This window comes from Abramis brama, assembly GCF_963993115.1.
Source record: "Abramis brama genome assembly, chromosome: 8".
NCBI classification, from domain to species: domain Eukaryota; kingdom Metazoa; phylum Chordata; class Actinopteri; order Cypriniformes; family Leuciscidae; genus Abramis; species Abramis brama.
Window position 1 is genome coordinate 26,249,816 of NC_139970.1, and position 72,089 is coordinate 26,321,904.

At 39.0% G+C, this 72,089-nt stretch overlaps 4 protein-coding genes across 6 annotated transcripts; 1 reads left to right on the plus strand and 3 right to left on the minus strand.

The window, feature by feature from the left end:
• Positions 1-9,602: 9,602 nt before the first annotated feature.
• mlphb (melanophilin b) lies at positions 9,603-27,528 on the plus strand. Of its 2 annotated transcripts, XM_084122285.1 has the most exons (16): positions 9,603-9,705; positions 11,223-11,362; positions 18,404-18,625; positions 19,580-19,719; positions 20,967-21,008; positions 21,864-21,928; positions 22,717-22,809; positions 23,444-23,603; positions 23,925-24,136; positions 24,345-24,443; positions 25,130-25,348; positions 25,501-25,647; positions 25,760-25,831; positions 26,013-26,052; positions 26,376-26,488; positions 27,055-27,528. In XM_084122285.1, the coding sequence occupies exons 1-16, from the start codon at positions 9,685-9,687 to the stop codon at positions 27,118-27,120; spliced, it is 1,851 nt and encodes a 616-aa protein (XP_083978411.1). In that variant the 5' UTR covers positions 9,603-9,684; the 3' UTR covers positions 27,121-27,528. The 2 variants fall into 2 exon arrangements, with proteins under 2 accessions (XP_083978411.1, XP_083978412.1); XM_084122286.1 differs by lacking the exon at positions 26,376-26,488.
• A 678-nt stretch (positions 27,529-28,206) lies between these two features.
• Positions 28,207-34,390, minus strand: rpe (ribulose-5-phosphate-3-epimerase). Its single transcript, XM_084122287.1, has 6 exons — positions 34,227-34,390; positions 33,027-33,106; positions 32,684-32,823; positions 29,953-30,087; positions 29,776-29,862; positions 28,207-29,658 (listed from the first exon to the last, which is right to left on the minus strand). Exons 1-6 carry the CDS (start codon positions 34,346-34,348, stop codon positions 29,536-29,538), a joined length of 687 nt encoding a protein of 228 aa, XP_083978413.1. The 5' UTR covers positions 34,349-34,390; the 3' UTR covers positions 28,207-29,535.
• Positions 34,391-43,315: 8,925 nt separating this feature from the next.
• Positions 43,316-48,809, minus strand: ackr3a (atypical chemokine receptor 3a). Its single transcript, XM_084122681.1, has 2 exons — positions 48,697-48,809; positions 43,316-46,028 (listed from the first exon to the last, which is right to left on the minus strand). The coding sequence occupies exons 1-2, from the start codon at positions 48,703-48,705 to the stop codon at positions 44,880-44,882; spliced, it is 1,158 nt and encodes a 385-aa protein (XP_083978807.1). The 5' UTR covers positions 48,706-48,809; the 3' UTR covers positions 43,316-44,879.
• Positions 48,810-70,006: 21,197 nt separating this feature from the next.
• LOC311088756 (ribosyldihydronicotinamide dehydrogenase [quinone]-like) lies at positions 70,007-71,615 on the minus strand. 2 transcript variants are annotated; one of them, XM_084123037.1, is made up of 6 exons: positions 71,580-71,615; positions 71,172-71,339; positions 70,941-71,071; positions 70,732-70,845; positions 70,504-70,605; positions 70,007-70,391 (listed from the first exon to the last, which is right to left on the minus strand). In XM_084123037.1, the coding sequence occupies exons 1-6, from the start codon at positions 71,581-71,583 to the stop codon at positions 70,092-70,094; spliced, it is 819 nt and encodes a 272-aa protein (XP_083979163.1). In that variant the 5' UTR covers positions 71,584-71,615; the 3' UTR covers positions 70,007-70,091. The 2 variants fall into 2 exon arrangements, with proteins under 2 accessions (XP_083979163.1, XP_083979162.1); XM_084123036.1 differs by lacking the exon at positions 71,580-71,615 and having other exon boundaries at positions 71,172-71,566.
• Positions 71,616-72,089: the final 474 nt, after the last annotated feature.

Consider the following 72,089-nt stretch of genomic DNA (forward strand, 5'->3'; position numbering starts at 1 on the left):
TAGTGTAACTCAAACACTCAATAATTTCATCAGCCATTTCCGGGAAGTATTTTCTCCAGTCTCCAATGCTCTAACCATTCATGATCAGTTATTCCGTTTAAGACAAGGCCAATCCTCTGTTTCCTCGTATGCACTTCAATTTCGCACACTGGCAGCTTCCAGTGGATGGAATGAGCCGGCTCTCATTACCGCTTACCGTCAAGGATTAGAGCCCGAGATTCGTTTACAGCTGACCGTTCATGATGACATCATTGGGTTAGAAAATCTCATTCAACGTTCCATCCGGGTGGATCAACGACGCACCGCATGTCAGCTCGATCTCCCTGCACTGCCTCCTCCTCGACCTGCAACTACTGCCAGCCCTTCAGCACCAGAAGCCATGGATGTCAGCTCTACACATCTATCATCTGTTGAACGTAAGCGTCGCATGGACAATAACCTATGTCTCTACTGTGGATCCGCTGGTCATCTGCTCATTACCTGTCCAGTACGTCCCCCACGACCGGCGGTGAGTACAGTACGTCTGCATTCTCCCATTTCTCAAATGAAATATACTACTGTCCAGATCTCTTACCTCAAACGATCTCTTTCAGCGCAAGCGTTAATTGACTCTGGGTCCGCTGGAAATTTTATCTCTCTCTCCACTCTTCAAAAACTTCAAACCCGCCAGCGATCCATTCCACAGACTCTTCAGGTCCAATCCATCCTCGGGAAACCGCTCGGTCGTGGGAAGATCTGTCACAGCAGTCCAACCATCACTTTAAAAATTGGCTGTCTTCATCAAGTGGAGTTGTCATTTCTGGTGCTGGAGGGATCTACGGCAGAAATCATCCTGGGACGCCCGTGGCTGGAACTGCATTCCCCGAATATCTGCTGGTCTACGGGAGAGGTTTGCCAATGGGGAAGCAGCTGCTTTTCCAACTGTCTGACTCAAGTCAAGAAACTTCGTCACTCATCTTCTTCAGTTCGGGAAATTCCTATGTGTTCGACCTCCATCGAAAGTCCAGCCACTGATCAACACCATTAAATCCCTGCCACCTACCGGGCGTTCCAGGATGTCTTCAATAAGCAACTTGCCACCAAGCTTCCACCACACCGGCCATGGGACTGCGCGATCGACCTGCTGCCTGGGGCGGTTCTGCCGCGTGGTAAGATCTATCCACTGTCCATCCCGGAACAGAAGGCCATCGAGGGGTATATTGAGGAGGCCCTACGTCAAGATTACATCCGGCCATCCACGTCCCCTGCCGCTTCCAGTTTCTTTTTCGTAGGCAAGAAGGACGGAGGCTTGCGCCCCTGTATTGATTACCGGACCCTCAATAACTCCACAGTTAAGTATCAGTATCCCCTTCCTCTGGTTCCAGCTGCCCTGGAACAACTCCGTGGTGCTCAGATCTTCACAAAACTGGATCTTCGCAGTGCCTACAATTTGATAAGGATCAGAAAGGGAGACGAGTGGAAGACTGGATTCATCACCCCTGCAGGCCACTATGAATACAGGGTCATGCCCTTCGGGTTGTCCAACGCTCCCGCAGTATTCCAGGGGTTCATGAACGAGATCTTCAGAGACTTCCTGCATCAATTTGTCATCATCTATATAGACAATATTCTCATCTACTCCGCCAACCTGTCTGAGCACCACCGCCATATCCAGTCTGTCCTTCATCGTCTGCGCAAGCACCACTTGTATCTGAAATTGGAGAAGTGTGAGTTTCATCAAAGAACTATCCATTTCCTGGGGTATGTGATTACTCCTCATGGAATCACCATGGATCAGAGGAAGGTGAATGCCGTCACCAACTGGCCACAACCCTCCAACTTGAAAGAACTTCAGCGTTTCCTGGGGTTTGCCAACTTCTACCGCAGATTCATAAAAGGTTACAGTCAGATCAGCGCACCCATCACCTCTCTTCTGAAAAAAGGGGCCAAGTCTCTGTCCTGGACCACCGAAGCCCAACAAGCCTTTGAGAAGCTGAAACTCTCTTTTGGTTCCGCTCCTACCCTCGTCCATCCGAATCCAGATCTGCCATTTCTCGTCGAGGTGGATGCATCACGCACCGGGGTAGGAGCGGTTCTGTCGCAGCGGCAGGGGGAGCCTCCTCGACTCCATCCATGTGCCTTCTCTAAGAAGATGTCCCCGGCGGAGCAGAATTATGACATCGGCAACCGGGAACTGCTGGCGATCAAGCTAGCACTTGAAGGATGGAGACACTGACTGGAGGGAGCACAACACCCCTTTGAGGTCATCACTGATCACCGCAACCTGGAATACCTCCGTGAGGCCAAAAGACTCAACACTCGACAAGCCCGCTGGTCATTGTTCTTCACACGTTTCAACTTCAAAGTAACTTATCGTCCTGGGGACAAGAATGTCAAAGCCGACTCTTTCTCGTCTGCACCAACCCGATATCGTCAGTTCTACTCTGGAATCCATACTCCCTCCAGCCATGATTGTCAGTCCCATCCAGTGGAGCTTAGACGATCACATTACTGATGCTACCCGTACTGAACCTGCTCCGCCGGGAGGTCCTGAGGGACGGACTTACGTACCCACTCGCCTGCGTCTGTCCCTCATGGACTCCATCCATAAATCTCCGGGCTCTGGGCACCCAGGCAGCCAACAGACCCTCTTGCTTGTACAACAACGGTACTGGTGGCCCAATATGACCCAGGATGTCTCCCGATTCGTGAAGAGCTGCTCAGTCTGTGCCATGGCCAAGGTTCCTCGACGTCTTCCAGAAGGAAAGCTGGTGCCCCTTCCAGTACCCACCAGGCCTTGGTCTCATCTAGGGGTAGATTTCATCACAGACCTTCCTTCCTCTGACTCTCACACCTGTGTACTAGTCGTCGTCGATCGGTTTTCAAAAGCCTGCAAACTTATTCCTCTGCCCGGTCTACCTACAGCCTTTGAAACGGCAGAAGCTCTTTTCACCCAGATATTTCGACATTTCGGAATACCAGAGGACATCGTATCAGACCGGGGTCCACAGTTCATCTCCAGAGTATGGCAAGCATTCTTCAACCTTCTGGGAGTCTCAGTCAGCCTAACGTCTGGATATCACCCCCAGTCCAACGGCCAGACTGAGCGGAAAATACAGGAAATCGGGAGATACCTGTGGTCATATTGCCATGATCATCAAGACTGCTGGAGCAGGTATCTACCCTGGGCCGTGTATGCACAAAATTCCCTTCAACAGTCAACCACGGGTCTCACGCCTTTCCAGTGCATACTCGGCTTCCAACCGCCTCTGTTTCCCTGGTCAGGTGAGCCTTCCGATGTTCCAGCAGTCCATCATTGGTTCCAGGAAAGCGAGAGGGTCTGGGACTCAGCACACGTCCATCTGCAAAGGGCTGTTCGGAGATACAAGAGCCAGGCCGACGCTAGAAGATCAGCTACCCCATTATACCAACCTGGGCAAAAGGTCTGGCTCTCAACCAGGGATATCCGTCTCCGGCAGTCCTGTCGCAAGCTGAGTCCCAAGTACATTGGTCCGTTCGCGATACAGAGGCAGATCAACGATGTCACCTACCGGTTATCACTACCCTCTCACTACTGCATCTCACCTTCATTCCATGTTTCCCTGTTAAAACCGTACACTGATCCTCTTCTTCCTCCTTCCTCAGAGTCTGGCGCTGATGACGTACCTCCTCCTCCAGTGGATCCCGAAGTCGAGAACATCTACCGTGTCCAGGACATTCTCGACTCTCGACGACGGGGCAGCCAACTGGAATATCTCGTGGACTGGGAAGGTTTTGGTCCTGAGGAGAGATGCTGGGTTCACCGTGACGACATCCTCGATCCCACACTCTTACAGGACTTTCACTCAGCTAACCCCAATCGTCCAGCGCCGAGAGGTTGTGGTCGTCCCCGTCATCGGTCATTTCCGCCCTCAGGAGCTGGCCGTGGAGGAGGGGGTACTGTCATGGATACATCAGCGCCAGCGCCAGCTCTCTACACTCCGCCCACCCGATCTGCATCCCCGGAATACTAATCACCTGCACCTGTCTTCACCACCTGTCATCAATCTCCTGCCACTTCCCTAACTCCTTATATTCACCACCAGTTCCCTCAGTCCTTCGTCAGGTCTCGTTGAAACCTACTCAACATTCTGACTCTCTCATGCACTAAGACTCAACTTACCTTCTTCAGCTACTTACCTGCCGTCAGCCTGTTCTCCGACTCCTCCGTCTTCATCGGCTATCCTGCTTCCGATCGTCAAACCTCATCCAGTCATCTACAACCTGAAACAGATAAGAGACTTTGTCAGATCCATCACATCCATAAACTCTGCAAGATTAATTAATTAATAACTCACCTGCCGTGACTGTTCCTTGTGTTAATAAACATCCTTGCAACTTACCTGTTTGTTCTGTGCTGATTTGTGACAGCTACAAGTTCAGCAAGTTTCATTAACAAGACTTTGAGAGTCTAAATCCTTTTCTCTTCAACATGAGCTGCGGTTTTCTACAGTTTTACACAAGGCCAGGTGGGCACAGACCATCAATAAAGATGATTCACAGATTGCAGATTAGTTCCAGCTGGACACAGGCTGCACTGAGCAACACAAACTAAACTGTGTAAGGAAGTTTGGTCTAAAAGGAACTGCAAGACTCTGATGCACCTAAAATGAAATCAGAATCATCATAAAGGACATAGACTTTCAGATATGATATATCCATCCATTCCTTTATATTAAATTTAGCAGCACTTTTGCTGAACCAAGACATCTAAATGAATTTGTAACTGAGACTGAGGTTCAAAAAGGCACCAGCTGTCCTCATGAGGAGACCCTATAGGATTGTAAGCAAAGGGTCAAGACAGAATGTTCATGTAGATCGCAGCTGATCATCTGATTGTGGTGGTGGGTCGAAAACCCTTTCGAACGAGACCATCGTTTCTCTCTCTCTCTCTCTCTCTCTCTCTAATTTCTCTAAGACAAAATCAGACGAAATGGATTTTCAGAGATGGCTGGCAGCTGTCCGCACCATGTGCAAAACACATTTCTAAAATCCTCCTTTCACCATAATCTTTTCCTTTTTCTCTCTCTGGACAGTTCGAGGGGTAAATCTGTTTTGAATTTGACTTCAGCATTTTAAGATTCTTCCTGTGGTCTTGCAGCCTAAAGACAAAAACACTGGCACTAAACAAATAGGCACATCCAAAGCTTTAGGGGAAAAAATATGCATATACTGAGTCAGGATTACACGTTTTGATGAGAGAAAAAGCTGTGGTCGCATACTGTGTCCAGATTTGCTCTGGCTATAGCTAAAGTTGTGACCATTTTCAGCAAAATCAATAACAGCACTTATGCTCTATAAATAAAAACTGGTGTTATGATTTTTTTTTTCTCCATCAAAGATAACATACAACCAGGCCTTTGTTTCTAATCTGTTTTCTAATCTGTTTCCTAATCTGTTTGCTATACACAGCTTAGAATAGGTTTTTGCTACATGAACAAGAATCACTTTTTAACCCACTATTTAACAGACTAAAAATCAGGAATAAGAACCCCTGTGTTAAAGTCCTTGGCCCTCAGAATGGTCTAAGTGCTTACTATGTATCAAATCCCCCGTTCCAGCTGCCAGCAGCAGCCACAGTTTAACCCTCCCTTGTTGCTTCATTGACTCACCAATCTATCTGAACAATAAACTCGATTGAAATCTCACTGGGTGTCCTGTACAGACAGCTGCTGTTTTAAAATTCTGAACTTAGTAACCACGACTACGATGCCGCAATGACTAATGCCTCATAATGCATACAGTATTCAGGGCTGGAAATGTAGTGAAACTGGGTGTGATGGAACTTTTAGAATATACTGCAGAACATAAGTCCTGAAAATGTGCCTTTGAAAAAGACAGTGTGCTTGAAAATCTTACTCATTTTTTCCATGAAGTGTACTGAGACTGGAAATTAGAATTTCCATGATTAAAATGAATCATGCCTAATGTTTGTTTGGGAAGGATCACAATCGTTAGGCATAACATTTCCCTCAACTCATGTCCAGCTCAAACGGAAAGGTTTTTGTGTAAACTGAGAGAGTAATGAGGAAAGTGTGTAGTACAGGAAAGAAACTACATTGGAGTAGTGTACTCTTAAAGGGACACTTCACCCATTTGCATTAAGCTTTGCATTGTTAGAAACCCAGTCATACTATTGAATGGTCGTGCAACACTCTCTCATTTTCCCCTGATACGGGAGAAATCCGTTATTTACCTCTTACACTTCCTCCTACAATGACGCAAAAATCGTCATTTTGCGTCATTGTAGGAGGAAGTGTAAGAGGGGGGGATTTCTGTTGAGACTACAGACACGTTCCTCATCTTTCCCAGGGGGCGGGACCCGCTCACGCTACAGACCTATTACAGATCAGTGGGTGGGACTTTACTCTCTGAAACTGAAAGCAATATCCTCCATCTTGTTTGAAGCTAAGCTAACAGGCGCTGTGGAGACAGATGTAAAGTTATGACAATAGCGGAGGAGAGTGCTCAATATGATATAGAGGAAGAGGATTTCGGAAGTCTGATGCTTGAATCAGGTGTTTGTGGCTACCTTTACAAGCCGCATTATAGCGAAGAGCAGCCGAGGCAGAATACCTGCCTGCCGCGGACGAGGAGCCCGGACTGGCTTGAGTTAGGGCGGACTGGTGGCGCCGGTGATCTCACTATGCAACTACGAACCGCTACGAACACAGAGATAGAGTTCGTCTGCGGCAAAGAATTTCAACGATGACAATTTCTCCTGGACGAAATCTCTGAATCAGACGAGGACACGGACGTTTGTGTTGAGAACTATCCTAGTTTCGCACCGCATATGTTCTGACTGAACATCCAGGTACCATGCAATAATTCACCTTTTCGAAAGAAATACAAACGAGGAGTAATGCACTAATGAGTTCGCCAACTAACTAGACATTTTGTGTGTGTCATGATAGAAACACGGAAGCAAATGCAAGTTAACTCTTTTCTCTTTATTGTAAACAAGTTGATGATAGATAATGTCCAGGGCGAAACAGGATAGTGGCGCAGGGACTTCGATGGTCAGATGTGCCGTGATGAAGGGTGATGACGTGACGTGACAATCCAGGGTGAACATCCACGGGGACACGAACAGGAACGAGGAGACACCGAGACTGGAACAAGACGAGATCACACACCGGGAACCACATTCAACGATCTGACAAAGGAGATGAGAATTGAGTGAGCATATATAGGTGCTGAGATGAGCTGCAGCTGGTGACGGAGTGATGAACTTGATTGTTGATGAGTGCTGATCAGCCGACACGCCCACACAATCAGCACGCAACATACAACAACAGAAACACGAGACAAGAAAGAGGCATAGGATTTATGAACCGTGACAGTGTGAATGTGAAATGAATTTCAAGCTCTGGTGGTAGCTAGCCTTGTAGACGGAAGAGTGATTTCTCTTATAGGCAGATATGCGCTGTTCTGGATTAGTGAGAGTGGCTTGCGGAGCTGTGCAATGTGGTGCATTGTGGGAGTTGTTGTCTTTCATACAAATGCGTCCTGAAGTTATTTTTTGTCTTTTCTCGGTCACAAAGGCACCAAATTCAAAATTTATTTTACATTTCGACTACATATATGACCCACTTTAAATAAAAAACAATGTTCAAATGGGTGAAATGCCCCTTTAATACACATACATTGCAGGCAGAGTCCTACGGCGAGGCAGGAGAGCAATAGAGATCCATTCTCTATTGAGTATCTGATCATGATTCTGTTCTACTCTATGCTCTTGAACCAGATGGGCAAGCTAAGATTTATCAATTAAGACTGTTTGTCTTGATGTAGGCCTAATGAAGGTTCAAAAACATGGGGGGATTCTACAGCCTAAGAGCCATCATGATAGAGCTCCATTCATATAACTTTTTTTAATGCTACATGCTGTACAGTATTTTTTTTAAGTGTTCATTATAATGAGAACAAGATGCATGTTTGTAAGTTAAATGTTACTGTATGTTTATCTTGCATTTCATAACCTAATCCGCAAAACTCCATCAGCAAACATGCTCTCAAATAAAGTTACATGAGCTCATTTGGTTCAGTAAGGAATTTTGCTACTTCCCCATGTTTTGTCTAAAACTCATAGGCGTCCCTTTCTTGTCTGTGCCAAGTCTGTGTCAAGTAAACAAAAAACATACAATTTCCTAAAGCAGAATTAATTTCATGTGAGACAAGATTGTGTCTTAAAGTATGGATGTGATGTAATGTAAATACAATACATGAAGGTAGAGGCTTTGTGACTGAGGCCAGAGTAGGCTACTTTATTAAAATATTACCAAAAATGTGATGGATAGACATACAGTCATTTTAATTTAATTTTTCAACAAAAAAAAATCCAGAGGAAATTATGGGTTGTGAAAATCGGATGGAACCTTAAAACAATAAAACCCACTGAATAGACTATATGTTTATCCCACAAAGCATCACTGTCATTCATGTAGAATAAAAAATGCCATCTACCACTGCAACGTTTCAGAAGCCGTTAGAGATGTTATTTCTTTTCTTTACGGCAGAGGGGGCTGTTCTTGCTAACAACCTCTTCCAGAACCACATTCTGCAGACAGTTCATTATATATTTTATTTAAATTCTTAGGCTCAGCACAACATGTATCTTGGTTTTTCTATATGTACGTGTTTATATGCATTTATATAATACAAAGAATTACCATGATTTAACACTTCTGCCTTTTACCATGTCAGTCTACATTTTGCATAAATCTTATAGATCATCAATTCAGTTCAATTTTGGAAATATAAAAGTCTCCACTTTTATATCGCTCACTAAATTCAAGATTTATTCTCAACACAAGGAACAAACCAAGCTTCAGGATGTGTAGTATTTTAGAAACCCGCAGGTAGATCTTTCTGAACGTAGTTGTGGCTTGGGATTTGTCATTTTCCCAGTCATGAATAGAAGCCCCTGTATAAAGAAAATGCAAATGGTTGAACCATTTTACATGCATTGCAAAAGAATCTAACTTGGGCAAACTTAATCAGAGTCACCAGTCTAGAATGAATATTTTTTTCCGGTTGAAATAACGTCATGCGAAAGGCACTTTTCCTTCCATGGTCAGGCAAAGGCAATAACTTTTCAAACTTGCTTTGAATGGAAACAGTGTAAACACTTATTTGGTAGAAAATCAATTATGAATCATAGAATTGTAACCACTACTGAGGGGTCTATAAGATGAATACTTATATGGAATTTTACAAATCTTCTCTGTTCACATGCTGTCACATCTTAAATATGGATCTGCTACCATAATTTTAATAAATACAAAATAATTGATAAATAATTTCAATAACAAATGTATGACTCAAATAGCAATAACAACACTATGTTATGTTATGCAGTTAAAACAAATAAACACACACACACACACACACACACACACACAAACCAACTGTACCTGGCCTACCTGGCCTAGACAAGTATGCTACTAAAACAAACTTGGAACACAAGTTTGAAACCTGTGACCATTATGCTGATTTAAGCTTTAACAATGTTAAAAGATTATGCTGTTTCAAAGAGAACTCTGAGGTGGGGTTGAAATATTTCACTGGCCCTTCCCATCCCCATAGTTAATTGGACATGTGATAAACACAGCAGTTTGATTTTCTGCCTGAAACTGTTCAGCTCCAATCCAACTGGACTACTACATGCTGCTGAATCAAGTTCAGGTAATTTATTTATATATATATATATTATATATATAGTTGTTATCAGGCTATATAAATACAAAATCTGTATAAAGTTCCTGTGTACACTTTATAAGTGTAAAATGATGATTTTGCAGCATTCCTCTAAATCCTTAAGTGTCTTGAAGCAAAGCTTGCCATAGCTATGTATCAGGTAGTACTTCTGTTAGGCTATATATGAAGAAAATACCATGCCTAGAGGGCTGCAGCATTATTTCTTATAGCTTAACAATAAACCAGTTTTCCGTTGTATAAAGACTTTAAGGGCCAGCAGTAGGATATAAGAGCTTAAGCGCAGATGTTCAGTGGAATGGCAGATACAGTGTGAACCCATTCCAATAAATAAAATACTATAATTTTAGTTTGTACAATGTTACAAAATGATTCTACATCACCTCAATTATTATTTTTTAAATCATTTTAATCATTTCCCTAAATATTATGTAGGCTAATGCAATGGACTGGATAATAATATATTTTTCCACAATATGTGTGTTTGAAACTGTGCTTTTTATGCAAAATGTCAACAACCCCAACCCTTTCCTTTAGCAGAATGGCAAATCAGGTGGAAAGACTCCTTGTTGCTTTAATGTCATGAACTATTCAGGAAAGGCAGAGAACTTGAAAACAGTATAACTTGTAGAGCACTGCTGATTAGTTGCCCATGTTGCAGTTGAGAAGGAATTAATGCTTCTTTGAATTAACATTGTTTAACTGAGCATTTTCAACTCATCATTGTAAAGGGAAGATGTTAACATCTTTCTGATAATTATGTCATTGGATTTAAAAATCATTTTCAGCTGCTCGTGAACAGCTAGTCACATGGCTACATAGCGATTCAAGTGTTTAAAGGAAGGACAAATTAAATGACTGATTCTAATAGGCTGATTTGTTTATACCATTAAACAAACTGATGTTGTTTTCTTTTAGGAGGACTAAAAACATCCCTTTATCTGCAAATAGACAATGTCAGACACTTTTTTACCCACAAGCTGCACATTAGTAATAATAATTCTAAGGTTCAGAGATAGGGCGTAAAATGTTTATAAAAAAAATAAACAAAAAATAAAAAACTGTCTGATAATTTTTGTTTTAAACGATATTAAAACCGATATTACATTTTTACAATTTTCAACATTTTAAGACATTTTTACATTTTACTTTTTAAGTTTTAAAGTAGAAAGTATTTTAGGCAGTAGATTCAGCCCATGACAGTCTAATGACAGAATGAAAAATGCAACATAACCATTCCGTTAACAAATAAGCTCACTCCCAAATATTGTTGTATAATAAACCTTTGAAGTGGCAATTCATTCTTAAGCAAATTATCTTAAAATAAACTTTGCAACCTGTGAGAAGTAAATTACTTGTTTAAACTAGCTGGGTGCTAGCATGCAATTAATGAGGCAGAATATTTGTTCTGTCTCTGAAAACTACTCTACACGTTTGGTAACAAAGTGGCACTGTGGTTTGGTTCACTGGCTTCCTGATTCTACCAGATGAGATTCAAGATGATGCCCAGCAGCAGCAATGGGAAGAGTCTGGATCTCTCCAGGCTGACAGATGACGAAGCCAAGCATGTTTGGCAGGTTATCCAGAGAGACTTCAGCCTGCGACAGAAAGAAGAGGACAGACTAGGGTGAGACACCCATAATCACATTTATATGGCATTAACATCCAGTACAACCAACTGTAAATATTTTTTTACTATATGCATGCTGTACTGTATCTTGGACATTAAGAAACAGAATCATTGATCTCATCTTCAGATATTCATTGATGGTTTTGTCTGACTATCCCATCATTGGACCCATCTGAATGACTAGCCTACTTACTCATATTGTGGATCTGGTAAACCTTAAGTCGTGTGCTGGTTTTTGCTTACTAAAGGTCTTCTGCAGTCTGTTCATCTGTGATTTATAATTTAACTGAATTTGTGGAATGTCTGTCATTAATTTATTTCTGCTTGAAAATATTTATCTCAGGAACAGTTCCACAGCACTTAGCCTTATGTGAACCCATTTAAAATAAATCTGAAATCATTTACAGCGGATAACTTATTATGAAGAGAATATCTTTAAGTACTGTAGGTTACTTTACTGTTGATACTTTATTAAAGAACCTTCAAACCACCAAAAACATGTATATTGGTGCAATGCTCAAGTATGATTATGTTTGTGTAATGTCAACAACAGAGAAGGATATGAGTACACTTCATCTATTCTGGAAGATCAACTGGCTTTAACCTCTCTATAGTGTGAAAAGTGATTCACTAAAAACATTCACTAAAGTTCAGTTAATTGGCCTTTTTTAATCTCTTTTAAGGAGTAACTTAATGACTCAGCTAGCCAAGAAAATGTCTTGTGAATGCAGAAAGTCGTAGTTATATAACGTACATCTTGTGAGCCTTCTGTCTGGACCATAACCATCCGATTTTTTAATCCTTTTATAATAAGGTCACGGATGTGATCCACAGTCACACTTACAGACATGTGGTACTACTTGTTCACGCCACTTGCATGTCTGTCAAGTATTACATTTATAGGCAATGTTGAAGAAAAAAGCATGTAAAAAGCCATTCCTGTGACAGGCATGATATTCATTCCTATGCTGTCTTTAATTTGTTGTGATGATTACTTTATGTTGTTTGTTAAAAAAAAAAAACAGCAGAATTTTTAAGCTTTAGACTCCTCAGACACTTCATCAACAGGCTGAGCCCATGTATGTCTAAATTCCAGTCATTTTAAAAGAGGTAATAGGATTTGTCTCAGAATTTTGAATAACATCACATGACTGACATTTTTCTCTCAATTCTTTAACAGTTGGAAGGCAAAGGCTATAGCTCAAAATAGTCCCGTGGAGACTTTGTTGTAATTTGGTGATGATAAAAACCTTGGAAATAGGATGTGGTAATGCAATGTTACATTCACTTATGCATTGCAAACTTCGATTTCATTGAATGTTTAAGAAAAAAAACAAGTGCTAATCTAAGCAGATTAATTGTTTAAGGCAATTAGAACTTTCATAATAATTATGTTGTCTGTTACTATATTTCTGTTTCATGTTCAAGCACTATGGCTTAATTAGATCTAATTCACATATTCAAAACCAAGAACATGGTTATAAAATAAGGGGAAATGTGGGGTGAAATATGCATGGGGAGAAATATTATTGAAAAAGATACAAAAACTATATATTTTTTTTACAAATTTTAAAAATAGTTCTTCTCTAATCTTCTCTAGTTTCATGTGTCTTTTATGAATTGATTATGCTGTAATGTAAGATATTTGACTTACATGTGGTGCTTTTAACTTTTGCCAAATAAAAGTTGAAAGAGCCACAGGCACATAACCATTCAACATGTGGAGGAAAGCTCTTAGCTGGTTTCTTCTTAAGAAGAGCAGCTTTAGCAGAAATTACTTAAATATCCAATTTTTAATGCTACACAGCTGTGATACAGAGAGGTCATTGTGCTAGAAGGCCATCACTTTGGCCATAAAGCTTGAAACCTGGCACATTAAGAATGGAGGTTTTCAAAAGAAGACTAGAGACCATTGGATAGAATGTGGAGTCATTTCCTCTCTCTCTCTCTCTCTACACTGACTTGTGCTGATGATCTAAAGCAATCTGGGCCTAGTTGTTCAAAAGAAATTCGATCGGATTGATTTCATCTATCGGATTGAATCAAATCTTGAAAATGGGTTGTTTAAAAGGAAGAAAAAAAAGGTTTTTGAAATCGGATTTATAATAAAGTCTTGGTTTCTGAATAAAACTTTCAATATGTGTTGTTCTAAACATTTTAGTAAGATTGGGATACCTTAAAAAAAAAAAAAAAAAAAAAAAAGGATTATCCTGAAGGTAGATTCAGAGTGGATTTTAGGAACAAAATGTAATAAAACATTAAAATTGGTCCAATATAACAACATTTGTATCATGTATATAGTCTGTACACTTTTATATTTTGCACTTGATTTGTTATAAAGTGATAAAGTCGATAGACATAGGTGACCTTTTATTATTTCAGTGCAGTAAAGTATCAAACAAAAAAATAATTATTTAACTGTAATTTATTATTACTAGCCTCCAAGCACCACAAGCTACACCCCAAAGCAGAACATCAGAGCGTCGGATTTTGTGGCCTGCTGCCAACAAAGAGTCAGTGTGGCGACAGTTTGATGAAGATGTTGATGCAGCCCTTGAAGCAACAGCCAAGGGTGGTGTGGACCAGAGGCTCCAACCCATGAGCACGTTAATAATCAGCATCGCTTCAGTAAAGTTTGGCGGCAAAGAACAACGCGCCACCAAGACGTCTACTGCGGCATCAATTCCGAACTGACGAGAGGTCAAGATTACCCAACACAGACAAGAGCTGAGGACACTCAGGAGCCAGTACCGAAAGGCAAGCGAGGAGGAGAAGGTAGCGCAGTGCCTTCATTGCAGATCCATTCGGTTTTACAAGGAAGCTGCTGGGAGAGAAACGCAGTGATCAACTCTCATGTCCTGAGGAGGATATCAACCGCTATATCTGCAACACCTACAGCGATGGCATGAGGGAGCAAGACTTTGGTCACTGTGCAGCCCTTATATGCCCACCTGAACCTAGCACCCTCTTTAACGTCGACGAACCCACCCTTAAGGAAGTCAAAGATGTCATCAAATCTGCCAGAACATCAGCACCGGGCCCAAGTGGAGTCCCATACAAGGTCAAACACTGCCCCAGGCTTCTGGAACGTCTTTGGAAGATTCTAAGAACCATCTGGAGAAGAGGGAGAGTACCTCAGCAGTGGAGATACGCAGTAAGCGTGTGGATTCCCAAGGAGGAGAATGCAAGTAACATCGAGCAGTTTAGGACAATCTCCCTCCTTAGTGTTGAGTGCAAAACCTTCTTCAAGATTGTTTCCAAGATCGTCTAATGGGATTTCTCCATAAGAACACCTACATAGACACCTCGGTGCAGAAGGGAGGAGTCCCAGGGGTCCCAGGGTTTATTGAACATACAGGGGTGGTGACACAGCTGATCAGGGAGGCACAAGAGGGCAAAGGGGACTTGGCAGTGCTGTGGCTGCACCTTGCCAATGCTTATGGATCGATACCACATAGATTGGTGGAATTGGCCCTGAGCAGATACCACGTCCCAGAGAAGATTCGAAATCTCATCCTTGACTATTATAACAACTTTAGTCTTAGGGTGTCCTCTGGGACTTCAGTATCGGAGTGGCATCGTCTGGAGAAGGATATCATTACAGACTGCACAATCTCTGTGTTTCTGTTTGCACTGGCCATGAACATGCTTGTGAAGTCTGCGCAAGTGGAATGCAGAGGTCCACTGTCCAGATCTGGCACCCGACAACCACCGATTAGAGCATTCATGGACGATCTCACGGTTACCACAACCACAGTGCCCGGATGCAGGTGGCTTCATCAAGGCCTCGAACAGCTCATCACTTGGGCAAGAATGAGCTTCAAGCCCATGAAATCCAGGTCCTTGGTCTTGAGGAAATGAAAAGTAGCTGATCAGTTCCGCTTCATGCTGGGAGACACCAGAATTCCATCAGTGTTAGAAAAACCAGTGAAGAGCCTGGGCAAGCTCAACCTGAAGGACACCACTGCACGGCAGGGTACCAGCGATGACCTCAACACATGGCTCTCGGCAATGGACAAGTCAGAACTTCCTGGTAGGTTTAAGGCCTGGATCTACCAACATGGCATCCTCCTTCGTCTCCTCTGGCCACTGCTAATCTACGAAGTCCCAATTACCACCGTGGAGGGCTTTGGGCGGAAGGTCAGACGATTTCTGCGCAGGTGGCTGGGCCTGCCATGGAGCCTAAGCAGCATTGCTTTCTTTGGCCATAACATCCAGCTACAGCTTCCCTTTAGTAGTCTGGCAGAGGAGTTCAAGGTCACCCGAGCCAGAGAAGTCCTGCTCTACCGAGACCCTGGTGGGCACGGTGGCTACTGGGCGGGCCGGGCTTGGTAGCAATCCCAAGCCGTGCTACAGCAAAGCCAGAGGAAAGGAGAAGCGGAAGCTTATCCAGGAGAAGGTACGAGCCGAGGTGGAGGAAGCTCGTTTCAGCAGAGTGGTGGGCATGTCCAAGCAGGGGGCCTGGACCAGGTGGGAGCATACAGCTGGCTGTAAGATCACCTGGGCAGAAATCTGGAAAGCGGAACCACACCATTTTAAGTTCTTGGTCCAGTCAGTGTATGACATCCTCCCTAGCCCTGCCAACCTGTTCACCTGGGGCCTGGTGGACTCACCTGCTTGCCAACTCTGCCAGAAAAGGGGATCATTAGAGCATATCCTCAGCTGATGCTCAAAGGCCTTGGGAGATGGGCGTTATCGTTGGCGCCATGACCAGGTCCTGAAGGCAGTAGCAGATGCCATCTGCACTAGCATTAACATCAGCAAGCAGCATCATCGAACCAAGTATGTAATTGCCTTTGTCCGTGAAAGAAAGATAGAAAGACCCAAGGGGGCCTGCTCACAACAGCAAGAGACTGGCACCTCCTGGTGGACCTAGGGAGACAATTGAGGTTCTCAGAAACCATTGCAGTTACATCATTCTGACCGAACATGGTCTTGATGTCCGCGGCAAACAAGCAGGTGGTGTTACTTGAACTAACTGTCCCCTGGGAAGATCAAATGGAGGAAGCCCAGGAAGGGAAGAGGGCCAAGTACGCTGATCTGGTAGCTGAGTGTCGGAGGAAGGCCCGCTGTGAGCCTGTTGAAGTGGGATGCAGTAGCTTCGCAGGCCAGTCTCTACACCAGGTCCTGGGACTCTTAGGGATTTATATTCAAGTACTTACTGTGTATTAGTTTACAAAGACAATCATCAGAGATGAACCAGTAAAGAAGTTTCTAACAACTGCATCCCTTATTATTGCATGTATATTTGTTTGTTTGTATTTACTTGTCATGGGTCAGATGAGGGTCTGACTGTTACGCCTAATAATAAATTGAAAATGGAAGGGGATTTGGGTGAGCCATTCCATGTTGCTTTGAAAAACCGGAACAAAAGTTAAATGGTTTATCTAAACTAAAATGTTTACCTACACCGGTAACACTTTATTTTACAGTGTCCTTGTTACATTATGTTACATGTACTTACCATAGTAATAACAGTCAATTATGCATAATTACATACAAGTAACCCCTTAACCAAATCCTAATCCTGCCCTAGCCTTTAGTAAGTACATGTAGTTGCTTAATATTACTCAGTACTTAAATATATAATTACACTGTAACAATGACACCTTAAAATAAAGTGTAACCCCTAGACCTACTGATTTCCAGATATATTATTCTAAAATTACACTTTTTAAGAATTGGGCGTTTATCAGCTAAAACCCCACTTTGCCCATTTACAAACTAAAAATCTGTATTTGATTCCAAGCTAAATTTTCCATGTGATGCTGAATTTACAATGCCATTGTTAAATATTTATGGCACTGATTGAATATTTTTAGACAACTGTAATGAATATTTAACAAAAAAGTTATGTTATGACTTTCAATTACTGATTATAACAAGGATTTTGGATACTTTTTGGATACTTTTCCCCTCTGATCTGAACTGATTCAGAGACTGATTGATTGGTTGATTGACTGATTGATTGATTGATCGATCAACCGATCCAATGGGTGCCGCTAGAACACATTCACACACACAGCAGAATTTTGAATCGCCACAGGTCAAGATATTTAGCATGCCAAATATCTCACATGGGTCGGCGATTCTCTCAGATTGCGTCTTTGATAATTCGCTATGTGATTGTCACTCACATGAACGAGCACTGATTTGCCTATGATTTCGTGCTTTTGTCGGCAATCTCACAAAACCTGTCGGCGAGTGAAAATCGGGCCTAAAATTGTTCAGTGTGAACAGCATAATAAATATGCTTTGGCCACTACAAACGATAATGAACGAAACTAAGAAAAACTGAAAAAGTTATTTTTAAATAACCATGCAAGACACCTAGCTGTTATTAAAGGAGAAGTTCACTTTTAAAATGAAAATTCTGTCATCATATAATCACCCTCATGTTGTTTCAAACCTGTATGAATTTCTTTCTTCTGCTGAACAGAAAGGAAGCTATTTAGAAGAATGTCAGTAACCAGACAGTTTTTGGGTCCCATTGACTTCCATAGTATATTTTTTTCCTACTATGGAAGTCAATGGGACCCAAAAACTGCCTGGTTACTGATATTCTTCTAAATATCTTCCTTTCTGTTCAGCAGAAGAAAGAAATTCATACAGGTTTGAAACAACATGAGGGTGATTATATGATGACAGAATTTTCATTTTAAAAGTGAACTTCTCCTTTAACACCTGCTATTTCGTTCCGAAAATGTTTAATGACATGTTTAATAATTATTATTACTATTATTATTTTATTATTATTTTTTATTTTTTTGCTGTAAACTTTTATAATTACATCATTGGCCGTGCGCTGCAATGGAGGAAGAGTCTGTCCAGCGCTGACCGTATGCGTGGCGATGATGCTGTGTCTAATATCAGTGATATTCTAGCAGTTTCGTCAAACGATATTTCATATTTAAAATACGTAATTTTACTTCGTCGACTGCTGTTACGTTACGATTTGGACAAGAGACCACAACTTAGTTTTACACACCTCAATGAAAAGAATCAGCATGTAAGCCATGTGAATCTCTCTGTATGCAGGGATCTCAAGACCAAAATACTGAAAGAGGATACAAAGAGAGAGCTGCTGGAAGATCAGCCTAAACTCAGTGATTCCCTCTGCATCCGCTGTCTGCAGCCCTTCAAATTCCTTGTCAACAGCAAGCGCCAGTGTCTGGACTGCAAACTATTTGTCTGCAAGTCCTGCAGCCGTTTTAACAAAAAGGACCGCGGATGGGTGTGTGATCCATGCCATATGTCCAGGTGAGCACCTGACAGACACATGCCTGTGATTTCTGATTTGTATCCTTATATAAAGGAGCAACACACAGGACATAAAACAATCATTACGAATACGTAAAAAAATAAAATAAAAAAAAACGTGTAAATTGTCACATTCAATACAGTGGGACAATTTATGTAAGAATGGGTTTTTAAACTATTCTGCTTATGTTTCATGTAGGCTATAAGGCCCACGTTTTATACTGTTTTTTTTTTTTTATACATATTGTTTGAATGCTTTAATTGATGACTCATCCTCACCAGTTCTGCTTGCACTTAACTAAACCACAACCATAAAAAAGTTCACTTCCTATAAATAAACTTTATTTAAAAAAAAAAAAAAAATAAAAAAAAAAAAACTTTTATGAATTTTCACTTATGCTGTATATGTACTACTCTAGCAAACTTTATTGATACAAATGTGGATTTGTGAATATTGTTGGCCAGTGTTGGTGGGTTAACAACATTCTTTAGTCTTACATTAACACTATTAATTCACAATAAAGCATGACCTCTCATGTCTTATTGCTTAAGTAAATTATGTTGTATGTAGAAGAAACAGAAGAACCAAGTAGAAATTACATCACAATACTGGTGGTAGATCCAGCCTATGAAATGACAATATTTTTTAATGATCATCACACTCTCATGGCAGTAACTATTTTATATTATGGCGAATTGGTCGAATTTTGGTGAATATGATCTCATTTGTTCTTTTTCGTACAATCCTCTTATACCCCACCGACGGTTAGGTTTAGTAGTTGACCTTTATGCTTATGTTTGTTTTCTAAAATAATCATACGTTTCAATACAAATTACGTCATACAAATTCATATAAAATCACCACCTCTTAAAATAGTTATGTTTTCTCATGAAATCGGGTTGGATTGACTGAATAAATTTTGTTTTTCTTGTTTTTTATCTTTGTTTCTACAGAATCCTTAAGATTGGAACTCTGGAATGGTTCCATGAGAATGTACGCACTCGCTTCAAGCGTTTTGGCAGTGCAAAGGTCATGAATTCACTTTTCAAGAGGCTGAACAGCGACCGTGCCTGCTCTCAAACTGACCTGAGAGGTAGCCTGTTTAAGGTCATTCCATGAGACTCGAAACCTTCCCATTATATACTGACCCTAAAAGTGGAATCATGCGCATCAAGCAATCTTGATCATCACATATGAACTTAATTCTTTAGTTTAATGAACAAGAATTTGCTCATTTGTATGTACTTATATACGCTAGGGTCTGGGGATCCGATTTTGTTTCACAGAGCTTGGACTATCCTGAGCTGAGATATTGAGGTTTCCATAAACATCCGTAAAACCCAAAATTTGTTGTGGTCCATGACACAAAGATGGTCCCATGTGGTTAAACCAAGTAAAAAGAAAAAAAGGTGGTTTTCCAATACCAATACATAGTAGAGGTAATCACTCCCAAAAAAGTCAAATTAAATGAAAAATGGTCAAGCAACCTCCATTAGACCACTTAAGATGGATTGACCCGCAACTTTATCCTCTCATTGTAAATTGCATCTTGTAGGACCTGTTCCAAGCACTCAGGTTAGCATGCTGCATTCTATTTATTTCTACAGATTGAATTCTAATAGAAAAACTATCCGTTTAGAAAGTCAGTTAGTTATTACAAAATGAGATTTGATTCTTACTGTGTCATCTGTTAATGGAAAACAATTTTTGAAGCAATGTCTGACAGATGACTTACAGCGGAACACTGAAGGCAGAGCTTAGAGGAGAGAGGCCCTCATAACTTTGAGGGATTTAGTGAGGGATCCAGGCGGAGAGAGAGAGAGAGAGAGAATTGGCTGGGCCGAATCATCCATGTGATTTACTTTACACAGTCACATGTCTTCTTTTTCTCAGTGCCTGGACCCGAGTGTCTCTCTTTTATCCAATTTCCTGAATACAGAGCTCAGCAAGAAAACATTGCTGTTTGGGTGAAATGAGATTAACAATGTTCCATACAAATATGTTACAAAAAGATGTTCTAATTATATAATGTTTAAGGGTGGGTCACACTGGTGAATAAATGCCAACAAACACCAACACAATACTTGCTGTTTGAATTGAAATGTTGGGAAATTTAGGCTAAATGTTGTGTTCATACTACTCCAGAAAACAACAACGTGGTTAAAACACCGATCCAGCAAAAGCCCAACAGCCATTGATATTTGGTGTTTGGTAACTAGTGTAGTGTGGCAGTGTGACCTAGCGTAAGTTGAAGCCACTATTTAATTGTTTTGCTTTCTGTAACCAATCACAGCTCATTTTCTTTCTCTTGTCTCTCTCTCCCCCACCCCCATCACATAGAGCCTCGAGACGATGACACGCACAGCATGCCTGAAGTTCACAGTGAGTTTAAAAAAAAGTCCTCTTTCTTTGTGATATAAACATTATTAAGTTGAACACTGATGTCATGCAAGAATCTAAAGTAATCAGTGAATGTCTTTCATCTGTCCAAACAATACAGCAGCCATCTGCTCTCACATTATCTTTGATTTAATAAGGCAGGGAACATGGAGAGAAAAAAAAGTTTGTAAGAAAAACACCTTACATAGCCATGAAAAGAACTGAACACAGACGCACTGGTTCTTTTACAGGAATTAACAATACATATATTTTCTGCTGTCCAGTACAAGCCAGTTGTTCAGATTTGCACATTCCCTGTGAATATTTTATAGGGGGGGGGGGGGGGGGGGGGGTATCCATATATACAATACAATTTCAAGTAAATGTATTATGTTTTAAAATAATAGCTGTAAACAGTAGTTTTGTGAGCCCATGACTATAGCTATATGACATTTTAAACTAATTTTTAATTTCAGGAAACATGCCATAGGATTTCATTTAATTTATTTATAATTTACAACCCATTCTAAATGATGCATCAAGGATTTACTTTGTCATTCTCAGTAATATAGGTAAATCTGATCAGTGTTATCCAGCAATATAACAGTACCTGAAAACATATTAAATAATTCCCTAATTCTTCTCTATTATAGGGTACTTCTCTATCTGACAACTTATATATTTGGAGCTATAAAAGAGGACAAATCACAGAGAAAGTGTTTTAAACCTACACAAAATGAAAAACATAAGTTTGAATATTAGTTAAATTGTGTTTGAACATTAAGACTTGTTAATTACTACAGTGTTTCTTGTCTGATATCAAAGGATTCATATTTATTACTCTTGTCATCCACACAGCTGGCTCTCTGTTTAACCAGGAAGATGAGCAATCTGAGAGGGCTGACAGACGCCACTTCAGCCTGGTACTGTACCATCCCTTAAACATCAGAAACTGATGTTATTAGAGCACAGGGAAAACCAGAGGCAGGACCAGTGCGCATTATAGCGTGTTAGCAACAGTAAATCTTAGTGTCTAAAACAGTGTCTACAGTCTAAAACAGTAGTGCAAGATCGCCCTCTGCTGCTCAAATCTTATTTTAGTTTAAAAGGGTTAGTTTAGTTTAGTATTTGAATATGGCCTGAATTTTCCCTTGTTCTCATTATATGATTTTGACTCTTAACATTGTCACCTGGAGGTGGTTTTGTAATTCTACAGACAGAAAGCCAGTTTGAAGGCCATGCTCAGTCCTTGTCTAAATCTGTCTATCTTAATCTCTTTGTTTAGTTTTATGGGCCTTTGAGAGTAGGCTAGACAGGGAAGTAAAGAGAGAACAGAATTTGGGCATGAAGCAGGTCAGATCCGAACCTGCATGAGCACATTTACTATCCACTCTGCCAGACAGTGAAACCTTTTGTATAACCCTTCTGTACTAATCATAGTACAGCTATTGCTTATAGAGAGATTCTGTAGATCTGTGTTTAAGATGGATGGATGGATGGATGGATGGATATAGATAGATAGATAGATAGATAGATAGATAGATAGATAGATAGATAGATAGATAGATAGATAGATAGATAGATAGATAGATAGATAGATAGATAGATAGATACAGTAGATAGATACAGTAGATAGATATTGGAACTACACTGTTACTGTTTTTATGGTTGAGTTTAAACCAAAAACAAACCATTTTCTTTCTCTCTTAAGATGAGAAAAGGCAGACGGCTTCTTCCTGTTGATCCTCTTGAATTTAATATTGGCTTTGAGAACTCCGCTTATTCCCAGCCTCCCATACTTCTGGTTCGTATGTTCTGTTCTTGCACATCTGATGTCAGAAATAAGCAAATATTGTGAACATATAATATAGCAAACACTGAAATACTGAAGTGTGCAAGAAAACACTACCACACTCTGTTGCCACAAAAAGTACCTTAAATGGCAGTGCCAGCTGCTTTGTATTTTAAATTGTTAGGAAAAATACATTAGATAGGCAAATAAAGAATAAATGGTAGCAGTGGTGTGAGAAATTTGTGATTTGTCCAACCAGTGTGCTAAACAAATGCTGTAAAGTGCACCTGCTGAGTATTTTCTGATTGTTAACAGTGATAAGACTTGTGTTTAAATCTTGATTGTTTCTTCACTGAAGCAAATCATCACAAAATTAGTCAAGCCAAGGTTAAAATGACAGCTTCTGGGTTTGTTTCCTTTTTATTTCAGTACAGACTCTTGTGAACTCTACTGAATTGTATACTAGACAGTATTTAGGTAAAATAGTACATTTGATTTAATTTGGTAAATTATGTTAACATTTTTAAGCACATGATTTCAGGTCAGGTCAGTGCTATATGTGACCATATCTTTTTTAATAATTCATTAAATAATTTAGTATTATTTAATCATTTATTATCATAATTTTTTTTATTCATTTCTAAAGTATTCAGGTAGCCAAGAGAAAGTAACCCAGAGTAAGGACTCCGGAAATGAAGACAACTGGTCCACAACTTTTAAGCAGAATAGAACTCATGGCAGAGGTGATGAGATGAAGGACATATTGCAAATCAGCCAGAGAAGTCTGGACAAACCCTCTCATTTTGGTAAGATGTGCTGTCCGTTTCAATTTCCCTTACAGATTTCTGAGGATGTACATTTTTCCAAGACTCTGTAGAGGTGAATGGGTTTCCCCTTGGGGCCATCCAATGTTTTTTTCCTACTGTCAGTGAGGTTTAGGCTACTTTGTGCTGGGAATATAAACCTAAGACACTATAAACGCAATACTACATTTTAAAAACAAACAGAAAAATTCAGGAATTGAACAAACAGGACAAAATCTTTGCCTGGACTGGTGGATAGACTCATAAATTCCTCTTTATTTCATTTCAGTATTTACATTGAAAAAATTTGTTTGCTCTCTGTAGATGACTGCACACCATACCTAGAACAGAAGATGACAAAATCTCGTTCCCTCTCCAAGATGAGCCTCTCTTCAGCTGGCAGCGCTAACTATCACCTCCACCGTGAGCTTTCTTACAGCCTGGAAGACTCGGAGGATGATGATGAATCTGAGATGCATGTCATATACAGTCCTGCCCTACTTAGAGACCCCTCACCACATGAAGTTCCTCCACAGGTAGTAAAAGAAAAATCATGACAAACATCTTGGTAATGATCACCTGTCAAACTGATGTGACATTTGTTGACATGTGACACTTTTACATCTTTGTTCAAATGCAAAGCTAAAGAGACTTAACATCCATTATACTATTATAACCTATTGTGGCTTCACAGTTTTCTTTTAAATGCAACACATACAGTACATTTTGTATCTCTATGACTAGATTTTTGAGCTCAACGAGCGTATGTCAGCAATCGAGACTCTTCTGAGCCGTTTGGAGCAGAAAATTACCTTACCGGTAATTGGGGGATCAGCAGAGCTGGTAAGTTTAAAGTAAATTTGCGTACCCAACAGGTTATTATTTTAGGTTAATGAAGTGTCTTATGCTTGCCAAGACTGCATTTGTTTGATCAAAAATACAGTGATTTTGCATATTACATATTGTAATATTACAAATAAATGTTTTATATTTTATTGTAAAGGTTACATTTTCAGCATCCATTACTCCAGTCTTCAGTGTTACATGATCCTTCAGAAATCATTTTAATATGCTGCTTTGGTGCTCAAGAAACATTTCCTATTATTATCAATGTTGAAAACAGTTGTACAGCTTAATATTTTTGTAGAAACCGTGATAGATTTTTTTCAGGATTCTCTGATAAAAAGAACATTCAATTCAATCATTTAAATTCATTCAATCATTTATTTGTAAGAATGTAAGTCTTTACTGTCACATTTGATCATCCTTGCTGAATAAAAGCATAAATGTCTATAAAAATTGACCCTAAACTTTTGAATGTGTGCATTTATACATTGCTATAAAAAAAAACAAAAAAAACAAAAAACATTTAGTAGCATCCTTTATTGGTTTCACCCACAAAAGGATAAACGTGTCATCAACATTTCTGAATAAGTCCATGAAATATAACTTAGCATCTCTGAAACACTTGTATCAAAAGGGCCCTCCTGACTTTAAATCCTCATGTAGTTCTTCTGCTCTCCCTTTAGGTTGAGCAGAAAGAGGAGGATCTGTCTCCAGCTGACTTAGAGGAGCTTGAGCTAAGAAAAAAGCTTGATGAACTTACTGAAAATATAAGTGACAAAGGCCTATCGTCTGATGAGGAGGATGCAACGAAATCTTCAGAGGACTCCCCAAAGAAAGGGGCCCTTTACCATACTTCAGCTATGAGAAATGTCAGGCATGAGTGGCCTCTTGAGGTTGAGTGGGTAAGAGAATGAGATCTAGCAGCAATAATAGCCTGTTAAACATGGTGTGAATTTTTATTTATATTTCCTTACAAATGTTTTAGTTCAGCTTTGACTTGAACCCACTCTGCTGTTCTTAATAATTTTGATGTGTTTCTAATTCTATACTCTAGAAAGCAAAGCCGAATTTACATAAATCCTTTAAAAAGCAGAAGCGAGTGAATTCCTTTGAGTTTAGTAACACGACCAGCAGTGAACTGTCGCAACTGGAGGGTAAAGTTGCAATGGCAGCCGCCAGTGTCCAGAGCACTCAAAGCGGGGTACGCCACCCAGTCTAAACATCAAAATGTACTCCAAAATGCACTCCAATTCAAAAACTTCCCATATCTTGCCAAAGTTGTCTGTTAAAAGTTGCTTATTTCTTACTTCAAGGTTACAGACATTCAGAAAAGAATTGCTGCTTTGAGTGCTGCAGGGATGACAGTGGAGACGTCCCGTAGACGGGTATGTGGAGATCCAGCTGCTCACAGTCACATATTCCTGTTTAGATTTGCATGACCTTGTATATATATAATTAATATTTTTTTGTTTTTGTTTTCTTTTCTTTTTTAACACAATCGAGCAATATATAGCAACTTCAGAAAGAGGCTAAATATAGTTTTCTGTTCTTCCCTTTTTCATTCAGGCTCCTCAGCCATCAAGGATGTTGCATGAATTTCCAATTAGTAAGAGCAATTTTATACTGCATTTTCGATAACATGTAATCTGTCATTTACTCAGTCATCTTTGTATTGTATAAAATGCAAAGAGCTATGATTTATTTTGCTCTTCTTTTGCTACACTTGAAGGAATAGTTCACCCAAAAATGAAAATTGTCATCATTTACTCATTTACTCACCCTCAAGTTGTTCCAAAGCTGTATGAATTTCTTTCTTCTGCTGAACACAAAAGAAGATATTTTGAAGAATATGGGTAACCAAACAGTTGATGGGCCCCATTGACTACTATGGGTTCTTTCTCTTTTTTCTTTTTTTTCTTTTTTCTTCAGACTATGGAAGCCAGTGGGGCCCATCAACTGTTTGGTTACCCATATTCTTCAAAATATCTTCTTTTGTGTTCAGCAGAATAAAGAAATTCATACAGGTTTGGAACAACTTGAGGGTGAGTAAATGATGACAGAATCTTCATTTTTGAGTGAACTATCCCTTTAAATATGTTGCAATTACATAACAAAATATAAAACCAAATTGCATTTATTTTAAATATAGCACAGGCTTTTTAAGCAAAACATTTCACAAACTGATTTTTGTCCAGTTTTAGATTATAAAACAATAGACATATTGTTTAAAATGAAAACACATAAAGATGGCTACCACAGTTCCTAGATACAAATCCCAATTTGTGATATTAGTTTTATTTCTTGATTCCTCTTAATATATTCTAAACCACACACAGTGATTTTAACGCATAAACTGATAGCAATCAGGTCTGCTGCTCAGTCTCTGGAACAAATGGACTACCCATCTCCTGTGGTCATGAAAGGGCCTATGAAAAATCTTTTTTGGTTATAATGGGAGCTGTAATGAAATTGATTAAATTTCTTTTTTAGAAAGTCACCAAAATCTCTTTGCTACTGGTCAGTTTTTAATCAAAATCCACTCAGGATTCATGTAAGGGACATCATGAGGTCTTGTGTACTAATAATGTTCTTTTTGGTTTCTCTAAAGGAGGCAGCAATGGAGCAAGATCTTTACGGAAGATGCTCACTATGTGAAGCAACTTCAGCAAGTTAGCGTTCTCTACATATTTTTAGTGGGCCATGATAGAATAAACACACATTAACATATTTCATGTTAACAAAGTCAGCTGCAAGGGCTTGTGTGCTGAACTCCTAGCTAAATAATATATAATTAATACCTGCTTCAATCTTTAATTAGATGAGTGTCAGATTATTCAGATAAATGAGGCTCACCTTGTAGCATTTGCTGTTTCTTAGAATAGAAAATATAAATTATGCACATAATAGTTTTTTTTCTTTACTTAATAACTGCTGTCATATTGATAACTCAGTATTTATAATATAGTCATTATTTAATATTTGTATGTAGTTTCCTTTGGTATATTTCCTGAAATATTGTATTTGATATATTTTTAATATTACAAATGTTTGTTTTTCTGCTCATTAAATATCTAAAACCATTTTCTTTTGTCACTTTGTCCTCTGTCAGCGATGTATTAATGAATCAATAACATTGCCAAGATCAATTCCAACATATGCTGGGTTATCCCCCAGTCTTAATATCCACATTACCACTATCTTTTGCATATTTAGGGTAAGGATGATTTGTGTGTACATGTAAGCTGTGTAGTCTTCACCCTCCCCCAGAGGTGATATAAATTGGTGGATCAGGCTATCCAGGAGATAATATTCTCAACCTCTGAGAACGACTCAAGAATGTTGCTTTAGAAGTTTTCATATACTCACAGCTATGACAAGACTATAAGATCACAAATCCTCCGAACAACTCCTACCTTGAAGACACATTTATGCTGCTCCTGCATTAAAGGATTTTTCATCTGACAGTTGAGGAACACAGAAAACCAAGAGGTGAACAGCTTACAACATCCTGTAAGTGTCAATGCATTGTAATTGACAAAATATGATGTAGAAGACTTTAGTTAATTACTTTTTTTAAATTAAGAATCTTGTAAAATGTTGCAGCTTCAAATAGAAAACATTACCGTTAAAATTCTATAAAGATTTGGTGCTATTCTACTAACAGTATATTAGTAAAGGCTGTATTTTGTCATATTTTCTCACAAAGACATTTTTATAGCCATGATTTATATACGTAATCTGCAAAACATGAAACCAAAGTGGCAAGCATTTTTGTCATTTTTATTGTTTAGTGTTTTTAATGGGAAAAAACACTGATTACACATTTGATCCCTGTTTTTTCTGTTGTTGGTTTGCAGGTGACACTTTTCTCTCAGTTCTGGTGATAGATTGGACACTAAGCCATGCTTGAAAAGCTGTGTGCTCTGCTCTGTATCCTTATGCTGTTAGCATGTTTTACCCAGCCAAAACCTCATGATGAGCTTCCATTACGCTCAATGGGGATGAGGGGTACGATTTTACGGATTCAAATATTTTAAATGTTTGCTATAATAATATATAATATCAAATGTAACCTATTATTAATACTATTATTCCCTGTAGATCCGAACATTGATGCCGTTTGGTACAAAGGCAGAGGAATACGACCTGTTGGGAGATTTGGTCGAAGGATGGCACAAAGAGGCAAAGGATCATATTTTGGAAAGCACAGGTTTTGCTATCCTGAGGTCCTGGCTGTAGACTGACAATTCAAATTTACAGATTATTACAAATGACATTAAAGCATCTGCTTATGTTATGTACACACTTATTTTATTATTTGTTCAATGCATTTAATTTCAAAACTATATTATACATATTAATGTATGTGTTAAAATGTGTCATTGTCCTTGATAAACTGTTAACAGACGTAGCTTTGCTTGGTCACTTCATTGTGTTGAAACATTGCTGTTACTGCTACCCTCAGTACAGATAAATGCATGTTCATATGACATTGATGGACAAATCAGACTGACAAATAACAATTTCAAGTATTCTGATTTACACTATTCTAGTATTAGAAAGATTGGTTGATGGAATGTTCAAAATCCATTTAAACTCATAATCTGCAGAAAATGTATAACAGTATGTAAAGCTTATGCAGCTGCATTACAATGTCATTTTTTTACTTGATGACCAACAAACATGAACAAACAGCTGAAGTAGTTATGAGCAGCTTTATCAATGTTTGTTGTCTCAACCATGGTGAGACAACAAAGAAAGAAATCAAACCAAATGAGGTTAATTATGAGGGGAATAGTCAAACTGATGTCACTGGGGAGAAAACGGATAGATTCTGTCTGGTCACAGTTGTTAAAGGCCATATGCATCTGAAAACTGCTGAATCCAAATAAGAGTCTTTGCAAAGACAGTTCTCATGGTCTGTAGATTTGCAAAGCAAACGCACCCTCGGCACATCCAACATTTGGTAATGTCCGTTCACAAAGCACCATTGAGCATTCAATAACAAATTTTATACATTAAAAATGAATCTGCAGGAATGACTTTCAGTGGTGGATGAAAACAGACTTGAGGTAAAAAGTCAAGATGCTCAGCGGTCCAAAGAACGTTTCTGGATCGCCTCAATAACAACATTTTTGAGGAGGGCGATTACAGAACGAGGGTCATCACTGCTCACTACGGCACTGCCCGACACGATCATGTTTGCTCCAGCCTAGGGTTGTTGAAGTAACAAGTAAAGATAAAGATAAAGATGAGTAAAACGCTTCTAATAATTTCTTGCTTTTGTATTCATACACATAAATATGTGAGATGTAAGTGACTTGTGTACCTCTGCACATCTGTGGATGCTGTCTGGGCCGACTCCTCCATCCACTTCAATGTCCAGAGAAGGGAACTGACTCCTGAGCCAACTGACCTGTAGAGATACACAAGCATCTTCAACATTTAATATCGTTGTCTGAGGAATCTAAATGAGAATACTAGAGGCAAAAACACATTTGCATACCTTTGGCATCATATCCTCCATAAACTTCTGACCACCAAAGCCAGGCTCTACTGTCATGACAAGAGCCATATCGATCTGTCTAGCCCATGGTGCCAAATCCTCAACAGTTGTTCCAGGTTTGATGGCAAGACCAACCTGCATCAAAAAATAAATAAATTCATAAGATGGTTGTTACATCTTTTACTATGAGTAGCAATTGTTCTAGGACAGGTTTATAAAAAATTTGTTTTCATTTTCTCTACTTCTACAGTCGCTAATTTCATGTCCAAGTGAAAATCTTACAAGTCTAATTCAAGCCTCAAGGTTTTTTTTATTTATTTATTATTATTTTTTTTTCAAGCTGCAGTATGTAACTTTAGGCGCTCTAGCGGTTAATAAACAAAACTGCAAAAGTCTTGCGGAAAAACATTGTAGGAGGAGCTACTTCTCTCTGTTTATGTCCTTTATGTCTATGACGAGTCACGAAGGTACTGGGCTACTCCGCAGCGGTACGACCCGTACCAGTCTAAAATAGTCCGAATAGAAACACTTATTATAGGTGTACCATAAGTGATTCAGGATAAGACAAAAACACTGTTTGGAAAATTGATTTTGAAAATTTTTAACACAAAAAAGTTACATTAAATGCAACATGCCTTAACCCCTTAAGCCCATTTTTAGAGTTGTTTTTTTCTGAGTGACACACACAAAACTAAAGACTCATAACTCCAAAACTATAGCAAGGAAAGTTACATTACATCTGGACATTCTCATGCCGAGAAACTGCTGATAAAAGACAAAAATTATATATAATTTTTATTATGATTTTGCATATCTTTCTTATTTGACATGCAATAACTCTGGAAGGAAATAAAGTAGGGGGGGGGGGGGGGGGGGGGGGGGGGGGTAATTCTTTTTCTTTGATGAAGTTCCCCTAACTTCCATCTGGAAGTTCCAAGTTCCAAACAATCAAATGTTGTGGTGATTGCATGAAGTAATCAAAAGTTACAGCATTTGGAACCAAGACAGACTTTTTGTTCAGTCCTTGACGCCCCCTGATGGGCATTTTTTTTTTTTTTTTTTTTTTTTTAATTGTTTGAATCTTGTGTTCAAACTTAAAGCAATAGATTAGGTTCATTTTGGGCTCATTTTAATTGCAATAATATGCCGCAAAAAATTATTTGCCATTTTCAACAATCTGTGAATGTTTCATGAGCTGTATGATGTTTTTGACACATTGCAGTACATTTGCAGTACACTTTTTTTGTACCATTTATCAGCAAATAACTCAGCTCTACTTAGGAGTTAATCAAATTGGCTACATTCATTGTAAAGTTCAGACTCTAAGCTTTCAAATGACACCTATTTTGAGTTTATCAAGGCAGTAGTTTTGAAAAATATGATTATTAAAGATAAAAATCGATTAAAAGCTGAGATTCTAAGCTTGATACATATTTTGTGTTATTCCACGTTTGAAAACAAGCACAGACGGTTCCCGTGAACATTGGGAAACACATTGCATCCTGGAAAGTTGAGAGACATGTTTTTTAGCCAAGTATTCATCACTTCATGAGGAATATCTCGTGATCAACGCAATGATCACGAGATATGTTGTGTTTGGGCTCTTTGTAATCGTGAGACTCTGATTATTCAAAATTCATGCATGTTTCATGGAGTTATGAGCTTAAACGTCACATCAATGCACAATCTATATGCTTCATTGGATGTGCACCTGTGCAGGTTCATGTGTTAGAAGTCCATGAGGAATATCCATCCGCCATGAGTTTGAACTCTTTTTAATCGTAACAATCTGCTACAAATGATGTGCCATTTTCCACAATTTATGCATGCTTCATGGAGTTATGAGCAAAAACACGACATCAGTATTCAAGGCTCTATGTACGCCTGTGCGGGTTAGTGTGTGACAACTCCATGAGGAATATCTTTAGATCTGATAGATGAATTATTGAATTATGCTGAGTTTGGGCTCTTTTTAATCGTGAGTCTACTGTAAATAATGTTGTGCCATTTTCTACGATCTGTGCATGCTTCATGAAGTTATAAGCGAAAACCAAACGCGAGTGCTTCATCAATATATACTGTACTTGGCTACGTGCGTCTGTAGTATTTTTTGTGTTAGAACTCCATGAGGAATATCTTTAGATCTGATTAATGGATTATACTGAGTTAGGGCTCTTTTTAATCGTGAGCTCCTGCTGTAAATAACAAGTTTTTTTTAAATAACGAACCATTTTTTCCAGCAAGGCGGCACCCGGGGGCGATACACTTCGTTTTGGAGGGATTACTGAGCACTCGTTAAGAGCTGAGATTCTAAGCTTTAAAATGATACCTATTTTGAGTTGTTCCATTCAGTACAGTACAATCAAATCAGTAATTTGATTATTTTTTTATTTTTTTTTCGTGTGTGTGTGGGGGGTGGGGTGGGGAGTACACTTCCGGTTTATGTGGTTAAATAAAGAAAAATAAATTCCTCTGTTAGTCAGAAGAGGGCGCCTAAAATCTAAATAATCAGGGCCATAGCATTCAAAGCAGTGTCTGCCTATAATATAAATGTATTAATTAATTCATATTTTTTATTTAATTAATTAGCTTATTTTGCATTTTACATTATTTGTGCTTTTCAGTACAATAGAACATTTTGAGTTGTTAATCATCAGTCATGATCTTTTAAAGACATATAATTTGATATATCTATAAAACAATACTGGTTTTGCAATACTTTAGCACAGACCTTCATGCCGCTCTCTCTGATTTCCTTGATGAGGTTGCCAGGGTTGGCAGTGGCTTCTAGATGGAAAGTGTACTGATTGGCTCCAGCTGCTGCCATGGGTTTCACCCATTGCTCTGGCCTGGACACCATCATATGCATGTCTGTAATAAAGCAAAGAGTAAGCAAAGCCTCCAAACACTACAAGGGTTTATCCAACAAGCAATGTTTATTTAACAGTTCAGAGAGAGTGAAAACATGAAAGAACCCACTTTAGCAGATTATTAACAAAACTGTCCCAAAGAGTATGCAGCTCAAATGCATTAGAAACAAGAGTAGATAAAAATGTTCGAAGACTGGAACCCACCAAAAAATGGATCAGGTCCGATACAGCGTCGTAAACATTCCACCATAGGATGCCCAAATGTGAGGTTTGGAACAAAATGCCTTTAGATGCAAAGATGAAGGAAAGAGTCCAGGGAGGCAGAATTAGATATCTTAACTTCTGACACGATTCATCAACTTTTACTTTTATAACCTCCTATGTATATGTGGCACTCTCCATGAATAGGGTACAAAATAGAGCCTAAAACTTAAAATAAATGGACACCATGGCAGAACGGATAACAGAGTTGCAAATATAGCCAAATAACCTATTACACTAGGGGGGCAAACTAGTTTGGGACCAAATTAATTAATGAATGAATATAAAGTTCAAAAGATTGGGGCCAGAAATATTTTTTTTTGTAAGAAATATACTTTTATTCAGCAAGGGTTCATTAAATTGATCAAAAAAGACAGCATAAAGACATTTATAATGTCACAAAATATTACTTTAAAAAAAATTGTTCTTTTGAACTTTCTATTCATCAACGAATACTAAACGATGACAGTTTCCACAACAATATTAAGCTGTTTTTAACACTAACAAGAATAACAAATGTTTTTGATTTCTCAAGGATCATGTGACACTGAAGACTGGCTTGCTGAAAATTCAGCTTTAAAGAAATATAAATAAATTACATCTTAAAATATATTTAAATAGGAACGTTCTTTTAAACTGTAATATTTCACATACTTATGGTTTCTACTGTATTTAAGTTTTTTGTAAAAAAATAAAAAAATAAAAAATCAGCTTTGGAGAGCATAAGAGACTTATTTCAAGAACATTTAAAAAAAAACTCTTATCGAACCGAAACTTTGAATGTTTAATCTTGGCGGATCTAGTCAACACTTCACTTAAAATCAGGGAGTGGAATAAGATCATTTACTTGTCACTCTGCAATGCTGTACTTCACCAAGATTCTTGTATGTCACAGTTTTGAGGAATGTTACATTTTTGTAATGTGGATGAGTTCATACTGTAGCACTCCTGTGCCAAAATGTGGGACAACTAAATATTCTGGGTTTTTTTTGTTGTTGTTGTTGTTTTTTTGGTAATTAAAATTACTTTTGTATGTTCTTAGTTCTCTGGGCCATTTGATCGCTGTAAGTTAACTGCCTGCAGGTCAACATTAGGTGAGATGAGAAAGTTACATAAAGAATTGCAAACTTTACTCCTCCTCACCCATCCATAACGTCAAGGTGCAGATAATCAGCACCGCACTCCATCATTCGTTCACATTCCCTCCCGAGCTGCGACAGATCACTGCTCAAAATAGACGGTCCGATTTTCGCCGTGGACGCCATGCTGCTTCTGCTCTCTAACTCTGCTACTGCCACTGTTGCACACTTCCGCTATTCACAGATGCATTTCAAAACAAAAGTCATGCGTTATTCCATTACTGCCAGGAAGTGGCGCGATTTGGAAAAAGAAACACCGACGTTTCTTTCTTTTTTTACTCATCGAATGTGGTGGGAATCCACCACATTCGATGAGTCTTTATATTTTGAATTGAAATAATAATAATAATAATAAATTATAGAAAACTTGCATCATTGGGTTGTATTGACATTCTTAAATAGATATATATACATTGCTCTGACTCCTTGTAATGTAGCCTACCTGAAAATTTAGTGGTCTAAAGTGCAGTTGCTTTGACAGATCCTTGAAATATTGAACTGTTTCGCCAACATAAGAGTGGGTTTATTGTTTTGTTATTATTACTGTGCTAATTGTTTTGAGAGCAATTCATTTGGAAAAATGTGTCAAATTGATTGATAAAAACTGTAAATGTAGTCAACATAAACACAGGTTTCACATTATTTTCTGCATGACTCCCGGTCCCATGCTTTTTACAGAACCATTTTTGCTATCTGCAAAACAGGTGTACAGAAGCTTTCATGCTCATGTTTTTGTATCACCTTTGAGCTATAAGACAAATATTTACCTCATAAGATGAACCAGTATTGGCAGTATAGGCTCCTTCTGATTTATGCTTATATGAATTACAGCTTTCACTGATGTAGTGTAGTGTACAGGAGCTCTGATGAGCTTGATTGTTTACAAAAGAACATCCTGAAAGCCTCTCCTTTCCGATCCTTTGAGTCCGGCTGATAACTCGGCCTGTGACGGATATGTCCTTTTCCCATCTCCTCCTCCACCGTCCTTCCATCTCCACAGGAGTAAACAGCTACAATTGTCTACAGAATTGTTTGTCTTCCTGAACTGTTTTATGTCCTTATAGGTCAGGATGCTGTTTAAAAGAGAGAGAAAGAAATGATGACATTGGTAATTAAACCAATGGTGCTCACAAAACATTTCACCTTTACATTTATGAGCTGAAACAGACAATATATTTAAAATATAATTAAGCTCTTATAAAATAAGAAGATTTTAATCTAAATTTGAGAAACAAAAGCATCTGCACAAAATAATCAGGACCACAAAGCACAAAAGTGGGCTTTCAGGAAATAAGAGATACACAACCAAACACTGCATTTCCAATATTTATTTTAGAAGCGTTTTTATGCCACAAAAGTAGTTAGTATTTGTATGAAACAGTTAGCATCTCATGTAACCACAATTTTATATATACAAGTTCCATGTGGTGGAAAACCGACTATGCAGTAATTGTGTGAAAATAATATGACGATAAAAGGAATAAGCATCTGCCTTATCAAAGCTGTGATGACCTTTAATTTGCACTGCCATGCCAGTGCAAATGGAAAAAAACATTCCATTGAAGCATATCTTCATTCATAATTTATCTTTTTGTTTGAACTTTTTTTCCCTTTTATGTTTGCATTTAAATGTAGAGAATATAAGTGAATTAGATTTTTTTAAATACATTTTAAAATAATAATGTTGGATATAAGGCAACATTTACTTTCAGCCCGAGGCCCTTCATAAAGTTGGATTTTTGGCCCTTCATAGTGTTACGTCCCAGGGTGCTCTAATACCATTTGTTGTGAGAATGCTTGTGTGCTCTGTGTTGAGCTCTGTTCCTCTCCTTCACTCTCTATCTCTCTCCGGTTAATAACCATCAGCTGCAACTCATTGTGAGCATGCCTGAGACTGAGCAGAGGAGTAGAAATGGTGCACTCAGACAAGCCTGTGCTGAGGAACACTTCTCCCCAGCCTCAGACTGGAAATTGTGTGTGTGTGTGCACGTTAAGTGAGAATATGCTCATTTGTTGTGTGTCAACAACAGATACTTAGCTTACATTCTAGTGTTGACTTTTTACTAGTGGTGGGCAGATCGAGGCTACGTGAAACAATGAAACAGTTTAAGCAAATGTGCCATGTTGTGTTGAGGCTTTGAAACAATCTGACACCCGTCTCAACGGTGACACCTAGTGGTCACTTGCAGGTGTTGATCTGAAACAACCTTGACAACGAGCCATTAAAAAAAATTGTTGTTTTTTTATTATTGTATTTTTCTAATATGTGAAGCTTGTAACCTGTAGGCTCCTCACTGTGCATAATGTTATTTTGGTCATGAAAAATGAATATTAATAAAAGAAATCAAGCCACAACGTCTCACTTTTTTTTAGATTTTTATTCAAAAATATTAATTTCTCTGCTGTGGAAGGACTTAGCCTACTTCTTTTTTTACAGATAATTTCTCCAGCCTTTGAAAAAATCCTCTCACAAGGATTCTCAAATCCAAACACTTGTGAAACACTCCGAAGCTTCATTTAGCCGTAGTCACGTGACATGGGTGTTTTGAATCACTTTCGAACGTCAGTTTCGCGTCAGCCATCCCTTCTTTTTACCTGTGGGTAATTAAAAGGTATTGTATAACTTCTTAGCTCTGTTCACTTGTTTATGATTATCTGGGAAATGTAGGGGGAGGGTCCCTTTTTATTTATTCCTGTTTTTGGTTAGAGAGGAAGCTCAGGGAAGTTTGTGTTGTTGATTTTCATCTTTGTTTTTGTGCAGGGTAGGTAGCTCCCTTAAACCTTAGTTAGCTTCTGTTTTGTTTATTATTTTAGGCCATACTGTCTCCTGAAGATTTAGGCTATTCCCATCTTTTGTTAACCTTTTTGACATATGAAGGAAATAACAACTTTAAGGAAAAGTAAAAGTATTTATGTTTTCACGCTGAGACTGAGGCTGAAGTGTGTTCTCCACGTGTTTTTATGTCTGTACGTTACTTTTTTTTTGGTCATATTTTCTTTTCTTTTCCTTTGTTACCTCCCCTCATGACCCCTAGATTGGTAGGGGAACGTAACAATAGTAAAAAGTTTGGGCACCTCTGCCATAGAGAGATGAAAATCTGCACGTTTGACCTTCTCATGGAAATACAATAATAATTCTGTGCATATAATAATGCACAGAATTATGTGTAATAATAATTCTGTGCATATAATAATGCAAAGAATTATTTGCACAACACAGCAATAATGTTTTTTAGTTTTTTTTGGTGAGAGCCATCTGAAATCTTTTAACAAGGGTTTCCATTGTGTGTCTGCATGGGAATGATGGTGTGCATTGCTTCTGGGAATAGTCTTGGCCCCTCTTACCTCATTCCTAATGGTTTCTGACGTGAGAAGCAGTGTCTCAGCTGCGTTCTTCTGATTCCTCATATTAGAGGACAACACTAGTTCTGCAGGGGTCCGATCTCTGAGCCAACAGCACAAACAGATGGTAAAAATGAGAATGGAGGATGGATTTACAAAGTTACATTATTCCTAGTTTTTGCTTCAAACATCATCTTAAAAAAAGGAAAACATTCCTTAATAACAGAAATAGTTAATTTGTCTGCTGCTGAAGCCTGTGTAGAATAATTCATCAGTTTTCTCAGTCTCACATTCCTGTGGTAACACAACAAACCAGAACTTTTATTAGATGAGACAGGGGTCAAGCACACATATTTGCTTTTTGGCAGATACAGTATAACATAACATGTTGCTGTGTTTCTTACGATTATTTTCTGAGGTAAATAGTGATATTTATGACATTCTTAATATTAAATTGATATGCTATGAATATCATCATAATCTGTATCATAATTAGTGACATTGGTGAACTAATAGATAAAAAAACCTTTTATTTATTAGCTGATAAAGCTTCTTGAGATATTCGTAACAATCTTCTCTTGTTGCCAAATCAGACTGGCAGACTTTCTCTTTGGTTTGTATTGTGGTGCTGTGGTTTGGATCATGTTCCTCATGGTGAGTTTACCTGTCATGCTATGCCGCAGTGATGAATGATGCCTACGGGGAGTCTGGAGTCACCTGTTTGTTTATCAGTGTAAATGGATCTGGGCATAGATCAGGCCAAACGAAACAGTCAATGTTTTGGGAAAGGAAATAACCAACCAATGTGAAAAAGCCATTAAAAAAGGATGACAAATGTGTAAGCAAACAACAAACTGATTTATTTATGAAGAAAAAAATATTCATGATGAAATATGCCCAGTATGTAACCAAATTATGTGGATACAAGGACATTCCGATTATAGTTATTATAGTGTTCTATGAGAGTTTGCAGGGTCACACAGTTATTCACAAGTTTGGCTGTGACGAGTCGCCTATATTGGTAGAGAAATGGCGAATTCCAAATGGCGTTTTTTGCACCTTTTGAAGGGCACTTTGGAAAAGAGACACCATTTATAGGAGCGTTCTAAATGAAAGTGAACAACTGAATCCCTTCACAAAAGGCCCTTCCACATATCCATTAGTGAAGGGAATATGCAATGGTCACTTCAAGGAAGTAATGTAATCATTTATGGTCATGTTCTGCCTTCAGAGTGAGAAAGGCATAGGGATGCTCACTTCCGATTGGAATTTGCCCAAAGTGTCTGTTGGAGGAAGTGACAATTATGTGATATAAAATAATATGTAAATAAAAGGAAGAATGATAAATACTGTAGTTTCCTATCGTGGAACAACCCTAATCTCCTTTTCATTTTGCTGAGTCACAGAGATGCCACAGTCTTTGTCTGACTCAGGGATCCAGTTTGGGACACATGGACATGTGGATGAATAGAAAGAATAGTGGGTGGGGAAAACCTGCTTCCCTGATTTACTAATCAAGCTACAGTTTCCATGTGAAACTCAATCCTATATTTGATCCAGCATATTGTATGAGCTGATGTTTGTGGTGAATGTGAAAAGCGGTAGAGGATTGTTCTGCTCCCTTTACCAAAGCAGACCAGAGGTTCCCGTGGGAATTCATACTGGGTCTAGGAGAAACACTGACTTTTTTTAAGGGATGTGAAAACAAGACTCTATGCCCATCTACACACACTTAGCCTATGTACCTCTAGAGAGAAACCTGACTCTCACTGACTTCTCCTTGACTGTGGGTTTGGTTATAAATCACTTGAATGGTTTTTGTCCAAAGAAGTGTCTTGCTCAAGGTCACAATAATGATGGAAGAACTGAAAATTCTCCATTTCATACATCTCTCCCCTTCCAGGGTTAAAACTTAGGACCAGCCCAGACATTCAACAGTTGACTGGAACCCAAATGACAACATGGTGTTAAATTCTTAGGATAATAAAGCAAGAGATGATCTGTTCTGTAAAATATATAGAAAGTGACCAACTCATAACTGTAGAGCAAAAAATAGGTTGATAGGGCAATGCTTGTGTATCACCACCTATATAAACTCTAGAGCTTTTGTAAATTTCCAGGATGTAGTGAGATCACAAGTGGACCACAGTGAACTTGGCCAGTCAGATTTACAGTCTATCTGAAAATAGACTGTTTTCCAATGAAGTTCAGTCGTAGTTCAGTCACACCCACATTAAGAATGGTGTAATTGTGCATGTGTAGACTCGACAATTGATGTCTGTAACTGTGAAGGTGATGGAGAGATGGTGATGGTGGAAAACGATTCAACAAATGACTCGAGGCAAGACATGGAACAAAATTTAATTTTATTTGACCTTCCAGTCATCCTTATCAAATATCTGTTCAGGTACCTACAAAAACATTTTGACTGTGAAAACTTTTGAGGAGTTGGAATAGATTGTGTGACTTTTTAAATTCCCTTTTCTTTGTTAACTTTTGTCAGTTTTTTAGACAAAAAATGTAAGTGTAGTCAATGTGCCATTATGTAATTTTTGTCATTATGTCAAATGCATACCTTTTTTTTCTAGGGCTTGAAATTGGGGGTGGGGGACTGAATCCAGGGAGTAAATTAAAAAAATAACTCACTCAATACATGGCAGTAATGTGAGACATCAGTGTTTGTAAAGTAAAGTAAAAAAAGAGAGAACAGGATTCTGACTTTGACACTAGCAGTTACATTATGGAGGACTATAAGAAAGTTTTACTCAAAAACTATCAAAGCTATCAGCATTAATCATGTTCATTAATAAAGTCTTTGATTAAATCTTTGTCAATATCATAGTTTGTATCTATGACCATTTGCAAGCGTAATGCATAATCCAGGAATATTATGATATGGTATAATAAAATGGTCTATCAGCACATTCTTTGTAATTACAGCTTATTAGAAACATGTTGCAGCATCTTATTTTCTTCTTCTCTCATTTACTCATTAAAACTCATAAATTTTCCCAAGAGCCTTTTAAACTATAGTCAAGAACTCTGCAAATACATACATGGAACCACTTAACTTATAATAGACAATATTTATTATTCTTCTGTATTAATTTGTAGACCACAAAAAAAAAAAACCTGGAAGATTATTTGAATTTTTTTCAATTCATGGGTTCCCTCAGGAATTAACTATGTTTTTAGAATAATGTTTTTTTGATTTCAGAGTAAAATAAGCACTATTGTTCACATTGTATTACAACATACAGTAAGTTACAATCATCCCTCAAATGTTGATTTTGATACCATTGTGTGCTTTAAAACGTAAGTTGCTATCAAGTTGCTAACAGTACATAAGTACAACTACCACAATAAACTACCACAATAATGTGAGTTTGCATGGTGAAAAACATAATAAAAACCCATTTGAAGTTCCTGAGGGGACATAGCCTTGTTGGCTTACAAGTTGTCATCAACAATATTAAATGAAATGAAAACACACCTAATTCTGCCAAACACACAAAATATATTCAAAACAATTGGCATTTGTTGGGTGAATTTAGAAACTATGAGTGCATGTGATCAGTGGTTTATTAAAAGATGTTTATTTTATACCACTAAAAAGTCTAAGAACTGAAATCCCACAACATTTGAGAGTTCATTATTGCCTGCTGAAGACTCTAATATTAAAGTCATAGTCATACCATGTTTTTTTATGAAGAGATACTGTAACTGAGGCCTCCAGGGCTGTTACACAAAATGTAGATAAGGATAAATAAACTCTTGCTGGTCCTGTCAGAGAAATACAAACACTTACACCAGAGATAAAAAAGTGAATGGATGATTCTGTTTTTGCTGGATATTTTAGCAGGTGCTTGGGAGTGTACGTCACCCCTATGCTCAAGTTTTGTGATGTTTTGATAAAGTTTGTTTGCAGAAAAAAAAAAATCTTCTTGATCATGCATGTTCATGTTTTACAGATCACTCTCATTACAGATCCTTAGCAATTGCAGTAATTATGGACACAAATTCCACAAACAGTATTAGCTGAATCCCAGACAAATCCATATAGCTTTGCTGTAAAACTAACATAGGAATACCGGCTGTTCACATTACACGCTATCCTAGATTGTTCATTCAGCCAGCCTTTCCTGAACCAGTGGTTCTCTGCCTTGTTCTCGAATCCCTTTTGGAGCACCAGCCAAACCACAAGGAGACCAAAACGAAAGACATAATTTGTCTTCTGAAGACTGATTCTGCACAAGCAAAAATGCAATGAAGGGCTAAATTGAAATAACAGGGCCCTACATGAAAAATGATGTCATGAACATTTAATCAAGTGTCACACTGAACATTCAGACCAACAACACGATTGCAATATTTTAATATTGTTGTCATGCAATAGTTCATTTATATAAACAAGAGGTTAATGACATTTTAGATATTCTATTATATTATATCTAAAATGTCACTAACCTCTTCACTGTCTTTGCTGTTGGGCAGCCTGTAAATTGAGGCCCTGCATAGCAGAAACAAAACATGACCTGTTTCAATCCGGTGGTCTCTTTTCTTTCCCTGTGTGAGTTTAACACGGCTACAGCCTAGTACACTTAGGACAATGTTGTGTTTTAAAGAATACATTTTTATGAAGCTGTTTAATGTTTTTGAAGTTTTGACTGTGAAAAGTGTCTGACAGTTTTGTTGTGGTGTTATTTTCCAGAAATGAAACCTTTGAGCATGACAAAATAAATTAATAGCTGCCGAGAAAGACACAGGGGATGTTTAGTGATGAAAGTATGTCACGCCATGATTAGTGTGAAAAGGAATTAACAGATTAGAGACCAATTGAAACCAGATGAGTTCAAGAGGGGTCAAACTGGGTTAATCAACCAAACTGCTAATTATGGGAAAACTCTTCAGTTATACAACAATAATCTTCTTTGATGCTCAAAAGTGTGGAACATACGGAATGAGTTTGACTTTTTGTTTGATCCATAAGTTTACAAACTTGACTGTGAGACAAGTCATTTATTCATATTATGTAGTGTTTTTTTTCTCTCTTTTTTTAAAGAAATATAAGAGACCTTGAGTTTGTAAAGCAAGTTTTGAGGGAAAAAAGCCATCAGAAGATGTTGAATAACAAGGCAGTTTATGAACAGCCGTTGACTGTGGCTGCAGAAGACTGTGTCATTTAGATCCAGCCGCTAATGCAACCTTAAGCAGTTTTGCTCAGGCCTTGCAGGTGTCTAAATACAGGAAAGTGTTGGAAGTCGTCTACTATAGACCTGACATTGGTTGCACATGAAGTTCAGATCAGCATAAATCAGACTCTAAGTGTCCTTGTTGGTGTGGAAATGCTGCTCAGCATTTAGCTGACTGAGGTGGGGAAAAAATCAAGGTAAAATGGTATGCTGTACTGTTAAAGCTTGGTTTTGCCTCCTCTTAAAGCTGGTCAAAATTTAAAGAGTTTAAACCAATGAATTACTTGAAATGTACTCTATGGAAACCTGCAAAGACAAAGAGGAATCATAGTTTTATAACTATTATATTATACTATTATATTATACTTTTATAACTAACTCAACTATTTATTGAGTCACTGAATCATTAACTCAACTGTCATAAACAAACCAAATGTCGATTGGGTCTAATAGTAAGTTATATATATTTTTTTATTATAAAAAAAGATATGCTTGTGTGAGATTACTTAGCTAATTATTGTTTTGACAATTACCCTGAATAATCAACACAAAACAGGCCTCAGGCAGAAAGGTTTTATTATAAGTTCATCTTGAGAATTGTACTCTTGTTTATATAATGAAAATTCTAGTAAGAGTTTATAGGACAGCGTGAGATACTTGAGATGGCATTTGTATTTCCAGTTACATCCCCTTAAGTTTCAACATTTTAAACATATTTTAGCTAAATTGAATAAGCAGAATGTGGTTAAAATTGCTTGACTGCAAGTTAATATCCTGTAGTTATGACCATCTTGAGACAGTATTTAAAACTTCTCTCACCATGACAACTTGCGTTGTTGTACTATTGTAGTCATTTTATGATGCTTTTAGGGTGAAAATAAAAAGTGCTACCGTTGTTGAACAGATGGTAAACCAGTAATATACAGTGTTGATTTTAATAATCAAACATAAAAGTCATGGCTAGATTGAATCCATATTACGTCCAGCTCAAGCATGGGTTAATCCTAACCATGCATTTTCCATCAGATACTTATAAATATTTAAACAAGGACCAGTGATGTTTAGTTATTTCTCAAATTAAACTGAGATGAGGTTAATGTAATTGGCACTGTGAATCAAATTATTTATTTCCATGCACATTTAAGTATTCAGCATTCCACTCAAAACTATCAAAAATAAATGCCAAAGATAAATATAACAACATACTTAACTTACATTTTAGATAACTGAAATATACACATATATCAAAGACAAAATAAAGTAAATGCCCTTCCAATACACGTTACAAGATGACAAGCCAGTCAACAAACATAATTTACTCACATGAACAAAGCCTACAAAGAAGTACACACACAGTTGCACATTAAAATCCAGTTGAAAATAAGTTATTTTTGTTCTATTCTTCAAACATGTTGGAATGTGCTGTTGTGGAGAACATGTGAACACTGTTCAAAATACAAAAGTAATGGCAATTATCTTGCCACAGATACAAAAGCCCCACTTTCGTCAAAGAAAGTACTCTAAAAAAATCAGTCAGTAGCAATTGAGCCACATCTAAATATTAACACAATTAAGAAGAGAACTAGAACTACATCAATTTGCTGTTACAGTACGTTACTTACATTTGTATATATTGCATCATAAATCATTTTATGATGATTGAAAGCCATCACGCATTTCTGAGAAGTGATTATTGGACACAATTATTTCGTTTCTTGAATGATACAGCACCAAGCTGTCACAATTGATTGGCTGAACATTCATGGTTCTGATTTTACAATAAAATCCCATCAGTTTTTGGCACATTTCAAATGAATTATTCACAATCTTTGGGGTCACTGTTGAGCATTAGCTGCAATTTTGATGTAAAACATGTTCAAATTCAGTTTTGTTTATATGAATCTAGGAAAACATGTCAGAGTGTTTCTGATCTCACCAGTCTTTGGCACATTTCAAATGAATTAATCACTATCTTTGGGGTCACTGTTGAGCATTTGCTGCAACTTTGACGTAAAACATGTTCAAATTCGGTTTTGTTTATCTAAATTTCAGGATAACATGTCAGAGGAGTTCTTGTTTTGAAGCAGTGCAGAACTTTGGTTGAGGGCGACGTCTCGAGGGTCCTAATTCATAGCCATAGCGTTGTTCTCCCCTATTGCGTATTCTGTCTCGGTGCCCTGAGAGCCCTCCATGAGTCGCGCCAGCCCTGTACGGGTGGAGTATTTGAAGATGAAGGCTTTCATGAGGTCATAGCGGTAGTGACGGTGAGCAAAGCTGTAGACAACAGGGTTCACGCAGCAGTGCAGCAGCGACAAGCATTGCGTGAGGTGCAGAAGCACAAATAGGCCGTTCTCTGAACCGCAGCCCAATGGTAGCACATGTAGCATGGCTAGAGCGTCGGCGAACAGCACAGCATGATATGGTGCCCAGCAAGCTATAAAAACCACTATGTACGTGAAGATGACCTTCCTGCTCACGCTGCGATCCTGGTCACCATGTAAAGGGGAATGAGAGGAAGAGGAAGCCAGAGCTTTTGCCAACAGCGCATAAGACACTGCAATAACGGGGAAGGGAATGACAAAACCAAGAATCACAAAACTCAGTTGAATGCCCACCATCCACTGCAAAGGGTTGTCCACTGGATATATAGGATGACACAAGGTCAAATTACTGTGTTGTGACTTTACGGACTGCAGGAAGTATGTGTCAGGTATTGAGGCGAATAAAGCAAGCAGCCATGTTACCGCACACACTAAACGGCGTATTTGTCGTCCTCGATTGGGTGAAATCTCCTCCGAGCGTACCACTGAAAGATAACGGTCCACGCTCATGCAGGCCAGAAAGAAGATGCTGGCGAAAAGGTTGACGCTGAAGAGAAGATGTGTGAGCTTACAGGCCACCTGGCCAAACGACCAGTGGCCACCCTGTGCCAGCGAGCTCACCCACACCGGGAGAGTAGCAACCACACACAGGTCAGCCACCGCTAGGTTTAATATATACAAGTGTGTCTCGTGGTAATGACGCTCCGAGCGCAAGTTGACCCACACTACTAGCGCATTGGCGGCCAGGCCCACAACAAAAATGAAGGCATAGAGGGTGCACATAGCATTGAGGAGAGCAGAATGATTGAAGGAGATGGGGCACATTTGCACTTCCACCCGTGTGCTGTTGTCACTGGCGTCTGTGAAGTTTAATTCTTCCCACATGGTGAATAATTCAGTCAGTTCGCTGCCACTTAGACTGATCTTTTCATTTGGTGGTGAAGACTGCAACTGTGGAAGGGGAATGAAAAAGAAGTGCAAAAACCCATCAATATGGAGTAAAGTTTTCTCTGTTATGATTATCAAAAGATCTACGTCATTATTATTAAATATCAAATATTAATTTAATAACATGAACTGATGGGTAGAAAATGGGATTGAGTAGAAAATAACTTCAATTTAAATCAATATATTAATATTTTTTTATTTATTAATGTTTTATATTAGTGTTAAATATTTGTGAATATTACACTAGCATTCAAAAAATGTAGGGTCAGTAAGATAAATAAATGCTTTTCTTTTTAACGTGCAATTCATCAAATAACTCTAAAAATAATTATAACATTTCCACAACTGTTTTCAACATTAATAATAATAGGAAATGTTACTTGAGCACCATATCAGTATATTAAAAAGATTTCTGAAGGATTATGTGACTATAAAACAATAAAATAGAAAACACTTGGTTTCAGAACCCCAGCATTTCTATATTTGCATAAATACACTTTATTTAGCATTAAGCACATTCCTAAAGTATTGCTATGAACTAACAAATACTTTTTTTTTTCTCACAAGGTTAAAAGTGCAATCTGTTCAAAGAAACATTTAAGAACCATTTATTAAACTATTTATTTGACATGAGACCATCCAATCATGCAAGACAAACTTGTCTATGGCACTAGAGCCTTTCATATTTGTGAAATTGTCAAAGCATCCTATTATTATTTCATGGTTCAGTTCGGTTCGAAAGTTGACACTACTTCAAAAGCACAAAGCTGTTTGGCTTTAAGCCAGTCATGCTGAAGTACCCTTTAAGCTGGTTCTGCTTTTCAAAAATCAAAGTCACTTCACAGTGATTTCTATGAGCGAAGTAATTTCAGTTTAGGGATTCTGTCATGCCATCTTAAACATCTAAGTGGCCCTTTCTAAAAGACATGTTGCTATGTGGTTGGTGAGGTCACAGACCCTTGACCCTTGATTTCTCTAGGTCACTAAATCCTTTTTTTAGTGGAACCTTCCCATCAGCAGAGCTGCAACAGTGGATGTGAATGTTAGTATAATGCTGTTCTAAATTAGCGTAAATCTCTAAAAATATTAAATAAGCCTGCCTCATGTTGTGTTCCAAGACAAACCGTAACATAAAGAGTGTGTGATTATGTTTAAATGTTATAATTGGGGTATTGAATTACACATTACTTTCCATTACAAAAGGAAATTACTCCACCTGTATTCTGTTTGAAGTTCATTACAAAGCTAAATCTTATTGTTTTCCCTTTAGTAAGTACACAATAGTGCTGTTTGATAAAAGCTTTTATGTTTGTTTGTTTAAGAATGGTTTATATGCTTTCGCCCTAAGAGGAAACAGTTTAGGAAGTTTGTAGCACAAAATGTAATTGATGAATCATTTAAGGACTGTAACATGTGGAGATACACATGCAAACACTCTTTGCCTTCTCTCTACTTGTCTCATTGTCTCTCTTTCAGTCTTTATATTTAGCTATTTATGCATAAATATAGCCTACTCAAGGCTATCTATAATAGATTATCCACTGTTCCAGCTCTGCAGCTGACCATGTAAACTCTGAATCTAAATGTTCCTTGGGCTCCCAGCAGTTCACAGTGGTAAGCAGCAAGGACACTGGAGTGTCAAAGGTCAAATACTTTATTACAACAAACCCATTAAGGGCCTTGAACCTGTAACACTGCTCTTGTTGGCAGAAAGTAGGATATGTCGAATAAATCATGATTTGCGCAAAACCGTGAATTATCTTTGAAAGACTATATGACATGCTAAAGATCCAATTTATGATTACCTCTGTAGTGCCTCTTTAATTTCTGTTCATAAAGTGAGCACATACAGTGCAAGTTCTCCATGAACACAGCAAATGTTTCTTTCTTTTCAATTAATATGAAGTGCATTTCTGTTCCTGCTTCCCAAGCTAATCTTCTGGTTCGAATGAATTTATTTATTTTGAAGTTATGGATTTCGACAAATGTAGGCAGTATAAAGATACACTGAGTAAAGCTAAACTGATGTCAGACTGAAACGCAGAAAGCAGAATAATGTTTAAAGCCAAACCATGGACATAATGAAATATGATGCACATTCTTAAAATGCTGGGTCTTACAGTAGAGCTTTGTAGAATTTAATTGTTTGTGACCGTGTCTGATTTTTTTTTTGCGTAAAACCCAATGGCTACTGTGTACTACCACAGTTAGCCAAAATTAGTCAACAATACAAACATTTTTGAGATATAGAAATCTATCATAAGGTTTTTAACATTTTCAGCATTTGCATATTATCAATATTTATCCAAATGGGAAGAGCACGAGCATAGTGTTGCAATGATTAGCCTATACGTCCTCAATTATACGCGACTTCTGATGCCGTTATTTTGCGCTTTATATAAGAATTCACGCTGTAAGTAGCCTAACTTATACTCAGCACAACTTAGTTTTGCTGAAACATTAACTATTTGCTTACAACTTTATTACGAAACCATATTACACTAACAAAAGAGACATCCAGCAGAAAGAGCTGCTTAAAAATCCCAACCTTAACATATCGTCTAGTGCAGTGCAGGTGTCTAAAGCAGGCAGTAGACTAATGAAATATAGCCTACTAAAACTCTTGTCTCAAGTCTTTTGCTCGTTCTTTAGGACAAACGATGTTGCTCACCTCTGTCATTTTGCCTTTAATGCTTGGTCAGTGCGCAAAATTAATCCACGGATTCGTTCTTCTCAGCCGATGATGAATATACCGTCGTCGCTTCTGCTGCAGGTTGTTTAAATAGAGTGAATGAAAGTGGTGACGCCCATCTACGCCTGACAATAGTAGAGCTGCGCTTATGACTACCTCAGTCTGAAGTCTGAACACGCTCATGGATTACATTCGTGACCAGGAACGTGGCTCGCCAATGCATGACCCGAATCCAATCATAATGTGGTGCCCCCATTAAAAAACGACAACAACAACAACAAAAAAACCTATACATTTTAAAAAAGAGTTAGTTTTTTTTATGATTGAAACCATATTTTGTTTCTCTCTCTCTCTCTCTCTCTCTCTATATATATATATATATATAGAAACATATATGTAGCCTATTATACACGTTTGGCAGCCGCTTTTACAAAGGGCGGTTTTGTACAGTTTGAGCTACAGGAAAAGTGAAAAATACATTTTATATTTCAAATAAGATTCTGTATAAATATTAAATATAAAAATTCTAAATTCAAATATTATAATCGTAAAAAAAATAATAATAATACAATACATTAAAAATAATGTTCTTTATTTTAAAAAAGTAGGCTATTGTGTCTTTTTTTCTTTTTTTGTAACATGAGGACAGTTAACCAGGTATGCGGCTTTGTTGAGTGCCTGTCTGACACCTCTGAGCACTCATTTCATGCATGCCTGATTATACATTATGAAACATAACCACCCAAAACGACAATCTTGAAAAAAAAGGAAAAAAAATCACTACAATCAGAACCACAGCAGGAAGAGTCTGCACTGCAAAACCTCAAAGCAAAGGCGTGTATCTTTACCAAATGCGATCATGTAAATACAATGAAAATATACAAAATTAATGAAATAAAACATGATATGTCTACTATTGTTATTTGTAAGGACATGTGGATGGATATGTAATGGTATTCTTCATCATCTAAAGGGTCTGACCTCATGAAGGACATGAATCGATAAAGGGGGTGATTGTTTCCATTATAAGAACTTTCATGAAAGGGCAGCCTCAGCATGCACGGATATCCATTGTTCCCAGCTATCAAAAGTATCAGAGCACATTTCAAAAAGTTACTGATAAGCATCTTGGTTCTCCTTAACACTTGTGCCAGCTTCTTTATCTGAGCTTTCTTCTACATACAGAGGAGGGGAGAGACCTTTTGGCTCCTTTTGGTGGAGGCTTTGAAACAGAGATTGAATAATGTGAATTAAGCAGGGAAGAGAGCAGGGGTCCAAAGCTGCTGGAACAGAGCACAAAATCTCTCTCTACTTTTCAAACACACACTTTCCCTCCATTGCTAAGCAACAAGAACAAAGGACCTTTAAATAACTTCCTGCAGTGGAGGCTTAATTTGATTATTTAAGAAAACTGTATCATTTTGTCAATTGCAACATTGTAGCTGGACTAAAGCATCCAACAGATGTCTCAATAAACATGGAAGACAGGTGGTGACAGCTGAAGGTTGAACTGCTCTGGATAAACTTGTCCAAAGGTGTCACTTGGGTCATGACCTCTTCTGCTTTAGGGTCAAGGCCAGGAACTGGAGATCACATCGACTCTCTGAACAACTCGCTGCTGCCCAGCAGATAACTCATATGCAAATATGTAACTTCTTACCATGAACTTACTTGGAAATGGTTTATATAGTTTTCTTTCATGAAGTTGATTCCCTTTATAAGAGTAAGTTAAGTAAAACATAACATAACAGAAATTGTCTCTTATTTCTCTGTTTATGTCTTTGTATTTGTTTTTTCCAAAAATTAAACACCTAAAAAATCTCTAAATTCTTTTGTGTATTTTGTATTTTACATCTATTATGTATTTCATAGATAGAATCTATTTAATATTTTTAAGTAGGCCTACATAATAATTAGTCCTGTAAGATGGTAGATTATGTTTTTACGAGGTGTAAAATATTTTTTTCTGGTACATAACAGAATTGTGGGATTGGTATAAATTTGGCTTTAATACGTCTGAGACTTTTTATAGACCGAAAAGAGGATAATTAAAAACAGAATGCATGGAATCCATCGTCTGACAACATGAAACATGAATTTATTTTCTATACAAAGACATAATTTTACATGAGCATTGCTACAACAAATCAGAAAATAATTATATAACTTTTAAGGGATATTTGAAAAATCCAAATTTAAATTCCACAGTTATTGGTCACAGTTACATGAACTAGTGACCTTTGCAGTTTTCATAAACCACTAATTAATTGCATCATTCCATTATGGTATTATTACTTTTAGGAAAGCAGGAGACATTTACTGTGGTTTGATTGATCAGTTTCTGTCTGGCCAATTTCAGTCCATTTATTCTATAGCTCCCAGACCCTTAACAGCTCACTCTCTCTACTTGGTTGAAAAACAGCTCAGCTGGTACATTTGGGCAGTTATGTAGTGTAACCAATAGCAACTCCCATGGCAGCAATTTGCCAAGCAAGGTCTTGGTATTTGTTTATACGGGCATACTGCTTCTCTCACAAGTACGGAATACACAATTCACACTTCATTAGAGTGATGAACAGCACCAGTAATAATCTATACTCTAGTAGAGGAGGAAACATACTGGTGGATATTTGCATTGTGTGTGCAAATATTAGGGGGCTGCAAACTTTAAATGTGACACATTATGCCCCTTTTCACACACAAAAAAAAAAAAAAAAAAAAAAAAAAAAATACCCCTCAGATAATTTATTATTGCTTGACAAATGTTACCCTTTTGGGTGTGAGCAAAAACCGTTTTTGTGTGTGTCCCTTTAAATGCAAATGAGCTGCTGCTGCTGCCCGCCGTTCAGAAGACGGACAATCCTTTACACGAGCTTTGAATACTCAATAACAAAACATGCGAATAATCTCACTCATCCAAAATCTCATAAATAACCAGTAGCGGAGTGCAGCCTAACAGAGAGACTCAGAAAGAGGTTACAACTTTTAGACTGCACCTGGACGTTTCTGGATGGTTAGTGGATACATTTATGTAGATGTTGTAGAGTTACATTGATCTCATCGACTTGTATGTAGCCTACCGTCATGTTTAACTTTTACACAAGTTGACACAGTTCCCTGAGGTCTTTATAAGACAGCTGTGACATTTTTTCATCAAATAGTGTTTTGATCTCTTATGTGCAGACAACGACAGTATAGTTTGCATGCTTTGCTCAAACTTTTGCCATTGCGTTAGAACTGGTTACACTGTTGTCTTACGAAAACCAAATGGCGGAGCCAGGGTGGAAACGTGCAGATTAAAGGGTACTCTCGCCAAAATTGAACCTAGGCTCTTTTTGTTAATCTACAAAGAGTCAAACTTTCGTGTAAAAGCATAATTAGAATGGAAACGCCACTTTTAAGATTGACCGTATTTTCGGTTTAGGTCAAAATGCCTTTTGAATGGGAGTGCATTCTATATTTGATGCTATTCACTTCTATGATAGCATCAAAAGCACTATTTTTAAAACACTAAGAAGGCTCGACACAACATAAAACTGCTCGAAGTATCACCAGGGGCTCTACACATGAACTTTACTACATTGTTTGTATACACAAAGTTTACTAAAAAGTTTTTGTACGACTCACTTTATCAGTTAGTGTTTCCGGTGGCTGGAATTTTGTCAAAAGTAGTCGATCAGTTTCCACAAAGATATTTAGCAACACAGCTAGTTTCAACATTGATCATAAGACTTCAACCCAAATCTGCATTTTATAATGATTTCTGAAGGACCAAGTAATGGCTGCTGAAAATTCAGCTTTACCTTAATACCTAAATACAAGCTACATTTAAATATTTAGTGTTGCATGTGCACAAATGGAGGTTATTAGCTTAATCGTTTCACTTAGTAAATAAATAATATTCTGTATTTCATCCACACTACAGCAGCTGTTACAGTTGCTGTTTCATAAATTTACAAAGATCACGGATAAGGGGCATACATCAAAAAACATCTTTAGCCTGCAGAAAGAAGCACTGCTGTGAAATATGCACATGTGGTGGTGAGTGCCATCGTGTGAGGAAAAAAGACTCCAGGCCACGCCATTGTGTTCCAGGTGGTTCCAGTTTCAAGCCTCCCTTGTGTGCATTCTCAGTTTGCCCATGCAGGGCTGAAAGCAGTGTGGGGGATGGACCAGCACTCTGTCTGACATCAGGAGCTCATGAGTTAGTTGTGTTAACTCAGTGATACAGTTTATTGGAGATGGGAATCTACACATGTGACTCCCAGTCTGTGCTATTAATGGGAAAACTCCATCCTTATTGGTGTTCATATCAAACTGACTCATTTAGTTCTGTCCTGACTCAAAAAGCCTTGCACTGTAATTAAATATTCTGTGCACTCTGAAATTTTAAGATGAAAGCTCCCCCCGCTGTGTTAGCAAAACAGCTGTGACCACAGAGCAATAAAACTTTGAGTATAATAAAGGTGAAACCTTTTTAAGACTGTATACAAGATATTGAAGGAATAGTTCACACAAAAATGAAAATTCTTTCATCATTCACTCATCCTCTTCTTTTGAAAACTGTTGGTCCCTCTTTTAGGCAATATAATGAAAGTCAATAGGGTCTGATGTTGTTTTGGTCCCCATTGATTTTCATTGTATGGAGCGAAAGAAAGTAAGAAAGAAAGAAAGAAAGAAAGAAAGAAAGAAAGAAAGAAAGAAAGAAAGAAAGAAAGAAAGAAAGAAAGAAATGAGGGTGAGTAAATGAAGAAAGAATTAAATTTTTTGGATGAATTATCCATTCACTGAAAATAAAGCATAACTGAAATAAGTGGAAACAAAGCTAATATTTACAGAGAAACGTTTCCATTATTTGTCAAAAATGTTCTCATCTTTTGTCCTTTGAATAATCCAAATTTCAAATTTGGTATGCCTGTTGTCACTTGACTTTCTCAATTTTCAAAAATCAGTATCAGGATCTAGTGAATGAAAGGCCATGAGTTTAAATGACTTCATCTAATAACTCTGAGGACAGAACCCCAAATCACGTCAAGCTTTCACGTTTTTCCCAGAAGGACAGTCTCTTTACAGAGGAAGGTCCTTTGATATACCACAAGCACATGGCGGAATACTGTGTGCCGTTTTGAAGTCTCTAATTGGCTCCTTGTTTTCAATAAAGGAAACATAATATAAGCGATTCCTTATGGGTTGTTGGACACTTAAAAAAAAAAAAAAAAAAAAAAAAACGGAACAATCCCACCATGTGCTTTACATCTAAATAAAAGATGTAATTCATCCATTGTCAAGCACCAAATAATTGATCAATTTTGACAATCAGTTTAATTCAGTTAGTGGTCTCATGAAAAACTGATTGTCATGGTTTAAAAAAAAAAGATTGGTCATTGCAGAACTCGCAAAAAGGTTCGCATTCAGATGCATCTTGAGATGAAGGCTAAATTTTGGGTTAATTATTGTCTTATCTGTCCTTAACTAGAAGCCTTCAACTGTCAATTTATTATTAGTATTACACACACTTGTCTCTGAAAACGTCCTGCTTGTGCATTCATATGCTAGACTTGCTTGTGGTTTGTATTTTCTGAGAGTGTCTGTTATGGACTGGCACGTCAGGAAAGGTGTGGTGAAAAACGCCCAGAATGCGCAGTCTTCTGCACTACGCCCAGAAGACTGCGCATCAAAAAACCAACCTAAACCGCAAATGCTTCCCTTGCAGAGCCACATAACCGTCTTGACTGATGGAATAAGACCGTCACCTGCTTCTCTGTCCTTTGACAATATAAGTGTTGCATTTTGCCATAAAACAACACTGAAGATTACGATTGTGAAGCGTGCACCATGTTTGTTTGTCTTTAAGTCTTTGACCATTGTTTAGAGGAATATATCTTCCAAAATAAATTTAGTTTCTTGGTTAACATTGTTGGTGGATGTATTTTTCCACAGTAATTTGACATTTTAAAACAAACCAACTTGTGGACAGAACAAGAAGATGATTTGTTTTATCCATGTCAACAGAGCCTTCAGAGTTTAGCTATGCATTCCAGCATGTGTGTCAGAAATGCATTGATTTATAATCTACTCGAAACTGGATTCTAAATTGGATGATTTAGGAGATGCTTTTACCCAAAGCAATTACAATAGAGGAACAAAGCAATTCGTCACAGAGCCAATAATATTTGTATTCAATGCCAAGTTTATTAACCTGGGGTTAACTTGTTTTTTTTTTCTGATTGACACACACAAAACTAAAGACTCATAACTCCAAAACTATAGGAGAGTCAAAAAGTAGGTATCGTTTGATAAAACACTTTTTAATTTTTTGGAAAATATACATTACATTTGGACATTCTTATGCCGAGAAACTGCTGGTAAAAGACAAATATATATATATATATATACATATATATTTTTTGATTAAGCATATTTTTCTTATTTGACATGGAATAACTCAGGAAGGAAATAAGGTAAGAGGAAAAGTCTTTTTTGGTGAAGTCCCTCTACATGTGAGCTGAATCTGTATTTTGTGCTGATTGCATAAAGTAATCAAAAGTTACAGCATTTGGAACCAAGACTGCATTTTTGTTCAGTCCTTGACGCCCCCTAATGGGCATTTTTAAGTTGTTCCTCCATGAGGAATATCTTGTGATCAACACAATAGATTATATTCATTTGGGCTCATTTTAATTGGTGTAATATGCTGTAAAAAATTATGTGCCATTTTCAATGATATGTGAATGTTTCATGAGCTGTATGATGTTTTTGACTCATTGCAGTACATAGTACAAAAAAAGTATTTTATAAATTATGGAAAAAAAATAAATTCTATTTATCAGTAAATAACTCAGCAAATAATCAAAATGGCATTCATTACATTCATTGTAAAGTTCAGACTATAAGCTTTTACCTATTTTGTATTGATCAGTGCAGTAGTTTTGAAAAATATGATGAATTTGTTCGCAGCTAGGTGGCGCCCGCGGGCGGTACACTCTGTTTTAGAGGGATTACTCGACACTCGTTAAGAGTTGATCGAAGTGGTGAAATGGATTAAAAATCTGAGATTCTAAGATTTAAAATGACACATATTTTGTGTTATTCCACGTTTGAAAACAAGCACGGACGGTTCCGGGAACACTGGAAAACACATTGCATCCTGCATCCCAAAAAGATGAGAGACCAAGTATTCATCAATTCGTGAGGAATATCTCGTGATCAACCCAATGGATTATGTTGTTGTAACCAAGGTTACTGCATTGAAAGAAGAAAAAAAAGAAAATTCAGATGTACATATAAATATATTTTATTACTTTATTTTAATGTTTAAGATATTAGCCTACAATACATATTGCTGAAGAAATAACAGTAAATGTAACGAACTAGAAAAATAAATTGAACAATTCGTTAACCATGCGGCTCGTGCAATTATTTTGTCATTTTGCCTCCAGTCCACGTCCCCTGATTGTCTGCGAATCGTTCGCCTATTTTTGCAAAAGCGGCTTCTATGGGGCCATAACATAAGATACAAGGTAATAGAGACTTTTATACATTGTCATGTTTCTTTAGAAATAAACAATGGACAAATAGAGTCTTTAAACACCTCAGATGTAAAGTTATTCGCTATCAAAGTGACGCCAAAATGAATGGGAGTCAATGGATTGCTAACAGCAGGTGATGACTTGTTAGCCAATGGATTCCCCCATAGAAGGTACGTGTGTGAAAGTCTCACTAATGACACTGATTTACGACGTGGATGGATAAGAGCGCTCTTTTCCCGGTTGCGGGGACTCTTATTTTGACGGAACGCAGCTCATACGAGTGCTTCAGAGTAGAGGTCTGCATTTCCGCGGCTGTCCCGCGGGATCCGCGGGACCCGACCAGATATTTTGCGCCGCGGGATTAAATTTCCGACTAAAAAACGGTAGCGGTCGGTAACTCTGGTGTAATTTGAACGGGAGCGGTCGGTCATTCAATATCACGTTCCCGACGCCGACGTTCTTTCAGAACAGCATATCTTCGCTTTACCTAATCTTAATCTTATCGACCACCCGGTATAGGCTACAGTCTGCCCTGTACTCAGGACCGTTATGCACGCGCTGCACGCACGGACCAGTAACGGTTCTTTCTGTCATGCATTGATTGTATTTGCTTAACAGCAAAATGTTACGAATTTTGATAATACGAATAAAAATAATTGCCTACACTTCTTTCTTTTTTTCGCTGCGATATTTGCTACTGTCTGCAGCAAAATGTTAAATTTTGTATATTGACAAGGCGAATAAAATTATAATAAAAAAATGTTTGTGCAGACTACATTTTTATTTTCTCTGTGAAAATGTACATGTGAAATTCTGGGAGATCTATATTAAAGCGGGATGGTCGGGTCGGGAAGAAAATTATTCTAAGCAGACAGCGGGTGAACAAATAGTGTATAGGCAGCGGGAACAGGTGGGTGCGGGATATAACCCCAGCGGGAGCGGGCGGGAGCGGGACTTAAAAAACAGTCCCGCGCAGACCTCTACTTCAGAGTGCGCGCGCGCCGCGATCCAGTCTCCGCAGACTGCGCGCGCACCTCCCCAAACGGACGAGGCGTTTATACTTGACGCGCTCGCCATTGTACTATTCTTTGAAAGGATGGGGGGCGACTCGAGTAATTGTCCTCTAAACCATCAGGAATCAGCGGTGAGAAGAAGAAAGCTATACACACGTGACAATGTTTATTTTAGTACACCACCACCAATACCACACTACAAAAAGAATAGTGTAAAACCCAGTAAACCCTGAGATTATTACTCGTGACAATAAAACAAAATATATGGATATGAGATGTGTATACAACATAACTAAATTAACGATCTCTTACACATTTTCTAATTTCACTAACATTTTATTAAGTTTCGTGAACATTTTTATTAAACATGGACCTTTCATTAAAAATACTTTGTATGCTCATTTTTTAAATGTAAGCAACTCATAAAGACGTGCAAACGTGCCGGTGTGGTGAGAAGTTCGAGCTCGGCCAGATTCGGCTCGAAGTCGTTCATCTTCGGATGCGGCGCCGCGCGCGTTGTTACAAAAAATGTCGCGCACACCGCCAGGCGAAATTGGGTCTTGCGAACCCAACGCGCACGACCGCCCACACCGCAATGACGTCATTTTTGCCGCGCGCACCTTCGCGCTCGTGCGGACGCGTCGAGTATAAACCAGGCTTCAGCCGTCATCTTCAGCGAGAACGAGCCGTGAAATTCCCTGATTAAATGCAGTTTTTGATCTTCATTATGTTCCTTTGAGTGTTTAAAGTTGTGTGCGTCCAGAGAGAAAGTGAGTACTGTAAATTTCACTGTTAACGTTACTCGAGCTGAGTTGATTGTTGTTTGCTGAGATAGAGATGTGGAAAGAGTTATGACACAAAATGGATGCTAATGTGAAGTAACGTTATAGAAGTATTTGAGTTTTCATCCAGTACAGTGTAATCATGTAAGCTGTGTATTATGTTTCATGTTCTGCTGTATTCAACGGCAACATTGTGTTGATGTTTTGGGGAAGCCAGTAGGGGAGCTCAGGGCACAACATAACACGGGGCTAGTTGTAACACACTTGTTTTAAATACTTACACACATGCTAGGATGACGAAACTTGGTGCATTTGCTAGTTGCCATATCAACACTATATAGAGAAAAAATTGCGCCAAAATTATTATTTTTTTGGAAGATATCCATAGACATATATTAAACCATAGCAAAAGTAAATTTCTTAAGTTAATTTTTCATCTCTATTTTTTGTGTTTATTTAAAATTAGACAAATCTGATATTATTTTAATCTCCAATATGTTATTTAACAGTTGAGATAGTTCTTTAATGCTTTGCTAACTAGCAGACGACACTAGCAGGGTTTAAATCCCAGTTGTGCAGGCGGGGCATGTTGTAACACTGCGTTACAATGTGCCCCTATTAGAAATATGCTATTATATTCTATACTTTTATTAATTTTATTGAGAAAATGTGAGAAAAAGGTGAATAAAGACTGAGAGTCAATGTTAAGAAATTACTAATTATTTATTTGTTTTGAACTATGTTGTATAGCTGTGTTTTCCTGTGTTCGTAGTCAAAACTCAAAAATGAGTTATTTAATTATTAAATATTGCCATCATTTTATATGAAAAAGTTTTTTAATTGTATTTTATTTAGAAAATATTTTAGTTTGTCTTGTATATTTTTTTTATTAGATCAGATAACATTTTAAGCTGTCTTAAGGTCATGTTACAATGTGCCCCTCACATGTTACAAAGTACCCCACCTATGGGGCATGTTGTCACATTTCACTTCCATTCTTTCGGGGTATATCCAGAAAAAAGTATATACTGTATTAATAAAACAAAACCACATAATTGTACTAGACATGTGGGAAATTAATTTGGGAAAAAAATAAGTAGATTTACACAAACTGAGAAAATCAAAAAGCGTTACTTTGTGCCCCGCTCTCTCCTAGTTTTAATGCCATTTATGTTGTTATGAGTGTGATTGTGATAAGAAAGAAGCATTGTTTGTTAGAGCATATCTTTTATTTGTTTGTTACAGACCACACACCCATATGCTGACACTTCTCAGGACATAAAGCAAAGACGATACCACTCAGCGCCAGTATTCATGCTCATCTTCAATCTGTGCGAGCACTGTTTAATACAACCCATTATGATCTGGCTCCCCCTCTTCATATGATTGTATAAATAAATCTGTTAAACTGGATTCCTTCTCCAACTTTGGTGTTCTTACCGGCACACCCGGACCAGCTTCACCTCATTAGCAACAGCTAGCAGTCCTTACAGTCCTTAGCCCCTCAGCTACATTGGTCCTTCGAGCCGGATACAAGCTGTTCCGGGAACATGCAACAAAACGGTGAAGCATCCTGGGTCCCATCGACTCGACCTAAGAGGCAGCGGAGACCGCCACAGTATCTTGAGGACTATGAGGTTTGTCCAGTGAGACAACAGACACAGGTTTCATCTCGTACAAGTTTGTTACAGCATATGCATGGGCTAGAGGGGAGGAGCTCTCACCATGAGGGAGCAGCTATGATGACGCCCGCTGAAAGAACACATGTCACAAGGTCCCCTCTTCAGGTTTAGTGGGACTCCGATATTAGTGAGCATGATGAAGAGTACTCTCCCAGCTATGATACACGTTCAACTGGCCGACATGAAGAATGGACAGACACTCCGACACCCTTTGCAGAGGACGAAAATGAGCTGTATGATGCGTAGAGAGAACACATCATTATGCCGATCTGAAGAGAACAGGCAGAGCGGCCATGCACAGCTTTGGAGTATTCAGAGGGAAATGAATTCACCTGTAGCCTCGGTTAGGACACAGCAGGGAGCACGACAAGAATCGTGGCCAGTACCACCCCCTCCTATAAAGGATCACTTTCCTGCCCAAAGGGAAGAAGAGGAGTATGACGACTGGCTTCCGCCTCCACCATGGCCCTCTGCTGAACCACCGTCAATGCCTCCAGAGGGTGAGGAGACACAGATGGTCACAATGATAGATAGAATGATGAAGGAACTCCAGCTAATCAGAGATAGTGCTGTATCTAACTCAGCAACTAGAAGTCATCTGTCTTCAACCCCTAAGAGACCACCAGCTAGGAAGTTTCATGATACTCAGCCTCTGACTCACTGGTCGCATTTCTACTCACCAGGCACCAGCTCTCCTCCTGTCATGGACTCGGCTAAATCTGGGCCTCCACCTAAACGCGTACCAGGACCTCATATGAGTCATCGTACCCCCTCTCAAGACGTACCATACCAGCCTTTATCAGCTATGGTGAAGGAAAAGGAATACCATGGGCCAATGCCAAATATTCCCCTCTTCATCCATAGGGACCCCATGGAATTCTCCCGCCTGAAGCTCGTCCTAATGAATCTGTTGCCAAGGGATGCCACTGAGCTCTTCAAATATCAGGTTCTCGTGGACCATCTGAGGTTGGAGGAGGCTTGCCTTATAGCCGACTCATACATCAATTCGCCTATGCCGTACTCAGACACAATGGCCGCACTGAATGAGAAGTTCGGGCAGCCACATCAAGTCGCCTTAAAGAGAATTGCTGCTGTCATGGACTCACCAGAGATAAGGCGGGGTGATACAGCAGCCTTTGAGAAGTTTGCTTTGCATGTTCAGTCGTTAATGGGCATGTTAAAGACCCTGGGCTCTGATGGAGAAGTTGAGCTGAGATGCGGCTCACACGTTGCACGTTGCTCACGAAACTTCCGCCTGAGTTGAGGGCAAATTTGCGACGTCAGATGTTCCATCGACCTGGCTCTACTCATACCCTGCTTGACTTAGCAGAGTGGCTCCAGTATGAGTCATGGTGTCAAAGTTATGACACCCCATCCGACACCCGAGTCCAAGGGTCACTGAGCCACAAAGCTGAGAAGCGACACAGTAGATCAGCGGCTACCGTGCTACATGGGGCAGAGAGCTCTGGAGATAGTAAGGCCACAAAGCAAGATGGTCAGAGTTCCTCAGATTTCAAAAGGAGAGGCAAGATAAAGCAGTACTGCCCATATTGTGAGAGTTCAGAACATTTTCTGAATAAGTGCCCAGCCATTCAGAAGTTCACAAGGGAGGAAGTCATAGAGTGGATCAAGGTGAATAAAAAATGCTGGAGATGTGGGAGGTCCCACCAAGCTGCACAGTGCGACCTCAAAAGACTTTGTGACCTGTGCTAAGGAAAGCACTTGAGAGTTCTCCACAGTGTGAACACCCGTCCCGCTGCAGAGCCACCCAAAGTAGAGAGTTGTCTAGTGAACAACGGTACCGAGGTTCTTTACCTGGACCAGCCATCAACTTCCACTCGTGTCCTATTAAAGATTGTGAGAGTGCTTCTTCGGAACAAGGACCGTACTCTTGACACCTACGCGGTATTGGATGATGGATCGGAACGCACGATGCTCCTTCCAGAAGCTGTTGACCGACTTGGTTTGCAAGGTAGACAAGAGGATCTTGTCCTTCGCACAATACGACAGGATGTCCAAACATTGAAGGGATCATCCGTCTCATTCTGCATATCACCCCTTGCACATCCCAGAAGAAGCTTTCAGGTTGCAGAGGCGTTCACTTCATAGCGCCTCAGCCTGGCGGATCACTCATATCCCATCTCCATGTTGAAGAGGAAATATAAGCATCTAGCGGACCTCCCTATCGAACCATTCGAGCATGTCAAGCCACTTGTATTGATAGGAGCTGATCACCCCCATCTGCTCACTCCAGTCGAGCCAGTGAGGTTAGGCCCTCCAGGAGGACCGGCAGCTATCCGTACAAGACTGGGTTGGACGCTTCAGGGGCCGACTCACCTCATCCAGTGGATAGCATGCGCACAACAGTGCCTCCTTACCAGTGTTTCACCGCAGACAACAGAGTTGATGAGGAATGTTGAGAAACTCTGGCAGATGGATGTGCTGCCTTTTCAGAGTGACAAGATGGCAGTGAGATCGAAGCAAGACAAGGAGGCAATAGAGCACCTGGAGGCAAAGACAAGGAGGGTAGAGGTTGGCGGCATCCTACGGTATGCTACTCCGTTGCTACGGAAACAGGACATGCTCCTGTTCCAGGCATCCAAAGAGGCAGTTCTACCGAGCTTGAGGAGTACAGAGAAGAGATTGGCTAAGGACCCTCAACATGCCAGAGCTTACTGTGAGGCAATCAACCAGCTGGTACAATCAGGAGCTGTCAAGAAGTTGGGCCCAGATGAGATCTCAATGACTGGCGAATCATGGTACATACCTCATCATCTAGTTAGCCATAATGGGAAGAATCGGCTTGTTTTCAACTGTTCCTACCAGTTTCGTGGATGAATCTGAATGATGCCCTTCTTCCAGGACCGACCTTGGGCGCATCTCTTCTTGGGGTCCTGCTGCGCTTTAGGCAACAAACAGTTGCAATTAGTGGAGATATCAGGAGTATGTTCCACCAAGTCCAGCTTCTGCCAGAAGACCGGCCACTTCTCAGGTTTGTGTGGAGAGATATGAAGCGAGAGGATCCCCCTGATACCTTCGAATGGCAAGTTCTGCCTTTTGGTACCACCTGCTCACCTTGTTGTGCCACCTTTGCTCTTCAACGGCATGCTAGAGATCACAGTGTTCCAGGGGATGGTGTCAGAGACTCTGTAGAGCGCTGTTTCTACGTTGATAATTGCCTTCAGAGCGTGCCAACTGCAGCTGAAGCCAGAGGATTGGTCGACAAACTCAGGGAGATTCTGGCATCGGGTGGATTTGAGATCCGTCAGTGGGCATGTAACATCCCAAGTGTCATCGGACATCTGCCAAAGGAAGCAAGGTCGGACAGTATGGAGCACTGGCTCTCACATGATGACACCGGTCTGTCCGAATCAGCTCTTGGACTTAGTTGGCATTGGGAATCAGACATCTTGGGGTATAAGAGCCACCCACTGGACTATTGCATACTGACTATGCGCAACGTGTATAAAGTTCTAGCTCGGCAGTATGACCCTCTGGGTTTCATATTACCCTACACAACCCGCGCCAAGTTGCTTGTCCAAAGCATGTGGGATAAGCACCGTCACTGGGACGACCCCCTCCTCCCTCAGGAGCTCCAGTTAGCTTGGAAAAAGTGGGAAGACGAACTCTATCTGTTGCCTCACATAACCTTACCTCGATCTTATGTTCCAGCTCACGTGGGTCAAACGGTTGTCTCTAGACAGATCCACATATTCAGCAATGCGTCAGAGAAAGCCTATGGCTCTGTTTCTTACCTGCGGACCAAGGATGCCCAAGGCCAAGTCTACCTGTCATTCCTGGCAGCGAGATCAAGAGTCGCTCCCCGGCGACGACACTCCATTCCACGTCTAGAGCTCTGCGGTGCCCTAACAGCAGCCCAACTGGCAAAGATGTTGGAAGGGGAGCTGACCTTGAAGATTGATAAGACTATACTTTGGAGTGATTCAACCACGGTGCTTACCTGGCTGCAGTCGGAGTCGTGCCGTTTTAAAGTATTTGTGGGCACCCGTGTAGCTGAAATTCAGGAGCTCACAGAACCCAGCGCCTGGCGTTATGTGGACTCCTCACTGAATCCAGCCGATGATGTCACGCGGAGTAAGACTCTTGGGGAGCTCGCCGTGCCTAATCGCTGGAGCCAAGGGCCCCCTTTCCTCCTTAAGGGACCCAACGAATGGCCATCTCAACTACCTAGGCTGCCTGATTCAGATTTGTCAGAGTAAAGGAAGTCAGTTTCCTGCGGTATTGTGACTAACAGTGACTGGCCATGTTCTCTAAAAGGTGGCCAACACACTTGGAAGGATCTGGTTGAGGCTACGGTGCGTGAGCTTCATGGGGTGGCTGGACTGGGTAGCGCTGTTACTGCTTCAGATTATCATCAAGCAGAAATGGTAATCTACAAGAGAATTCAGCAAGACTGCTTCCCAGAAGAACTGCACCACCTCAAGAAGGGCAAGTCAGTACCAAATAGTAGTCGCCTACTTACCTTGTCCCCAGAGTTAGACCCTAAGGAGGCGATCATACGTGTTGGTGGTAGATTGCGGCGGGCTGAAGCGCTCGATTCTGCTTTTAAACACCCGATCGTCTTGGATCCTAGTCATCCAGCCACCAAGCTACTTATACAGGACTATGACACTCGTCTCTGTCACCCTGGACCTGAACGTGTATACGCAGAAATGCATCGCACTTTCTGGATCCTGCGCGGGAGAAAGGCAATCCGTCATATCGTCGCTGTCGGGCGGAAACCTCGTATGTCCAAATTTGGTCAATTTCATATTTTTTCACAAATCGATGCTATTGGTCAGTCCCCACGTGGTTCTGTTATTTTTACAAATTTTTAACCAATCTAAAGTGTTGAAAATAGCTTGAGAGCAAATCTCGTAACTCCATTGGACACTTCAACTATCTGAGAATCCTCGTAACTCCACCTCTTCTTCACTCCGCGGTGGGAGCTTACGCGGCATAATCCGGCATTTTGTCTCCTCAGGATTGAACGTCGCAACGATAAGAAATCCTCGTCGAGCAACACGTAAAGCAAGCCTTAACTCTGATTTTATCTGTGTTAAACTATGATATCAGTTATTGATGTATTTTAAATGTCTACGTATTATAGGCTTATTATTACTAGGCTTATTATACGTGTGCATTGTTTTAAAATGTATCTAATATAATACTTGAATTGAAATAAATGTTTTGGATACCAGCATTAAATTATTGTTTTTATTATTATTTTACTGACTCGAAGTTGGCACTGTGCATGTAAAATACCCCAAGTAGCAGGTTTTATTTATGGGAGAAAAAGGGTCTGTCTACTGGCGCCAGTAAGCCTATCATTGCATAGCTCTGTCTGTTTTTTAGACAATAACGAGTGAAAATAGTTAGGTTAGATACATTTGAGTAGGCTTGTTTTGTTAAAAATCGATAGCTGTAATGCTTCGGTGCAGAAGGAAGCCCGTGAGCCACGAAGGTAAGTTTGCGTGCAGATTAGGCTAATTTCCACCTATTATTAGACAGCTAACGTTAGTCAGCTCATCATTTTTTTTTCTGCTTCACTTATAGCTCTTAAACCTTTAAAATGGAGTTTAGGAAGATATATGTAACCACAGTCGTTAGCTTTGGTTAACTATTGAAGCCTTTTCTCTTGTCAAAAGGCTCAACGCGACCGCCGACTTTGTTTGCGTGCAGATTAATTTCCGCCTATTTTAGACAGCCTAGTATTTTGGTATTGCGCACTCATATCTCTTAAACGTTTAAAATGGAGTTTAGGAAGATGTATGTAACCACAATCATTAGATTTGAATAGTTCTTAAAGCCTTATCTCTTGTCAAAAGGCTCAATGCGACCGCAGACTTTGATGAACACTGCCGGCAGCAGCGACGTCTGTGTCTGTACCATTCTAATCAATGACAGCGTAACCTCGTATCTCCCCGCTCCCAAGTCATAAAGCTTGTATCTCCGATTAAACATGATTTTGCGGAAATGTTGTGTTAATGTTGGTATACAACAGTATATGATAGAAATATAAGTTATAATACCAACTTTAACGACACAATGTTTAATAACTCAAAAAATATGCAGTTTTTTTAATTTCCTGAAAAATAATGGTTTTGGAGATACGAGGATTCCGCCCGACAGCGACGATATACAACATCTCTGTAAGGAGTGTAGAAGTTGGAAGGCCAAGCCATCGGTGCCCAAGATGTCAGACTTACCCGTGGCCCGTCTGCGTCTATATAAGCTAGCCTTCTATTCCACGGGTGTAGACTGTTTTGGGCCTTTCCAGGTGAAGTTGGGACGCCGCTCTGAGAAGAGATGAGGCATTATTTACAAATGTCTCACCACAAGAGCGGTGCACCTGGACCTCTTACACAGCTTAGATTCAGACTCGTTTCGAATGAGCCTCAGGAGATTCATTGCCCGTAGAGGTACGCCGGCTGAACTCTACTCGGATCAGGGCACAAATTTCAAGGCAGGAGAGAAAGAGCTTTGTGAGACATTTGATGGTCTATCCTCAGAGCTTCAGCAACTTCTAGCGAAGCAGAAGATTGCCTTCCACTTCAACCCCCCGGCAGCATCCCATTTCGGTGGGGCATGGGAGCGAGAGATAAGATCGGTCAAATCTGCTTTGTATACAGTTATAGGAGCTCAGCCGGTCTCCGAAGAAGTACTCCGTACCGTCTTGTTGGAAGTTGAGGCGATACTGAACACAAAGCCACTGGGATATACCTCAGCCAATATAGCAGATCTGGATGCAATCACTCCGAACATCCTCTTGATGGGGCGGCTGGATGGTGCTTTGCCCCAGGTGGTATACAACAAGAGTGAAGGCTTGAGCAGGAGAAGATGAAGGCACTGTCAGGTCTTGGCAGACCACTTCTGGTCTAGGTTTATAAGGTACTACTTGCCCACCCTGCAGCCTCGACAGAAGTGGCATACCACCAATGTGGATCTTGCGGTCAACTCTGTTGTTCTGATGATGGACCCACAGCTTCCCAGGGCTCTTTGGCCAGTCGGCAGAGTGACTAAGGTACATCAGAGCGCTGATGGTCGTGTAAGGTCAGCAGATGTCCGGATCAAGGACAAAGTCACCCGGACACAAGGACACCAGTCTCATCGCCCTCCCAGCTATCCCAGATTCATAACGGATTCCGTCGTAGTGCCTATGGAAGAGGCTGAGCAGTGAGCCTTTCTCAGGAGCAAATTGTATGCAATTTGGGGGCGGCTGTGTGAAAGTCTCACTAATGACACTGATTTACGACGTGGATGGATAAGAGCGCTCTTTTCCCGGTTGCGGGGACTCTTATTTTGACGGAACGCAGCTCATACGGTGGAGTGCTTCAGAGTGCGCGCGCGCCGCGATCCAGTCTTGCATCAGCCGTCATCTTCAGCGAGAACGAGCCCTGAAATTCCCTGACTAAATGCAGTTTTTGATCTTCATTATATTCCTTTGAGTGTTTAAAGTTGTGTGTGTCCAGAGAGAAAGTGAGTACTGTAAATTTCACTGTTACTCGAGCTGAGTTGATTGTTGTTTGCTGAGATAGAGATGTGAAAAGAGTTATGACACAAAATGCTAATGTGCTAATGTGAAGTAACGTTATAGAAGTATTTGAGTTTTCATCCAGTACAGTGTAATCATGTAAGCTGTGTATTATGTTTCATGTTCTGCTGTATTCAACGGCAACATTGTGTTGATGTTTTGGGGAAGCCAGTATTTTTAATGCCATTTATGTTGTTATGAGTGTGATTGTGCAAGAAAGAAGCATTGTTTGTTAGAGCATATCTTTTATTTGTTTGTTACAGACCACACACTCATATGCTGACACTTCTCAGGACATAAAGCAAAGACGATACCACTCAGCGCCAGTATTCATACTCCTCTTCAATCTGTGCATAGAGAGCACTGTTTAATACAACCCATTATGATCTGGCTCCCCCTCTTCATGCTTGTATAAATAAATCTGTTAAACTGGATTCCTTCTCCGACTTTGGTGTTCTCACCGGCACACCCGGACCAGCTTCACCTCATTAGCAACAGCTAGCACCTTACAGTCCTTAGCCCCTCAGCTACAGTACACTTTCCGGATGCTGGATTACCCCCTTGATGGTGCCTAGCGAGCACTGAGTGCACCACTAATGACAGTCCTACCAGAAACAAACCCTACATACTGTAGTTCCAGGAAGAAAAGTAGCTATTACTAAACACAGGCCTAAATGTACTATAAAAATCAGAAAACGGTTTAGATCAAAATAAATGTATTAGTGGTAGTTATTAGTCTATTTTCCATGTTTGGTTAGATGGATCTGTGTAATTAATGACTAAATAATCATGTGCCATTCCAATTATTAGTCACAAAGCTTCAGAGGACAGATTATATTACAGTTTAAATTATGGCAGCATTAAATCATATGTTTAATTCAAATTTAGATTACTTCTTATTTATTCTTATGGAGCCTGATTGATTTAGTTCACCCCTAAATGTTAATTAATGCATTAACTATCAAACATGTACTAACATGTTTAAGGCTGCTGTTATTCATGAATCATTATGACTCCAGTCGTAGTTAAGGATCGCTCTTCATTGGTTCATGATTAGTTCATATCTTCACTAATCATGAGTTCATGTTGAAGTAACTATTAATTCAGGTATTAGTACATGATTATTTATGCCCTGTTATTCTAAAGTGTTACCTCGTAGATATTTGTGAAAAATAGCTGTTTGAGTGTGCACAGATTTGAACTTCGGATTCTAAGTGGGGAAAAAGTAGACCAGCCGGGTATCTTTGGAATACTCATTTCAATATACTACGATTTGGGAAACAAATTCTAATTTCGAATACCATTTAGGACAGATAGTATGCGAATTGGGATGCAGCATGCTTACTTTCTACACCACCAAGGGTTAAAAAAACATGCTAACCAGTCAAACCTGGCACCCTTAGATGTTTGAGTGTATACTTAATCACTAAGCAGGTCTGAGTGATTACTAGAGAACGTTTGGAAATGATCTGCTGACAGCACAGTATACATCAATAATATGAGAAACAGCACACAATGTAATGAATTAAAATAGCAATATGCTACATTGTTGTCACATGATCTCATTACCTCAAATTATTTCACATCCAAATTTTAACTGTTTAAATGAGAGGACAATTTTTTCACTACATTTCTGTCAAGGTACTTGAGAAGAAAGTAGTAACGTCAGTTGGGATGATTTTGGTTGGAAATGAAGTCAGGTTGACGTTAGAACCCAACTGATATTGGTTTGACGTCAACCCAATTTACATTTTCAACCACAATACAACGTCTGTCCAACACTGGAGATTGACAATCTGACGTTGGATTCTAACATCAACCTGATTTTCATTTTCAACGTTGGGTTTGGTCTTCTAAATGCGAATTGTCTCATTGTTTTGGAGCACACTGGCTTACAGATAAAAGTAACCCAGGTGAAAAAGACGTACTGTTAAATGTATTAAAAATGCATTAAAGTATATTTGTATTGTACTAAAAACATATTCAAGTACATTTTTTTATACATTTAATAGTACGTCTTTTTCACCAGGGAAGGCTAACATATTCATACTAAAAGCCAAAACATTGCATAGAGACTTTAAATAGGGCACTATTTGAGGGAAGTTGGGAACAGCCATTTGGGTGTCCAAAACCATTGTGGACATTGAGTGCACTTAATCTCACATTCACTCCCACTACTGGAACTACTCTAGAAATTTATATTGATATGAGGCAATTTTAGACAACCAATATCTGATTGGCGTGAATATTATAGTCTTCTCAACTAGATGTCAACTTTTTTTTTTTCACCTTGTAGGATGTTACAACAGGGTCCCTGTTTGATAGAACCTGCTAGGGGTGACTAATGGCAAAAACAAGGTATTTACATGCATCACATTAGTATGCAATAAGAGTCTGGATGACACTGCAAAGAGTGGTCATGTCTGCTCTACCTGTTTGTTAAACATTTGCGTTTTATTTGTAATACTCAGTCACTCCATGTATGAGAGAATTGAGCTGCCATGTACCTGCCAATAAACACCGGCTTTGCAGTCAAGTTTGACCAAAATTGGGGTAAACGGCTACAAGACCACTAAAAGCAGCAGAAAAAAAAAAAAAAAAAAAAAAAAAAAAACCTTGACTAGGGAGCACAAATCAACCACTGTGTTTAGGTTTCTAAATTTCCCAATCTGATATTAACTTCAGGAAATAAGCTAGGAGTTGTGGGTTCCACATGGCTTAAAATTAATTACAATACTCGAATTCAAAACATGAACAGTTTATTCACATCGAAAAAATTAAGCTTCATGATAGTTACAGGAACATGGCCACATGGGGACAGTGTTGCTCATATCTCATACCCCAGCTTTCATCTGACTGTGCGGTGGCAGAGGTTTCTCCAGGTGGTGACCCACAGTGAGACCAAAGGGGGAATCAGCCTGCTTTTCATGAACTTCAGGCTTCAGCTGAAAGCCTTTCACCTTATCAAAACTTTCTACAGGTGGGAAGGAGAGAGGTGCTTCGTTTAAAAGACCTTGAAGACGAGTACGCCAGCCTTTCAACAGGCTGTCACGAGCCTCAGCAGAGAGATGTGTGGGTGCCCAGAAGACCTGTGGTGCGAGGACCTGGAAGCCACAGTAATTGAGGACACCATTCTACAAAAGAAAACATTAGCACAGCAGTCCCAGGTTAGTATGACATGCAAAAATCAAATAGTGCAAAATTAAGCCTGGTTAAGAGAAAATAATAAGGGATGAAGCTTCTTGCCTGAACTGGCCACAGAGTAACATTCATATCTCCATTGATCCCATTGGAGCTGAACATGGTCTCATGGGAACCAGTAGTGAATGATAACATGGCTTTCTTTTCCTGACACAAGTTAAAAAACCCACTCACCTATTAATAACCCACTCACATTTCATTAAATAACCAACATTTAACCTTTTCTGATTAGCGCATGTAATGAGAGATTAGTTTATGATTTGTAGGCCTTACCCTGAAGATGCCCGCACTGTAGTGCTTTTCCGAGGTGTATGCAAAACCAAGGGTAAGAACCCGATCCATCCAGCCTTTCATGATGGCAGGAACCGAGAACCAGTACATGGGAAACTGCAAAAGAAAGAGAAAAACTAAGAACTACAAGTACCCAAAAGCAACAAAAATAAATTAAACGAAATCCGATTTCTGATATATAGAAGCTTTACCTGAAAAATAACAATATCTGCTTCTTTTAGTTTCTTGTGCTCCTCTACAATATCAGAAGCTAGTCGTCCCTCCTGCCAGGCCAGCATGGTCTCCTCTCCATAGCAGAAATGTTCTGGGTTCTTCACTGCTCCTGAAACAGAAAATTGTGCAAGACAGCCATTGCGCTCCAATAAAGGCAAAAGTTTTTAAGTTTAATATTTTCTAAACAAATTATAACACTGCCTCCACACCAGTAATATCCTCCTTGGTTGCTGTGGCCTCGAATTTCATTTCATACAGGTCAGACACAAGAACATTACAGCCCTGTTTCTTCAGCACATCTACAGCAGCATCTTTAACAGCCGCATTGAAAGATCCAGCACTCTGGTGCGCATACACGATCAACACTGTCTTTGCAGCTGGAAAAAAAAAAAAAAAAAACACAAAATCAAAAAAAAAAAAAAAAAAATCAATCAACTGCAACAACAAAAGAAACAAACAAACATAAACTGCAGCAACAAAAGAAACAAACAAACATAAACTGCAGCAACAAAAGAAACAAACAAACATAAACTGCAGCAACAAAAGAAACAAACAAACATAAACTGCAGCAACAAAAGAAACAAACAAACATAAACTGCAGCAACAAAAGAACATACCCATGTTTCTCACCCACAGGTCTCAGAGCATCAACTAAAACAACAGTTTTGTGAGCTTATTTTAAAACCACAATCACCTGAGCACAGCTGAAAGTAATTTACTAATCAATTAGTGTTGGCAGGCTAGAGGCTTTCCAAAAACAAAAATCTACAGCAAAAAAGTTTAACAAAAGTGATTATTAACTGGATGTATTTCTTCTTAAAAGCGGCATATGAATCGTAAAAAACAAAACAAACAAACAAACAAACAAACAAAAAAAACCCCAATAAACTAGAATCGCATTATGCCTGCTAAGTTTACCTTTTTACCACTAGATGTCAACATGCACCAGCAACTGGAGCTATAGACATAGACGTCTATTAGGGTTAGAGCCATACAAATAAAATACCTATATAATAAAGATAAAATATAATGATAAAGATAAAAAATAGGCCAACTATCAATTTGGTGACTCAGTTTAGACAACGAGCTGTTTTGCTTAGAAATTGTTTGTATCACCCAGGTTATAA

Coding starts and splice junctions, on each gene's coding strand:
- mlphb (XM_084122285.1), top strand. CDS start 9,685: ATGCTGCTGAATCAAGTTCAG. Junction 9,706..11,222: donor TGCTGCTGAATCAAGTTCAG/GTAATTTATTTA, acceptor TGATTCTACCAG/ATGAGATTCAAGATGATGCC. Junction 25,349..25,500: donor GGCCTCTTGAGGTTGAGTGG/GTAAGAGAATGA, acceptor TCTATACTCTAG/AAAGCAAAGCCGAATTTACA.
- rpe (XM_084122287.1), bottom strand. CDS start 34,348: ATGGCGTCCACGGCGAAAATCGGACCGTCTATTTTGAGCAGTGATCTG. Junction 29,863..29,952: donor TGGAGGATATGATGCCAAAG/GTATGCAAATGT, acceptor GTATCTCTACAG/GTCAGTTGGCTCAGGAGTCA. Junction 29,659..29,775: donor GCATCCACAGATGTGCAGAG/GTACACAAGTCA, acceptor CAACAACCCTAG/GCTGGAGCAAACATGATCGT.
- LOC311088756 (XM_084123036.1), bottom strand. CDS start 71,490: ATGTTTGTTTGTTTCTTTTGTTGCTGCAGTTTATGTTTGTTTGTTTCT. Junction 71,072..71,171: donor AACCAAGGAGGATATTACTG/GTGTGGAGGCAG, acceptor TTTCTGTTTCAG/GAGCAGTGAAGAACCCAGAA. Junction 70,392..70,503: donor TTACTCTGTGGCCAGTTCAG/GCAAGAAGCTTC, acceptor TTTCTTTTGTAG/AATGGTGTCCTCAATTACTG.